General features: G+C 39.9%; 4 protein-coding genes and 1 pseudogene across 5 annotated transcripts; all 5 read left to right on the plus strand.

The window, feature by feature from the left end:
- Positions 1–10,789: 10,789 nt before the first annotated feature.
- On the plus strand, positions 10,790–44,949 carry LOC137072636 (microfibril-associated glycoprotein 4-like). Of its 2 annotated transcripts, XM_067440518.1 has the most exons (6): positions 10,790–10,864; positions 10,986–11,041; positions 35,928–36,140; positions 36,221–36,317; positions 44,095–44,262; positions 44,342–44,949. In XM_067440518.1, the coding sequence occupies exons 2-6, from the start codon at positions 11,033–11,035 to the stop codon at positions 44,596–44,598; spliced, it is 744 nt and encodes a 247-aa protein (XP_067296619.1). In that variant the 5' UTR covers positions 10,790–10,864; positions 10,986–11,032; the 3' UTR covers positions 44,599–44,949. The 2 variants fall into 2 exon arrangements, with proteins under 2 accessions (XP_067296619.1, XP_067296620.1); XM_067440519.1 differs by lacking the exons at positions 10,790–10,864; positions 10,986–11,041 and adding an exon at positions 35,731–35,796.
- Positions 10,809–12,340, plus strand: LOC137072638 (microfibril-associated glycoprotein 4-like). The gene is made up of 6 exons (XM_067440521.1): positions 10,809–10,864; positions 10,986–11,041; positions 11,143–11,355; positions 11,436–11,532; positions 11,691–11,858; positions 11,961–12,340. The coding sequence occupies exons 2-6, from the start codon at positions 11,033–11,035 to the stop codon at positions 12,212–12,214; spliced, it is 741 nt and encodes a 246-aa protein (XP_067296622.1). The 5' UTR covers positions 10,809–10,864; positions 10,986–11,032; the 3' UTR covers positions 12,215–12,340.
- Positions 13,311–17,543, plus strand: LOC137072642 (microfibril-associated glycoprotein 4-like). Its single transcript, XM_067440525.1, has 5 exons — positions 13,311–13,360; positions 13,491–13,703; positions 13,784–13,880; positions 16,811–16,978; positions 17,066–17,543. Exons 2-5 carry the CDS (start codon positions 13,491–13,493, stop codon positions 17,323–17,325), a joined length of 738 nt encoding a protein of 245 aa, XP_067296626.1. The 5' UTR covers positions 13,311–13,360; the 3' UTR covers positions 17,326–17,543.
- LOC137073662 (microfibril-associated glycoprotein 4-like) lies at positions 21,545–24,552 on the plus strand (annotated as a pseudogene).
- Positions 44,950–57,305: 12,356 nt separating the features above from the next.
- LOC137072632 (microfibril-associated glycoprotein 4-like) lies at positions 57,306–58,694 on the plus strand. The gene is made up of 5 exons (XM_067440511.1): positions 57,306–57,358; positions 57,441–57,671; positions 57,752–57,848; positions 57,959–58,126; positions 58,214–58,694. Exons 1-5 carry the CDS (start codon positions 57,353–57,355, stop codon positions 58,468–58,470), a joined length of 759 nt encoding a protein of 252 aa, XP_067296612.1. The 5' UTR covers positions 57,306–57,352; the 3' UTR covers positions 58,471–58,694.
- Positions 58,695–72,089: the final 13,395 nt, after the last annotated feature.

Consider the following 72,089-nt stretch of genomic DNA (forward strand, 5'->3'; position numbering starts at 1 on the left):
TCGCAGACCACCGCGCTTTCGCGCCGTGGAAGAGAAAACGGTGAGAAGCGACATAAGCCATGTGCTTCGAACCGAGATAGCAAAACTGTTAACAAAAGGGGCGGTGGAAGCCATACACCTCAATTTCTCAATGTGAATATATAGTAAAGTGTGATTTATTCCTGTGATTAAATCTGAATTTATCATCATTACTCCAGTCTTCAGTGTCAGTGTCAATATTTTTTGGATTATTTTATAAATCAAAGATTTAACCCAGAGGGATAAATATTTGATTAACGGAAGGTTCAAAAGAATAATATTTATCTGAAATAAAAAGATTTCTTGAGCAGCAAATCAGCATATTACAAAGATTTCTGAAGGCTCATGTGAAACTGAAGTATTTTAAAAATATATCCCAATAGAAAACAATTATTTTAAATTATAAAAGGTTTTCACAATATTACTGTTTTTGTTGTATTTGGGATGAAATAAATACAGCCTTATTAAGCAGTAATAAATAATATTCATTACTGAATATAAAAAATAATAAAGTTAAACTTTTTTTGTGTGAAAACATTAGAAAATCTATATATTTTTTTAGTGTATACTTGGGTTTACACATGAAAACAACACAGAGCAGTGGTGTAAAAATAAAAAAGAGACATGGCAAACAGGGAAAGTGTAAGATGAACGAAAACTATTTAGTCTCTCTATTTGAGCATGCTTGATGAGCGTCTACATTTAAAATAACGAACTTGAGCACACAAAAGACGCAACATGTGAACGAGACAGTGCATGGTTACATCAGCTTACCAGTCAATAAATGGGCCAGTAATGTACGGGATATTTAGGCTAATACAGAACAGTTGGCAAACCTACTTCTATATCATGCTGTGTTTGCCTATTACGGAGGGTCTATTCACACCAAGTGCAAACAGCGTGCCTTGTTGGCAAGTGCTATTCACACTAGCTCCTCCTAATGCCTGGCTGTGCCAAACAAGATAAAGAAAACACCCATAATTCAACATCCTCAGTGGTGCAATCATTAAAGCGTATGGCTAATGGATCACTGTTTTGTCACGATATATATGGAAATAAAGTGCCTAACAAAATGTTTAATTATAATAAACGCATTTATTGGGTAGGGTTAGGAATAGGTGTAGGGAGGGCTTTTAGTGTTTATTTAAGGCGACATCCATTTAATAATATAAATAAAAAAAATAATTCACACTCTGTTATTATTGCATCCTGTTAATGTACAGCAATACTGAGGTGCGAATAGCATGTATCTGTCAAAATAAATAATAAATGACATGTAATTATCATTTATATTACAAAGAACTGCAACTTTATATGGCATAAATATAATAACACTATTCTCACTTAGTAGATAGAATCTACAGCTATTTGCACTTAGTGTAAATATCATCAATCGCTAAGAAAATTGATGAAATCAGAAGAACGATGAAGACGAGTCTTTGTTTTGAGGTGATTTCGCATTTCTTCCTCATGGACGATTTGAATGTTTTTCGTTTGCGCTCGTGTGGGTGTACTCACATTAAAGTTAATGAGGCTGCGCTGGAGAAACTGGACCTCTTACTGTTTTCATTCGGATTACATAAACAGAGAATATTTGTTTTTTTATATAAATTAGTTCATTAAAAAATATACATTTCAATCGTTATAAAGATATCTGTCGTGGCTGTATGGCAAGTTTTCTCTGAGTTCTAAGTATATATTTGCACACATTTCAGAAAGGACTTCACAGGGAGACAGACGGGAGAACACGCATCCTTTTTGTTTTCTTTATTTAGCGAAAAGCACAACATTTCGTTTTTATTTTGAGTGTACATAAATAAAAGTAGGCACTTTGTACGACATATCGTTCATGTCTGTGAGGTCAAAAATGACAGAGTATTTAAGTTGTTTTACACTGTCATGGGGGTTAAAGGCCAGAGCATCAAAATGTGGGTGCAGATGTGTTGCCAAAGCAGACTCAGTTAGTAACTAAACCTGTGTTTGGGGGAAGCACATATTTAATCAGATTCAAGAGAATGATCATACATGGATTGTTCATGAGCAGACAACCACATGTAGTCCACAAGCGGCCATTCGACCGAGACTGCCTTGCTCTCGGTAACTGAGGCACTAAGACTGGCAAAAGCAGCTTCCAAATCCTCAGTGCTCATTCTGCTGGATCTGTCTGCTGCTTTTGACACAGTTAACCACCAGATCCTCCTGTCAACACTTAAGAAGACTGGGATCTCAGGAACTGCTCTCCAGTGGTTCAGGTCTTACCTCTCTGGTAGGTCCTACAGGGTGTCATGGAGAGGTGAAGTGTCTAAGTCACATCATCTAGCTACTGGGGTTCCACAGGGCTCAGTCCTTGGACCACTTCTCTTCTCCATCTACATGTCATCATTAGGTTCTGTCATTCAGAAACACGGCTTCTCCTATCACTGCTATGCTGATGACACTCAACTCTACTTCTCATCTCAACCAGATGATCCTACAGTCAGTGTTCGTATCGCTGCCTGTCTGACAGACATTTCTGACTGGATGAAAGAGCATCATCTTAAACTCAATCTTGCAAAGACAGAATTACTTGTTTTCTCAACCAACCCAGCACTTCATCAAAATTTCTCCATTCAGCTTGGTTCATCGACCATAACTCCATCAAGGACAGCAAAAAACCTTGGAGTTGTGATTGATGACCAGTTAAACTTCACTGACCACATTACTGCAACAGCCCGGTCCAGCAGATTTGCTTTATACAACATTAGAAAGATTAGACCCTTCCTATCAGAACAGGCTGCACAACTCCTGGTTCAAGCTCTTGTTCTCTCCAGACTGGATTATTGTAATGCTCTTCTGGCTGGGCTTCCAGCATGCACTATCAAACCCTTGCAGCTGATCCAGAATGCAGCGGCGAGAGTGGTCTTTAATGAGCCGAAGAGAGCGCATGTTACGCCTCTCTTCATCAAACTGCACTGGTTGCCAATGGCTGCTCGCATCAAATTCAAGGCTCTAGTTCTCGCCTACAAAACAACCTCTGGCTCTGCACCAATATACCTAAACTCACTTGTTCAGACTTACACACTCTCCAGAAGCTTGCGTTCTGCGAGCGAGCGGCGCCTCGTGGTTCCATCCCAAAGAGGCATGAAATCGCTCTCACAGACATTTTCCTGGACCGTTCCCACCTGGTGGAATGACCTGCCGATCTCAATTCGTGCTGCCGAGTCTGTAGCCATTCTTAAAAAACATCTTAAGACACATCTTTTCCAATTGCACTTGACCAATACAGATTAGCACTTACTGATCACCACAGCAACGACCAAAAGCGCACACTCCTGGATCATATCTACGTCTCTCATCCGGATTTGTGCCTTCAGGCGGGTATGTTACATAGTTATCATAACTATCAGAATCCAGTGTTCTGTATATTGCGTAAGTGAGTTTTTGTTGTAGATGGCTATTGCTGCGCGTTTAGCTAGAATACAATACCAACCCATTGGGCCACTGAATCTGCATTAACGACAACAGCTGGGGCAACAGCCTTAGTCCTAATGGGTTGTAGCTATCATAGCTATCAAAATCCAGTGTTCGGCACTTTGCGGACGTGAGTTTTTGTTGTAGATGTCTGTCTTAAAAAAAAAAAAAAAAAAATGTTGTGTATTGTGCTAATTAATTGAGATTTCTTACAGCTCTTACAGGTTTTTGGCCTTGTTTGTTTCGTTGCTTCTATTGCTCTCCCCTTTTTTGTAAGTCGCTTTGGATAAAAGCGTCTGCTAAATGATTAAATGTAAATGTAAATGTAAATGTAGTCTCCCTGTGTTTTCAGGCCACCCAACAGCAGGCCATTTTTGCAAGGTTTATTGTGTATTGGAGTCAGCGAGTTGTACCCTGGTCATTTGGGCATTAATAAGACCTACCAACATTTGCTGCAGTAGTTCTACTGGCCTCGTGTTAAGAGTAATGTAAGGCAGAATATTAAGACTTCGACTTGTCAGTTGACTGGAAAACCAAATCAAACCATAAAGCCTGTACCGTTATATCCCATACCTGCTATGGAACCACCATTTCAGCATCACTTAGTGGATTGTGTTGGACCTTCACCACCTTCAAAGTCTGGTAGCGTGTATCTACTGACAGTGATGTGTCAGAGCACTCCATATCTTGCGGCTTATCCTTTGCGTTCATTCACCACACGATCTGTTGTAAAAGCATTGTCCCAGTCAGGGCCTCGTTATTCTAATGGGCAACATGGGCTGCAGCCCAGGGCCCCGAACACCAGGGGGCCCCCAAGACAACTCTCTTTTGCGTTATCCTTTTTTTATTTTATTTTTTGATCGATGTAGGTATGCGCACATTGAGCATCGTTGTCACACACCCGAATCGAGTCACAGCGGACACCCAGTACATTGTCACCTCAATATGTGGAATGAAAATGTAAGAAAATATGACAGTGGCAGGGGCGGATCTACCGGGGTTTCAACTGCCACCCTTAAAGAAAGACCATTGCCACCCCAGCAGGCAGCTAGTGTATCCCAAATTCCCAATGCATAAAATATAAATTGTTCCTCCACCAAATTTACATTAGTGGCGCTTCAAATGTGATGAAATAGCAATACAACACGTCTTTCTATTATTGTGTAGTAGTCCAACAAATGACTCCTATTCTTTGATCTGCAACGCAAATAGTTTGTTCACGAATAGATCGCCTGTTATAGCCTACCTCCCAATGTTAACGGATTTCAGCTTTCTTACACACGGATGCAGTCCGGCAGTGCTTTCCAGGAGCGGTGTGTCTGCAGCAGCGCGACGATCGTTTCTACACCGAGTCTATTTTGTGCTGGACGTGCTGAATTAAAGTGACAGAACGTTGTTCGCATTAAAGTAAACATGCATTGAAGTGAAAATCTAGTTATTTCACCACAGATTCATGTAATTTAAAGACTAATCAGTTTCAATTACTTTTTGCCTCGGGTAAAGCAAGAAAACAGACACATTTAGGTAAATGGGGAGAATAGGGAGTAAATAGGAAATAATGGAGAGCTCTCATCCTTTCTTGAAGGTGGAGAAATAAAGTTCTTTATGACCTGCAGGATTTCTTAAAAGATTTAAAAAAAATAAAAAAATTAGAGATTCAATTTTTTGTCTATTGTCCCCAACGGACCAAAAATATATTGCAGTATATTGGAAAATATCATGTAATACATTAGGCAATATATTCACATATATGGGATTTCATATTTATATTCGCCAATATATTGCAATATATGAAAGCAGCAATCATTTGTATATTTTGCAATATATTACAGGAATATATAATATATTGTATAATACCATCAATATATTATTCCATGTATTTACAATATATTACAATATATTTTGAAATAATTTGGTAAATATATTTTCCTTTCATAAGGGGTAAGTGTTCTTGTAAAACGTTTTTGATTTTAACATAGGCCTAGTTTAAATATTTTGCCACTTGCATGAGCAACATAATATATAATAAATATTAAGTGATTAATTGAATAAAACGCTGTTTAAACGTGACATTTAAAGGGTGTATTGTAATGCTGACAATAATCTGTAATTGGGGTGGGGGGTGGGGGGAGAAAAGCTTAGCCCACGGCCCCGCAAAGGCTTAACACGGCCCTGGTCCCAGTTTATATCTATTTTTGGAATTCGATAGGTTGTTCAGATTGATCAAGGAACAAACTTTACATCTAACATTTTAAGAGGTGTTGCGACTGGGGATGCAGCGATTGACCGATTTCTCAACGCTTAACAACATCACAGTTAAATAACCGTAAAGGCTCTGCTGCACCGAGTGTTTCTTTTCCTCGGAATGCTCGGAAGTGCAACTTCCACAAAAAGAAAAAGTTAGACCAGCCGTGCACCATATAAAAGTGCCATGCTTATCAGAGGCACAGAGGAACCAAACACCAAAGAATTGGTTATTTCCACCAAAGAAACACCTGAAATCGGCAGTCAGCTGAGCCCTCAGCGCGAGGTTTTGTTTTAAAGTGACCGTTTTAGAACGTATTACTTCCTTGCTGACCCGTCATGAAGTCACATACATGGGTGCGTTTCCCGAAAGCATCGTTAGTCAACTATGGTCGCAAGTTCCATCGTTACCAACGTAGTTCAACGATTCAGTGTTTCCCGAAACCATAGTTCTAACGAACATTCGCAAACTGCATCGCAAATTTGTGTCGTTGGAACGACAGCTCTCCACCTGTGGTTAGAGTCATATAGTTCGTAGATTATTTTGCTGTGTCGACGTCATTGATTGCGCCGCACCTGGGCTGTGTTCTATTCAGAGTTATCGACCCTGTGCCCTATTCCTTTAGAAGATTTCACCATCCACTTTGAGTGGTTTAAAAGACTTAAAGTTGTGGTTTAAGTTTATCACATAAATCGCCTTTTTATTATTATTACAAATTCAGTTTGAAACTATATAGAAGCGTGGCCTTCGCGATTATTCTCCCTTCGAAGTGCCCTCTGAAAGCATTAATCTTGCCGATTAGAACGCAGCCATTGTTTCGTTTGTGCAAAGAAACGGTGAGTCTGTCAAGTGGGTTATCTTTGTTTAATTTTAATTTAAAAACATTCCAAAATACATGTCTCATATAACAATATTGGTAAAACAGTGTGTTAGAGGTTTTCACTTATATAAAATGTTAACACTCAGATTACAGTATTTCAATAGTATATTAATTTTAAATTTTAAATGAATGTACCTAAAGTAACAAAACAAATGTATAAATGAGTGATTTTTTTTACAGAATTAAAATATAGAACTCTACATATGTGTTTGTGTGTGAATACATACATATATATATATATACAGTCTTGTTCAAAATAATAGCAGTACAATGTGACTAACCAGAATAATCAAGGTTTTTAGTATATTTTTTATTGCTACGTGGCAAACAAGTTACCAGTAGGTTCAGTAGATTGTCAGAAAACAAATGAGACCCAGCATTCATGATATGCACGCTCTTAAGGCTGTGCAATTGGGCAATTAGTTGAAAGGGGTGTGTTCAAAAAAATAGCAGCTATAACCAAAGCCATGACCCTCTTCAGCAACCTGCAAACTGCAGAAGTGGCCCACAGTAAAGAGTCATGTGTACTTCTATCACCCACCCATTAGGCCATCACCCACCACCTCCAAACATTTCCAACAGCATAATAATGCAGTGTAGCTAACAACTGAATTTAAAGCATTGTTTCTTCTTATTGCCCTCTGAAGATGTGAAGCCTGATGTGGAAGGGCCAGACTGGAGAGGGCCTGATGTTGGAGGCCTGGACTTTGAAGCCAAAGGCCTGGTTGATGCACATGAATCCATATCTCCAAGGATCCTTCCATTGCAACAGGCCCCAGGATGGCCAAAACTGTCTCTTCCTCTGTAGGGACAGGAAGAACTGAACTAATACCCCATCAGTCTTGTTTGCTTCCCTCTTACGTGCCACAGCCCTCTGTTTTGTCACACTTGCAAAGTCCTTCCACTTATTCCTGACTTTGTCTGGGCTTTGTCCATATCCATATCTAGCATTGTTTATTTTTTAAGTGATTTCTGGCCAGATTTTATTTTTTTCAGCATTTGTAATGCTATTTTTCAGCTTTGAAAATAACTGGACTTTACTATATTCCACAACCTTCTCGAAAAGAACTGCAATTTTAAGCATTGAAAATTGGGGTTTTCGTGTCATTTTCATTAACACGTTGTGGTTCGGGTCAAGGATGTAAGGAAGAAGGCGGGGTCGGCGTGACTGGGACTGGTAACTTTATTTCTCTTTATCAAACACAAAGTACGCACGTTGGCGTTAAGCTCAAAACACTCAAACTCTCTTTCAACTTTTCAATAACAGCTCTGATCGTTGTCGTTCTCCAGCAGCCCCGCACAGTCCCAGTCCAGATCTCTCTCTCCCTCGTCTCTCTCTGCTGTGGCTTTTAAGCCGTCTCTCCACGCCAACTACTGCAATCAGAGACAGGTGTTATTCATTTGCACTTAACCCACTTACACCCCGCTCGGCTCCGCCTCCTCTCTCCCTCTGCCGATCCCGCAAAACCACGCCTCCCCTGCCACACACGTCAGAATGGCAAGAAGACAAAAATGCAAAATAAGCAATCCACAACTGTACATCAAATTTTTTTTTTCAAACCCCATCTTTTTTCAATTGTGGTTAAGTAGCCTATCAATATTACATAAGAAATAGTATTTATCTGAAATTGTGAAATTATTGACATTGGGATCAGAAAAGAGCACATTTTTAACTCTGTGTGTGTATAATGTATTGGAGAACAAACAAATCATTCAATATTACAAGACTCCTACGTAACATCATTTCAAAAGCTTAATTTGAGTCGAAGAAAAGAGAAAATAAAACCAAATTACTGTAGGTGGCGGTATGTGCACATGTCTCCAGTCAGCCATTAGATCGAAGAAGAAGAAGAACGACGGCTCATCCAACGTAGTTTGAACTATGGATCTGCGACACAGGTACCATGGTTTCGGGAAACAGTCGTGACTAGGTCGTTCGTTTTCACAAAGATGCATCGTACTAGGGTGGTTAATCTGCGAGCTACGTCGTTGTACGGGAAACGCACCCCAGAAAAGTATCACATTTATTTAGTTTTTCCTTCTTTATTCAAACTATTTACAAATTTGTTAACTATATCATGAATTATATATATTCCCGTTGTCAAATCGGTGGAAGTGTAGGCTAACTAAATTTATCAATTTTCCCCAAAACACATAGAAGTGGCCATTGAACATGAGAGAAGAACAAACTTTATTTTTTCATGCACAATGTGGATATGAATAAAACATTTAATGTTATTCAAACTAGATTTGAAAGTATCACTATTGCAGCTTACTATTGTATGGAATTAATATTGTATGGAACAAATTATATGTCTACTTATAGGCTAGTAATTCATTTAAATGTCTATTTAAATCTCTGAAACCTCAAATAAACATTATGTGGTGGGGTATTGATATATGAAAAGCACTGAGCGTGTCGTCTTTGGATCAGTCAAAGCATGGAAGCATGTTTGAATTTATCAGTGACACAAACAGACAAACCAAAATAATAGACATTACTTTCTCAGGCCACATGTAAAATAAGATAAATTATAAAAAGGATTATTAAAATGAATATGTATGGATGACAGTTAGTGACAGTAGCCGTTCAGTTTATTCCCCTCACACTGCCATGGATGTCTACAGAGCAGAGGTAACCTTTCTTTCAATTCCTTTCTTTCTTCCTTCCTTTCCTTAATTCCAAAGGGAGAGATGGACTTTTATAATATTATGTTGTGCTGTATTATTTGGTTACTCTTCTTTATGGTTCAAAAGGTAACAAAAATAAGAAAAAATGGGAAAAAACACAGGAAAGGATGAAATGCTGGTTTGATCGCAAGTCAGAGAGTTGCATGTTTAGTCCAGGAGATCAGGTGTCAACCCTTTTTCCTTTCCTAGATTCTCCTTTTTGTGTGAAGATTTCAGGACATTACACTGTGCTCCTCACACAAACTGTCCTATCAAAATTATATTCTTTCTCCCCCTGAGCACAGGAAGCATGTGCCATGTGAATATGCTAAAGCCCTTTTATTGAAAAGAGCAGCACCAGCCCAGGAAGGATAGATGCCATCCTTCTTCAACAGGTCAGGTCTGCCCCAAAAGCTTTTCCAATTGTCCATGAACCCTGTTATTTTGTGGACACCACTTAGACAACCAGCCATTGAGTGATGATAGTCTGCTAAGTATTTCATCACTCCCTTTAACAGAGAGGGGACCGGAGCAAAAAACTTTATCTGCCATCGTACTTGCAACTACACGCACCTCTTTAATGTTAATTTTGGTGATCTTATCATTAGTGCCGACATGAATAATATCTCTAATCTTGGAAAAGCGCTATATAAATGTAATTTATTATTATTATTATTATTATTATTATTATTATTATTATCAGGTGCCTTTTGGGGTTGGAAATTGAATAAGGTCACGTTTCTCATGAGAACCTCTCCCTTTTAAAGGAGGTGTTAACAGCTCAGTTTTAGTTTGTGTTTTCAGTTGTAGTTTTCTTTCTTTTTTTAGGTTACCAGATAAAGATCTACACCTGTCTTATATACAGGACTGTATTTAAGATTTCTGTCATTTGTTGGAGGGGGAGCCTTCGCTCTATCCTGCATCTGTGCTCCGGAGCTGGAACATCAACTTTTTTTGTTCTGTTAAATATTTGCTTATTTTCTGTTGTTAATTTATGATTTTAATTATTTAAACCCCTAGACATAATAAATATTTAGTTTTATATATTTTTTTTACTCTGATCCCTTTCTTTTGTTACTTCCTTAAGCCAGAATGTAACAGAATATTTTTCTGTATGAGTTTCAAATCCAAAAATACTAAATATCTCCATTCACAAATGGACAGACACACAGGCTCCATCTTGAAAAACAAAAACTATTGCTAATCATCTAAGTTTTCGTCAGCTAGTATTTCAACATTAAGCAGTGCAAGCGTGACTGAAATGACAGAAGCTCTTACTGATAAAAGGTCAGTTGACGATGCAAGTGACTCAGTGATTTTATAGATGTTTCTGTGTTCATTAAACCTAATTACATTATCATTCTGTCATCATGTCAGAGGTGTGTTGATGCTGTACTTTCCTGCTGCTTCACTGTCCTGTCAAAATAAATGCAAAAAATTATTGAATAAATAATGAAAGGAACAAGTTAGCATTCATTAATGCACAATGTCATAAGAATGAAGGGTAAATTTGTTCTTCAACACAAAGGAGGAGCATAATAATCTGCCAGATGCATAAAGAGTGTGTGTCAGACTGAGCAACACAAGCCACAACACAAACGGTGAGTTACTGTTTCTTCATCATTCACCTCACAGAATACTGAGACATTTCTACAACAGTGATTCAGAAACATGACCACAACAACAATAATCTGATGACTTCTTTGGCTTGCTTTCTTCCAGATTTAAGAAAGAAAACATTGATAAATCTGATCTGAGAAGAGATTGAGATGATGGCGGTAAGTTCAATCACATTTACAGCGGCTGTTTTCACTTTAATTATAATGTCAGTGTGATTTGATGATAAACGAGGATCTTGATCAGTCGTGTGTCTCTCCAGATGACGGTGTTTACCGCGGCTCTGATCTCTGTTTTCACGGCGTCTGTTGTGTCTGTTCCTGATGGATTCAAGCCGGCCGATTGTTCTGACCTTTATAAAGCAGGACAAACAGTCAGTGGGATTTACTCCATCTATATAACAGGGGACGTTCCTCTCTGGGTTTACTGTCACATGGTCTCAGATGGGAAAGATGAAGACAACGGAGGATGGACGGTACGAATGTGACTTTAGATCATTACACACACATCAGAACACACATTATGAATCATATATTCTATATAAACCCATCACAGGTGATTCAGAGGAGAATGGACGGCAGTGTGGATTTCTATCGGGGATGGGAAGAGTACAAGAGAGGATTTGGAGCAACTGAAGGCGAATACTGGCTGGGTAAGATCTCACAGTTTTAAACATTGCTATTTGGTGTCAAGAAGTTTGATAGAAGCGTTGATGTTCCTGTCCAGTGTTTGGTTGAACATGTTCTTTGTGTGTGTGTGTGTGTGTGTGTGTGTGTGTGTGTGTGTGTGTGTGTGTGTGTGTGTGAACAGGGCTGGAGAACATGCACCAGCTGATACGTAACAGGAAGTACATGCTGAGAGTGGATCTGGAGGACTTCACTGGAAGGAAAGGTTTTGCTCAGTACTCGACCTTCTCTGTGGGTCCTGAAACTGACGGCTATAAACTGCAAGTTTCAGGGTTCAAGGATGGAGCAGCAGGTACGACACTTTCACTCTTGAGTGCACTTGCTCATGCACTTTCAAAAGTTACACAGAAATGTTCTTCCTTTAAATATGATATTAATATCGTCTTCTCTGCAGGTGACTCTTTATCCATCCATAATGGCATGAAGTTCTCAACCTTTGACAAAGACCAAGACACCTATGACGGTAACTGTGCCAAAATGTGGTCCGGGGCATTTTGGTACTTAGGCTGTTACTATACAAACCCCAACGGCTTGTACTTAGGCCAAGGAAATACTCGTTATGCCGTTGGTATTGTTTGGTCATCCTGGAAGAACGATTACCGTGTCAGTATGAAATTCTTCAGCATGAAGATCAGACCTGTGTCTTAGAAATATTTGTGTTCTCATTTGATATTGTTTTCAACATATAACATATGTAACGCTTTAAGGTTTTACCATCCTAAATGTAAGTAAATTAATGTTTATCTTTGGTTTTGTCTTTTGATTTACTTTAACATAAATTAATAAAATCTTCAAATAAACTCCTGCATTGATATATCAATATGTATAACGTCAAATGTGTTTCTCAAGATGAAAACTCCATCTTTTGATAAATGATTGAGTTGATGGGTTGATTCTCCTGATCATCACTGTATCCCGAGGCCTGATGCTATAATATAACAAACCTGGTGCTGAGTGAGGGATCTTTCCATCCTGTACGGTTGTTGCTTGTCTGATTGACGATATGGTGAGATCCAGCATAAAAGCATAGGCAGAATGGATGAAATCACCTGCTTTAAATGTCAGACTGTGTGATGTGATAAACTAGGGGTTTTCAGGCTTTAATAAGTCCAGCTCCACCCACATAATCACATAATTTTTTAAAAAAAAGACAGAAATCATGTGCCCATATACTTTTAAAAATAAAGGTTGCAATAGGGTGTTTTCACAGCGATGCCATAGAAGGTGCATTTTCATTCCCCAAAAACCCTTTTGGAGATCAGATCTTCTAAAATACATTTTTCGACTATAAAAAGACATTTGTGCAATGGAAAGAATCCATGGATGTTAAAAGTTCTTCTTGGAACCAATAAAGAATCTTTCTTTTTAAGAGTGTATACTGTACGTTTACTTTAGTATAATTCTTCTCACGAAAGCCACACATTTTTGCCTATTACAAAGACTTTGAGGTAAACCGATTTAGTTTTAGTGTAATAATGACCGCCGTACAGTCTGTGAGGAAAACAAGTCAACAATCTTCTCCTGCACCCCTTTTCCCCACAATACAGTTCAATGTCATTGACGATCAAGAACACAAGACTCATGGTTAAACAGATCATTTGAAGATCATTGCAAAACAGACGAATGGACCAACTGAGGACTTTCAGAATGCTTGCATCAGGGGTTGACATTTCAACATCATTGCACAATATAAGAATGATTCAAATAGAGTTTAAAAGATGTGTTCTTACTGATAAAGCTTGGGTTGAGAAAACTGTAAATGGTCTAAATAAAGGACTCGTCACAACACAAACGGTGAGTTACTCTTTTGCAGCATTTACCTCATAAATAATGACTGTATTCATAATTTTTTCACTTTAATTATAATGTCAGTGTGATTTGATGATGATAAACGAGGATCTTGATCAGTCGTGTGTCTCTCCAGATGACGGTGTTTGTCGTGGCTCTGATCTCTGTTTTCACGGCGTCTGTTGTGTCTGTTCCTGATGGATTCAAGCCGGCCGATTGTTCTGACCTTTATAAAGCAGGAGAAACAGTCAGTGGGATTTACGGCATCTATATAACAGGGGACGTTCCTCTCTGGGTTTACTGTCACATGGTCTCAGATGGGAAAGATGAAGACAACGGAGGATGGACGGTACGAATGTGACTTTAGATCATTAAACACACATCAGAAAACACATTATGAATCATATATTCTATATAAACCCATCACAGGTGATTCAGAGGAGAATGGACGGCAGTGTGAATTTCTATCGGCCGTGGAAAGAGTACAAGAGAGGATTCGGGACCACCGAGGGCGAATACTGGCTGGGTAACAATTCACAAGCAATTTTGAGTTGCATCAGAACCTAAAACCTTAGTTAGTCACAATAAAAGGTATAAATGTCTTTGCATTATATAACAAAATATCAAAACGTCATTTATTTTGAATACAGCACAGATACAATCAAAATATTTGTCAAAATTAAGATTTTTAGGTTTAAAATACACACAATAGATATCATGTTGAGAATTAAGAAAAGTTTTGGCCAATTTAAGTTGTGAAACTTTGTGGATTATATTTGTGATAATGAACTACACGTGTATTAACGTGAGAAGAAATTACTTTATTCATCGTTACAAATCACCTCAAGACCAGATGCAGGAAAATGAATTATTTTAAATCATAAAATCTTAAATGTTGTTCTTACTTCTTTTGTTCTTGTGCCGTAATTTTCAGTCAGTCACACATGCTGTTGTGTCACGAATACCAGGTTATGCTGTATGGGCTGGTCAATGCCCCCTCCGTGTTCCAGGGCTTTATGAACAAGGTGTCTTGGAAATACCTCCACTAAAGCCATGTTTCCACCGAAATTACCAGAAACTTTTTCCCCAGGAACTTTTCCCCCCAGGCCTGCTGCTGTCTGCGTCTCCACCGTGGTCTTAAGTACCGTGAAGATTAGTCTGGTGACGTAGGACTGCGTTGACTGCGTGGATTTCGTGGAAGCCTGAACCTCGTCGTCAGTCCATTGGTGGCATTTTTTTAAACTCCATTGTTGATTTGAATACCAAATTGGTTTGAATCAACTCTTTGGCCAGCTACAATCTGGCTGTGTGGTGTGTCCGTTTTTTTTCTGGCTCCATAACAGGATAGAGTTTGCACAATGCCTGCTCGAGCCACGCCGAAAATCCATGCATGCTAGAAATAGAACCGAAGCCTATTTTTCACGCGTCACGCAAGCCAGTGGGAAGCGTTTTCAGGAAAAATATAAACTAGGAAATATATTTATATGTCATTTTGACACGAATACATATAAATAAATGATTAAATTATAACTGTCTTAACTACTTTAAGTTTAAGACTGCTATAAGTGTGATTTTTAGGGAAGGAACCACCAACTTATTTTTTATCAACACAATTTAAACCAGGTATAAAACACTCAAAACAATTAGAATAAACATGTGCTCTTGACACTTTATCTAATCATCCATACAACCAAATAAGTAAACCAAACAAATTACATTTACAATACACCCTCAACAACTACTGAAATCAAAATACACAATGACCATACCAGCAAGAACAACTATAATGTAATCACATAAATACAAGTTTTGGTAGAGAAACAAACCCGCCTAAGATGGGCTCAACATTGTTCAGGAAGAACTTGACGTAAAAAGTCCACACGTCCCAAAAGACTGTCTCGTAGATGATGGGAGATGTGCCGGTATCCCTTACAGTCCTTTGTGCTTAAGATCCAAGAGATCGACAGGGCAGAGAACTTGCACAGATAATAACTGGTAATCCCAGCAATCTAGAAAAGTGAGCATAAAACCTAAGTTTCCCAATCAGGACTCAAAGCAGTTTGTGGCAACACCGTAGGTAAGCCATGCTTCCCCTGTCCAACAAATCTTCCTAACTCTACTACCCACCTGGGTATATGCCACCTTCTAAAGCACCCAAGCGCCTCTAGTGGTAGGTAGTAGTAGTACTTAAGGTGGTGTGAACATGGTAACAGACCTGATTCTGTTACAAAATAAGTAATTATCGATTTTCAAATATTGCAACAAAATATTCTGTAGCATATTTTGCTGTCAATACTCCCAGTGATGTCTTTGCTGTATCTATAGGCTATATATTTATAATTTAACATAGCAGCAGCGCCGGATCAGACACGTTTCTGGTGTGCAAAGAAATAAAACCCAACGCAACCAGTGTGTAGCCGCTTACTGCACGCACCGAAACAGATTTTAGGTTGAAATACAATGCTGGGTGAGCTCAACCAATCAGCATGTTCAGTGCCCAAGTCTCACCCCCGAAAGTTCCCAAACTTTTAAAAAAGTACTACCTCACAAGCAGGGCCATTTTCCCAGAACTTTATTTAGACCCCGATTCCTGTGGTCGAAACACACTGAGTACCACCCCAAAGTCCCTAATTCCTGGGGAAAGTTCCTGCAGTGGAAACAGGGCTTAATTCGTCCTGATATACACTATTGGTCAAAAGTTTTAGAACGGTAAGATTTTTAAAATGTCATATATTCCTGTGATGCAAAACTGAATTTTGAGTCATTGAAACATTACTCCAGACTTCAGGGTCATATGATCCTTCATGAACATAAATGCAGCCTTTGTGAGCAGAAGAGACTTCTTTAAAAACATTCAAAAATCTTACCGTTCTAAAACTTTTGACTGGTAGTGTATATTGACGACATCCTGACATAATCCCAAAAACTGACCAACCACCAGCAGGACGTAGCCCTCGTGTTAGAGCGTCTGTGGCAATACCAGCTCTTCCTCAAGGCACAAAACTGCTCATTCCATCAAGGCAAGATCACGCATGCATGTTATGTGCCTGTCTGTCAATGGGAGGAGGCCACAACCTATTTTCGAGTTCCTGGCCTATTCGGGTCTCCAGACTGCAGTTATACCCTTCTCGATTGAGCAAGCAAAAATAATTGTGGTGAACATGCTCCGAACACAACCATTCACTGAAAACATTTTGAAGGACTTCATCGCTCAACTGTGCACAAGAAAACTGAGAAACCCCAAGAAAATTGTTTTCTTGGGCTTTTAGTGGTTTTGGTATTTTGAATCTAATGCAATGAAGTTATAACATTTAAAGTGGGACTTAAGCCTCCAAAATAAGTCACATACGTTTTGAAGACACTATATAATGGCTGGAATGATAGTATAATGTCCAGTGTTTGGTTGAACATGTTCTTCATGTGTGTGTGTGTGTGTGTGTGTGTGTGTGTGAACAGGGCTGGAGAACATGTACCAGCTGACACGTAACGGGAAGTGCATGCTGAGAGTGGATCTGGAGGACTTCACTGGAAGGAAAGGTTTTGCTCAGCACTCGACCTTCTCTGTGGGTCCTGAAACTGACGGGTATAGACTGCAAGTTTCAGGTTTTAAAGATGGAGCAGCAGGTACGACACTTTCATTTACATTGAAAAATAAATCACACTTAGTAAATGTGGAACTGATGTCCTCAATGATGCTCTTCTTCTCTGCAGGCGACTCTTTGACCATCCATAATGGTATGAAGTTCTCCACCTTTGACAAAGACCAAGATGCCTGGGGGGAGGGGAACTGTGCCAAACAGTATCTCGGGGGATTTTGGTACAACACCTGTCATAACGCAAACCCCAACGGTGTGTATTTATGGGGAGAAGATCCCACCATTTTCGCTATTGGAGATGGTTGGTACACCTGGAAGAACACTCACGCTGTCGGTATGAAATCCATCATCATGAAGATCAAACGTGTGGCTTAGACCTTTGAAGAAACATTACAGTGTTTCTCAGAAAGTTTTGGGTGTCCTTTCCTCTGTTAACTGAGTAACTCAGTAGATCATGGTATATATGGTGACCTATGATATATGGCTGTTGTTTTATATACCCTGATCAATTATCTTCTCTTTGGTGTGGGTCACTTCTTTAAATCTACAACTGAAACGAATCAACAATAAACTTTAATAAAGTTCAGCATTGAAAGGCATTATGTGTTGATGTGGATTTGTTCATCTCCAGAATAGACGTCAGAAACAGTAAATGAGGAATTCAGTTCAACTGCTCATAAACTGATTCACTTTCCCTATAAATACAACCCTATATGTGAACGAACAATGTGTACGTTTCTCTTAACACAGATATCTCTGTTTATTTGCCAGCAAAAGTCTGTTTTACATCTCATCCAGCATCATCTAGAGGTCTTCTGCTCACACATAGAGTGTAATTCTCATTGAGTATACTAGAGGACTAAAAACATTATTATTTCATGTTCTCCGAACTGTTTTTTAAAATGTTTCTTGGTTATGTATGCGTTAAGGAAACATTCAACTTTATCAAATTGCAAACATGGGATTTTTTTAATGCTCTCTGAGTATTTCAAAAAAATTGTAACATTTAAAAAGACAACAACATCATTTTAGGGAAAAATGTGGTCCTTAAACAGCACTAGGTAACTTTTCAACCTTCATAATATATTTTCAAGACTCTTGTGATGATACATTGACATACAATAGGTTGAATGACACGTCTGCCATAGCCTGATGGGGTCTGTATCGTTTTTAATCGTACTTTTTTTATTTTTTTTATTTTTTATTCTGTTTTTTTAGAAGAATTTTACATATGTATATAACAAACAAAATGAACAATAAACATAGGGTGTACATATTACAGGGTTACACTGATACAGTTACAGGAAAAGTATTGAATCACACAAAATCTGGTCTTCTATGCAGAATATAAGCCCTCCATTTCTCCCACATGTTGTCAAAATAGACTTTTCGAAGCCTTTTCTGAAATGTAATCCTCTCCATGTTAAACATTGCATATACAATATGATGCCAGTCATCTAGTGTTGGGGGATTCGGAATCAACCATTTCTTTGTGATAGCTTTCCGTGCTGCTAAACTCAACATACCAAATAGACGTTTGGTCTCTTTATTCGTGTCTAATGTGTACAGAAAGCCAAATACCAGTTCGTCCCAATTAAGTGTCAATTGCATTTTGAAGATTGAGCACAACTCAGCCTGGATTGTGGTCCAGAAATTCTTTATCAGTGGGCATGACCAAAACAAGTGAAAATGGCTTACCCCCTGGACCCCACAGTTTCTCCAGCAACTTGAGGTGCCCATGTAATGAGAGCTTTGTGCGGGGGTAATAAAATACCTGCACAGGCTCTTCCAGCCAAAACACCTCCAAGAATTTGAGCTGGTAATTTTCCATTGAAATTCACAATGTTTTAACCAAATGTCTTCAGGTATTAAAAGATTTGAATCCCTTTCCCATTTTTGTTTAATACAAACTGTATTCTTATTTTTAACCTCTTGGAGGTCCTTGTATATCCTCGAAATCAATTTTAAACCAGGCTCTGATTCATAAGCCTTGATGAAAATCTTAAGGATAGGTAAATCAAAGACATTTTTCTCTCTTGTCATGAAACCCTGTATATGATGACGGACTTGCAAAAATCTAAAAAAGTCATAGTTTTCTAGCTGATATTGTCTCTTGATTAACTGAAAGTCTCTTATAGACCCTTTACTGAAAAATACACTGTAGGACGTTATGCCTAGCCCAGGCCAGCCTTTATATGTTCCATCTAATTTATTGGGTAAAAAATCAGGATCATGAGCAACCCATCTCAATACTTTAATCTCTTCTTGCCAGTTGTTTTTATTTATAAATCTTAACCAAAGTTTCAAGGGTAAAGAAATCCACTGATTGACTCTTTCGATCTGCTCCTTAATTAATTTTTTATCTCCAAGTACAGATTGAATTGGACGATCGCTAGACATGTTTAATTCTATTTCTTTCCATCTAGAATGGTAATCTATGTTGCACCAACATATCAGGATCCTCAGCTGGGCTGATGTGTAATAGTCTTTAAAGCAGGGCAGGGACAGACCCCCCTTATCCTTCGCTATTTGAAGAGTTTGAAGCTTTAACCTAGATCGTTTCCCCTGCCAAACAAATTTTGAGATTAATTTGTCCCAGTCTTTGAACTGCTTATCTGTTATAACAATTGGAAGTGTTTGAAACAAGTATAGCAGCCTTGGCAAAATATTCATTTTAACCGTATCAATGCGTGATTCAAAATTCAAAATTGGAAGTAAGTCCCATCTCCTAATATCTTTATTTATTTTCTGGCATAGGGGCTTCAGGTTTACATCATAAAGTATTGATAAATCTTTTGGTATATTCACCCCTAGATATTTTATATAATCCATATCCCAATTTAACTGAAATTTACATGATACTGTCTGGCTGGGCTTATAATTAAAACAAAGTATCTGAGTTTTAGGAATATTGATTTTATATCCAGAAACAGCGCTAAATGAATCCAAATAAGATATTAGGTTAAATAAAGAGGAATCAGGATTTGTCAGATAAATTAGAACGTCGTCTGCGAAGAGTGAGATTTTATGTTCTTGACCAAACATCTTTACTCCTGTGATATTACTATTCTGAATAACTCCTTGGCTCAAAGCCTCAATAAAAATAGCAAAGCACAGCGGACTTATTGAACACCCCTGCCTCGCTCCTCTTTCTAATTTAAATGGTTTTGATAGAGCTCCATTTACTTTAATTCTCGCTTTTGGAAATTTGTATCCACAACTTTCCCGAACTCTGACCTTTCCCATGATCGCTATGGCAACGTAGAACACGCCGGTAACGAACTTCCGGTTTACATTAGTCTGTACTGTTATCAGCTAAACGCTTGGTTGTATTATGAGGATTCAGGAGTAGACTATTACAACAACGCTTCAGGCAAAATGATCACATGTCCCAGATGGTCGCATGGATCTGACTATCTTACAAGAACTTACTAATATCTGTAGCACTAAGCGATTCACCGAGTTATGCGAGTTATGCATGCACACATTTTGCCACTGTGTAGGCTTGGCTGTTCTTATGATCCACGCAAGAGTTACCTTCCGTCCATGCGCCTGTAAATCGATTTTATTTTATTATAAATAAAAGTTTATTTGTTTCTAGTTATTTATTTTGTTAGATATGTCCACTTTGCGGGAGTCCCGCAAAATAATTTTATTTTCCCGCGACACGCACACAATAATATCTTGCCGCCCGCATCCGCATTCACCATCAAATATGATCCCGCGCAACACTTGGTTGTGCTGCATGGGTCCCGCGGGAGTGCATGTCGCTACACAATAAATCTGTAAATTATTGAAAACAATAAACATACCCCTTGCAAAAAATTATACAGTTGTACTGCAGTATTTTAAATAGGTTAAACTAGTATATAAACTCAATAATTACAGCAATGAAATGTAAATTTTTATTACAATGCACTTAAATTAATTGAAGTTCATGTATCTATTTTCATGTTGATAAAAAAAAAAGTCTACTGACAATGTCTGACATGATTTCAACAATTACAAATATTAAAATATAAATATTACTTCTACATCACAATTCTTGAGTTTATTTGAAGCTCGCTGGGCATTGAATGGAAGGTGTAGAGTGGTGCTAGGCAACATGTCAAACGGGTCCGTTTATGTTGCACGGTTTATGGAAGCAAGCTTTCGGAGGTGAGAGACCCAGGCGATCAGCGGCGCTCAGCGCTCATTAACCCAGACGAGAGCAGCCTTAACTCGGCTCGTCCTTCTGACGACTGCCGCTGCCTGGCAGAAGCCCCTCCCATGACGCAAATTCGCGTCTGTTGTGTAGCGAATGAAGCGAATGGATTCAAAATGTTCACGCGTCCAAGTTCGCGCTATTTATTCGCGTCACTCGTGTCTGGTGTGAGCAACATAACTGTTGTGTGCGCTAAACCGGAACTGAGATACTCCGGCATTGACCTTTCCCAGCTCCGCCGCCTGCAGTTGGTTCAGAACTCAGCCGCTCGACTCCTCACTTGCACAAAAAAGCGTGCACATATCACCCCGGTCCTCGCATCGCTTCACTGGCTCCCCGTCCGCTTCCGCATTGATTTTAAACTGTTACTGACAGTATATAAATCCCTACATGGATTGGCGCCCACATACCTTTCTGAGCTTCTCCACCACCACATCCCATCCAGAGCACTACGGTCAGCTGACCTACTGCTGTTGGAAGTGCCCAGAACAAGACTAAAAACCAAGGGGGACAGAGCCTTTGCAGTAGCAGCCCCCAGACTCTGGAACTGCCTTCCCCTCAACATCCGTGCAGCCCAGTCTATAAACATTTTTAAGTCTCTTTTGAAAACTCACCTTTTTTCACTAGCATTTGATTAGTGTCTCTTTATAAGGGCCAGTATAGTGCCCAATGTCTACTTTTCTAATAGTTCTTTTACGTTATTTTAACTCCCGCACTTATTGCCTTATCGCGCTTTTCATTTTTGATTTTATTTATTATAATTATTATTTTCTTCTATGCCTTGTTATGCTTATTGCTCTTAGTATTTTAATGTGAAGCACTTTGGTGTGGCTCAGCCATCTGTAAATGTGCTATAGAAATAAACTTGACTTTGACTTTGACTTGACTTTGAGATACCGTCAACCGGAAGTATTGAGTGTCATGGCGACGCCCACTAACACTTGCAGGAAAGTTGTGGATAGGGCTTGAATTGTTTCTATGAATGATTGGTGGAATCCGAATTTTTCTAATACTTTGTACAAAAATTTCCAATTAACCCGGTCAAATGCCTTTTCTGCATCGAGGCTTATCAGTAAGATCTTAGTTTGATTTTTAACTACATGATCAATTATGTGCAATGTTCGACGAATATTATCCTGTGTCTGTCGCTGTTTAATAAAACCGGTTTGATCCAAGCTTACTATCTGAGGAAGAATATTTTCAAGTCTTTTGGAAATAATATGTGTAAATATTTTATAATCTTGATTAAGCACACTAATAGGGCGGTAGCTTCCACACTCCAATCTATCCCTTCCATCTTTAGGTATCACAGAAATAGATGCTTCATTCCATGAGGGAGGTATTATTCCAGTTGTCAAGACATAGTTAAAAGAGGTTTTCAAAATCGGAATCAAAAGATCTTTCATCTCCTTATACCATTCCGAGGGGAAACCGTCTGGCCCTGGTGCTTTATTAGATTTAGAGTTCGAAATCGCTTTTTTAATTTCCAATTCTGTTATTTCTGAGGTCAAAAATTTGTTCTGGTCTTCACTTACTTTGGGCAAAATTATTTTATCAAGAAAATCTGACATACATTTTTCATCCACTTTGGGTTGAGCATATAATTGGCTGTAAAATAACAAAAAGGCCTGTTGGATAGTATCCAGTTTAGAAACTATATTATTTGTTTGTGGGTCTCTTATTTTGTGAATGGTATTTTCTAATTGTTGTTTCTTTAGTTTATAAGCCAATAGTCTGGTTGCTTTGCCTCCAGCTTCATAGTAACTCTGCCTTAAAAATGTCATTTTTTTCTTTATTTCACTAGACAGAATTTGATTAATTTCATTCTTTTTTTTGTTCATTTCTATTTTCAAGTTTGTATTCAAGGTAATTTAATCATACTTTTAAAATTCAGGTTTCGGGTAGTAACCCGAGAACAAAGAGAACTACAAAATTCGACTGCTTTATGGCATATACGTCACTTCCACCAACACACACACTTCCTTACATTCAGACGTACGAGCCCAACTTTGTTCGTCGGATAGTCATGTCTGAAGCAGCACAGACAAATTAGAAAGCAAAGGTTTTGTTGGAGGAAAGCAATAAGAGGAAACGAAAAAGTGCTGTGATTAAAGGCAGGACGAGGATCAACATGTGACCAGCGTTTGCTCGTCGGCGTGAGCTGAAGGAGGCGTGGCCGACCGATGCTGTCCTGCTTGTTATGGTGATTACCTACCACTCAAACATTGAACTGAAGTATTATATAGATTCTGTAAAACGGTAACCAATAGACTACTATAATGACACTGGCTTGTAAACGTGAGCATCGCGATTATTTGGCGTTTGAAAAAATAAAACCCATGACATGATATTCATATGACATGCTGAAACATATGCCACTGACTGTACCTGTGATGAAGACATTTCACACGCGCCGCCAGAAGAACACCTGCATGTGAACTCCTCCTGCAGTGTTCAGGGGAACTGTTAGTGCTGCACCAATACTCCATCTATATAACAGGGGACGTTCCTCTCTGGGTTTACTGTGACATGGTCTCAGATGGAAAGATGAAGACAACGGAGGATGGACGGTACGAATGTGACTTTAGATCATTAAACACACATCAGAACACACATTATGTATCATATATTCTATATAAACCCATCACAGGTGATTCAGAGGAGAATGAACGGCAGTGTGGATTTCTATCGGGGATGGGAAGAGTACAAGAGAGGATTCAGAGCAACTGAAGGCGAATACTGGCTGGGTAAGATCTCACAGTTTTAAACATTGCTATTTGGTTTCAAGAAGTTTGATAGAAGCGTTGATGTTCCTGTCCAGTGTTTGGTTGAACATGTTCTTTGTGTGTGTGTGTGTGTGTGTGTGTGTGTGTGTGTGTACAGGGTTGGAGAACATGTACCAGCTGACACGTAACAGGAAGTACATGCTGAGAGTGGATCTGGAGGACTTCACTGGAAGGAAAGGTTTTGCTCAGTACTCAACTTTCTCTGTGGGTCCTGAAACTGACGGGTATAAACTGCAAGTTTCAGGGTTCAAGGATGGAGCAGCAGGTACGGCACTTTCATTTACATTGAAAAATAAATCACACTTAGTAAATGTGGAACTGATGTCCTCAATGATGCTCTTCTTCTCTCCAGGCGACTCTTTGACCATCCATAATGGTATGAAGTTCTCCACCTTTGACAAAGACCAAGACGTCTGGGGGGAGGGGAACTGTGCCAAACAGTATCTCGGGACATTTTTGTACAACACTTGTCATAACGCAAACCCCAACGGTGTGTATTTATGGGGTGAAGATCCCACCATTTTCGCTATTGGAGATGGTTGGTACACCTGGAAGAACACTCACGCTGTCGGTTTGAAATCCATCATCATGAAGATCAAACGTGTGGCTTAGACGTTTGAAGAAACATTACAGTGTTTCTCAGAAAAATTTGGGTGTCCTTTCATACTTTCACTATTGAGCGCACTTGCTCATGCACTTTCAAAAATTACACAGAAATGTTCTTCCTTTAGATATGATATTAATATCCTCAATGATGTTCTTCTTCTCTGCAGGCGACTCTTTATCCATCCATAATGGCATGAAGTTCTCAACCTTTGACAAAGACCAAGACGCCTATGACGATAACTGTGCCAAAATGTGGTCCGGGGCATTTTGGTACTTAGGCTGTTACTATACAAACCCCAACGGCTTGTACTTAGGCCAAGGAAATACTCGTTATGCCGTTGGTATTGTTTGGTCATCCTGGAAGAACGATTACCGTGTCAGTATGAAATTCTTCAGCATGAAGATCAGACCTGTGTCTTAGAAATATTAGGTTCCCTATCTCGAGGGAACTTCGAGCTGCGTCGAAACGCTTGGGGACGCCTCTGCGTACAACGTCATGAAGCACTTGTGTAATCAGTCTAATAGCGGGACGATACGTCACGGGCGGGTGACGTCATCGACCAGGAAGCTATAAAGCACACCTGGACCAAACAGTCACTAGCTTCTGTGTCTTCACAAAGCGCTCTGTGTGATATTGTATGTCCATTTATTATGTGTGTGTCAAAAGAAAAAGAAAAAGAATGTCTAGTCAGTTCAGGCGATGTGTCACTCCCTGCCTTAGTTACATCACGGGTGGGGATACACACGACCTGTGTGTAATGTGTTTGGGGCTTGAGCATGCCCAGTCAGCTCTCGAGGGGGTTGGCTGCGAGCATTGCGAGAGTCTCCCAATGCGTACATTAAGATCACGCCGGGCACTCTTCGAGGAGAGTGCTTTGGCTCGCGGTCCTCAGGGCTCGGGTCCCGCTGTTGCCGAGGCACAGCGAAGGCTCGCGTCCTGGGGATCGCAGTTAGATCTAGTGGCGGGGTTAGAGACGGGTGATCCCCTATCTCTGCCCTTACCCACTGGATCTCAAGCCTCAGTTCGTGAGTTGGAAGCACGCTCTGCTGTTTCTTCCGCTCGCGCTGAGGCTCGTGATCAGCAGCAGCATTCCAGTTCCGAGGAACTGGATGTTGTTAGAGTTGAAATGACTGACGAATTACTTCCACCACTGCACACACACGCACAGGAGGAGCTTATGGAGGTTGTGACTCGTGCCGTTGCCAGATTGAGTTTAGACTGGCCGGCCGAGCAGTATGAAACACGCCAACATCAGAGCAGGCTAGATGAAAGATTCTTACCCTCATATACACAACCTCCTAAGCGGGGCTTGCCATTTTTCCCAGACCTCCACACTGAGGTGTCGAGGTCCTGGGCTAAACCAGCGTCAGCCAGAGTTTTCAACCCGTCAACATCTGAATATTCAAACATAAACGGGTTGAAAGCTCATGGTTATGCGGCGATGCCGCGGGTGGAAGAGACGCTCGCGAGCTATCTCTCCCCCGAGTCAGCATCGTCGCTGCAAGCCCCGCAGCTGCCCACCAAGCCCGTAAGAACGACATCAACGCTGGTGGGCAGGGCTGTTTACATACGGTGGCCGTCCTGCAAGCATATCAGGCAGACTTATTGGGGGATATAAATGAGGAAACTGAGGAAGTGGGGAGAGAGACGATAGCCGAAATTAGACGGGCGGCAGATTTGTCTCTTCGTGCCACCAGGGAGACGGCCAGATCACGGAGGCCACGGAGAGACAATTATGGTTAAACCTCTCTGACATAAGGGAGAAGGATAAAAAATTCCTACTGGACGCGCCCGTCTCGCCTTCTGGTCTCTTTGGTGACGCAGTAACAACAGTCGTCGACCGTTACCAAGAGGCCAGAAGGCAGGCTGCAGCCTTTCAAAAATTTCTCCCCCGAAAAATATATCCCCCAGGGGCTGCCGGGCGGGGGCAGCCCCAGCCGAGTACGTCCTCCTCCATAGCGCATCGAGCGCAGCAAAAACAGAGCGTGGCCGCTCGGGCCCCCCCGCAGAGAGAACGGGGGTCCGGGCGACGCGCTCAGCCGGGACCTTCCCGCGGTAGGACGGATCTGAGGACCGTCCTTATCGCTAGGAAGGCCTTGGCTAAGAAGTCCTGACGCCAAGAGCGCAGGGCTTCCGATGGCAGTCCCCTCTGGGAAAGTGCGGCTCGCCGAGGCGCCCGCTCTTTCCCGGTGCCATCGGGGGGCCGGTCTGCCAACCCTGCCACCATTGGTGCTTTAGGGCGCGGCGGTCCCCGGCGAACGCATATCTCCATGTCCGCCCGGAAACGTAGCGGCTTGGGGATGTTCGCGGGAGGGCCCCTGGGCAGTCAGTTCGGTTGCTACCTGCCGGTTATCCGTTACAGGACACCGGGCTGACCACCCAGGAAAATCCAGAGACCAGCCTCGAGAGGCTGGTTCCCTTAGTAGATTTTCGGTCAGCGTGGAAACTTCTGCCGAATGTCTCAGAATGGGTCCTGCGTACAATAAAAAAAGGGTACAGAATTCAATTCGGGTTACACCCGCCCGTGTTCAACGGGGTTACTGCCACGGTAGTAAGCCCCGAGCAGGCTCTGGTAATGGAACAAGAGGTACAGACTCTTCTATGAAAAGAGGCTATAGAACGGGTCCCTCCCCACTGCAGAGAGTCGGGGTTTTACAGCCAGTACTTCATAGTTCCGAAGAAGGATGGGGGGTTAAGGCCTATCTTAGATCTGCGTCATCTAAACAGAGCAGTAAAAAGATTAAAATTCAAAATGCTCACGATAAAACAGATCGTGTGTCACATCAGGTCTGAGGACTGGTGCTTCACGATAGATTTAAAAGATGCGTACTTCCACATCTCCATCCATCCGCAGCACAGACAGTTCCTCAGGTTCACCTTTGGGGGAAAAGCATACCAATATCGAGTGCTGCCATTCGGTCTAGCTTTATCGCCCCACACTTTCACGAAGTGCGTGGATGCAGCTCTGGCTCCGCTGCGACTCCAGGGCATCCGCGTGTGCTAAATTATATCGACGATTGGCTAGTGTTAGCACAGTCAAAACAACTGGCGGTTCAGCATCGAGATGCTGTTCTCGCCCACATGAAGGTGTTGGGGCTAAGGTTGAACGAAAAGAAAAGTATGTTGGCACCACAGCAGAGCATTACTTTTCTGGGGGTAGTTTGGGACACGAGAACGATGTCGGCTCGGCTATCTCCGCCCAGGGTAAAAACGATCCTGAATACCGTCAACCAGATAAAGCTAGGCCAGTCACTCACTGTCAAACACTTTCAAAGAGTGTTGGGTTTGATGGCAGCAGCGTCCAACGTGATACCTTTTGGCCTGCTGTACATGAGACCCTTACAGTGGTGGCTCAGGACCAAGGGGTTCTCCCCGAGGGGAAACCCTTTTCGCTTAATCAAGGTCACGCGGCGTTGCCTACGTGCCTTGGTGAAGTGGAAAGATCCTTGGTTCCTTTCCCAAGGTCCAGTTCTGGGGGCTCCTTGTCGTCGCGTAATGCTAACGACGGATGCCTCCCTAACTGGCTGGGGAGCGGTCATGAGTGGCCGCTCGGCCCAAGGTCTGTGGAGGGGCCATCAGCTCTCCTGGCACATAAACCAGCTGGAGCTGATGGCTGTGTTTCAAGCACTCAAACACTTCCTCCCAGACCTACGGGGCCGCCATGTGTTAGTTCGGTCAGACAACACTTCGGTGGTCTCGCATATAAATCACCAGGGGGGATTGAGATCGCGTCGGTTGTGGAAGCTCACGCATCACATGCTAAAATGGGCCCAAGGCAAATGCTCTCGCTCAGGGCGATGTACATCCCGGGGGTCCTGAATGTAGCGGCAGACTCCCTGTCGAGGCAGGGAGTAATGCCGGGAGAATGGAGGAGCTGTGGATCCGCCTTGGGCGAGCCCAGGTGGATCTGTTTGCGTCTCGAGAGATGACACACTGTCCAGCATTCTTTTCCCTCACACATCCAGCCCCGCTGGGGCTGGACGCAATGGTACAGACGTGGCCGAGGCTGCGTCTGTACGCCTTTCCCCCTCTGGCGTTGCTCCCAGGAGTGCTGGAGAGAGTCCGCCGGGACGGGGTTCAGCTCTTATTGGTAGCCCCTTTCTGGCCGGGCCGAGTATGGCTCCCAGACATCATGTCTCTCCTAGAGGGTCCTCCCTGGGAAATCCCAGTCAGGAGGGATCTTCTTTCGCAGGCCAGGGGGTCAGTACTGCACCTGCGCCCGGAACTGTGGAAACTGTGGGCTTGGCCCCTGAGGGGGCCCAGTTCATAAACATGGGTCTATCGACTGAGGTGATAGAGACCATGTTGCACTCCAGAGCACCACCCACAAGGAGACTTTACGCACTCAAATGGAGAGTTTTCGTCGCCTGGTGTACGCACCAGACTTTGGACCCTGTTAACTGCCCGGTCGGTTCAGTTCTCGAGTTCTTGCAAGAAAACTTCTCCGCAGGGTTATCCCCGTCGACTCTGAAAGTGTATGTGTCGGCGATATCTGCGTATCATAATCCATTAGATAACGCATCATTAGGGAGACACCCATGGGTCACGCGTTTCCTCCGTGGTACCTTGAGGCTCAGACCTGCGGCATGCTCGAGGGTGGGTGGCTCTTGGGACCTGGCCATAGTGCTGGAAGGCCTTATGTTGGCTCCCTTCGAGCCGTTAGAGGAAGTGTCAGAAAAGTTCCTCACACTAAAAACAGTGTTTCTTCTAGCGATTTTATCACTGAAAAGAGTAGGAGACCTACAGGGTCTATCAGTAGCACCTTCTTGCCTTGAGTTTGCACCAGGAATGGTGAAAGCATTTCTCTTCCCGAGGGAAGGATATGTTCCCAAGGTCCCGACTAATGTGCCGGGACCAGTAATGCTGCAGGCTTTCTGTCCGCCTCCGTTCACTAGTGAAGACCAAGAGAAGCTAAATCTGCTATGTCCGGTTAGGGCCCTAGATGCATATGTCCACAGAGCTGCCCTGTGGCGAAAGTCAGAACAGTTGTTCGTATGTTTTGGGTCCTCCAGTAAGAGAAAATCGGCTTCAAAGCAACCGCTTAGCAAGTGGATAGTCGAGGCTATTTCGCTCACTTATGAGTCGGTCGGACATCCTTCACCTATGAGGGTCCGCGCCAACTCTACTAGGAGTATGGCTGCCTCTATGGCTCTTATTTCGGGAGTTTCACTGTCAGAGGTTTGTGATGCGGCGGGGTGGTCATCTCCGCATACATTTGTGAGGTTTTACAATTTAGACGTAGCCTCTACTCCGGGGTCCCGGGTGTTTCTGGGTTAAATCACACATACAGACATTTGGGACTCTGGTGGCGTGGGTATTGAGATCCATTTACATTTACATTTACATTTAATCATTTAGCAGACGCTTTTATCCAAAGCGACTTACAAAAAAGGGGAGAGTAATAGAAGCAACGGAACAGACAAGGCCAAAAACCTGTAAGAGCTGTAAGAAATCTCAATTAATTAGCACAATACACAATTTTTTTTTTTTTTTTTTTTTTTTTTAAAAGACAGACATCTACAACAAAAACTCACGTCCGCACAGTGCCGAACACTGGATTTTGATAGCTAAGATAGCTACAACCCATTAGGACTAAGGCTGTTGCCCCAGCTGTTGTCGTTAATGCAGATTCAGTGGCCCAATGGGTTGGTTTTGTATTCTAGCTAAACGCGCAGCAATAGCCATCTACAACAAAAACTCACGTACGCAATATACAGAACACTGGATTCTGATAGTTATGATTACTATGTAACATACCCGCCTGAAGGCGCAAATCCGGATGAGAGACGTAGATATGATCCCGGAGTGTACGCTTTTGGTCGTTGCTGTGGTGATCAGTAAGTGCTATTCTGTATTGGTCAAGTGCAAATGGAAAAGATGTGTCTTAAGATGTTTTTTAAGAATGGCTACAGACTCGGCAGCACGAATTGAGATCGGCAGGTCATTCCACCAAGTAGGAACGGTCCAGGAAAATGTCCGTGAGAGCGATTTCATGCCTCTTTGGGATGGAACCACGAGGCGCCGCTCGTTCGCAGAACGCAAGCTTCTGGAGGGTGTGTAAGTCTGAGCAAGTGAATTTAGGTATATTGGTGCCGAGCCAGAGGTTGTTTTGTAGGCGATAACTAGTGCCTTGAATTTGATGCGAGCAGCCATTGGCAACCAGTGCAGTTTGATGAAGAGAGGCGTAACATGCGCTCTCTTCGGCTCATTAAAGACCACTCTCGCCGCTGCATTCTGGATCAGCTGCAAGGGTTTGATAGTGCATGCTGGAAGCCCAGCCAGAAGAGCATTACAATAATCCAGTCTGGAGAGAACAAGAGCTTGAACCAGGAGTTGTGCAGCCTGTTCTGATAGGAAGGGTCTAATCTGTCTAATGTTGTATAAAGCAAATCTGCAGGACCGGGCTGTTGCAGTAATGTGGTCAGTGAAGTTTAACTGGTCATCAATCACAACTCCAAGGTTTCTTGCTGTCCTTGATGGAGTTATGGTCGATGAACCAAGCTGAATGGAGAAATTTTGATGAAGTGCTGGGTTGGTTGAGAAAACAAGTAATTCTGTCTTTGCAAGATTGAGTTTAAGATGATGCTCTTTCATCCAGTCAGAAATGTCTGTCAGACAGGCAGCGATACGAACACTGACTGTAGGATCATCTGGTTGAAATGAGAAGTAGAGTTGAGTGTCATCCGCATAGCAGTGATAGGAGAAGCCGTGTTTCTGAATGACAGAACCTAATGATGACATGTAGATGGAGAAGAGAAGTGGTCCAAGGACTGAGCCCTGGGGAACCCCAGTAGCTAGATTATAAGACTTAGACACTTCACCTCTCCATGACACCCTGTAGGACCTACCAGAGAGGTAAGACCTGAACCACTGGAGAGCAGATCCTGAGATCCCCGTCCTCTTAAGTGTTGACAGGAGGATCTGGTGGTTAACTGTGTCAAAAGCAGCAGACAGATCCAGCAGAATGAGCACTGAGGATTTGGAAGCTGCTTTTGCCAGTCTCAGTGCCTCAGTTACCGAGAGCAAGGCCGTCTCAGTCGAATGGCCGCTTTTGAAGCCGGATTGGTTGTTGTCTAGGAGGTTGTCCTGTTCAAGAAACCTAGAGAGTTGATTGAACACAACTCGCTCAAGGGTCTTTGCAATGAAAGGCAGAAGGGATACCGGTCGGTAGTTTTCTAAAAGTGCTGGATTCAGAGAGGGTTTCTTAAGCAGTGGGGTTACCCGAGCCTGCTTAAATGCTGTGGGAAAGGTTCCCGTGTGAAGAGAAGTGTTGACAATGTGAGTGAGTGCAGGAGTGATTGAAGAAGAAATAGCCTGAAGGAGGTGAGTGGGAATAGGATCAAGTGGACAGGTAGTAGGGTGATTGGAAAGGATGAGTTTAGAAATATCTGCCTCGGAGAGTGGAGAGAAGGATGGAAGCGTGTTCGTGTTAGTTGTTGAGATGTGCGTGTCAGTTAGTGATGAGGAGAACTGTTTGCTAATGAGAGCTGTTTTGTTGGTGAAAAATGATGCAAAGTCATCAGCTGTAAGAGTTGATGAAGGAGGGGGAGGAGGTGGACAAAGGAGAGAGGAGAATGTTTTAAAGAGTTGGCGAGAGTCAGAGCAATTGTTGATTTTGTTGTGGTAGTATGTTGTTTTAGCAGTGGAGACATTTGTAGAGAAAGAAGAGAGAAGAGACTGATAAAAGGCAAGGTCAGTATTGTTTTTAGATTTATGCCATTTCCTCTCTGCCGCCCTGAGTCCAGAGCGATGTTCACGGAGAACTTCAGACAGCCAGGGGGCAGATGGGGTGGGGCGGGCTGGTCTGGATGAAAGGGGGCAAAAACTGTCAAAGGAGGATGTTAGAGTGGAGCAAAGAGTGTCAGTAGCACTGTTAGTGTCCAGTGCTGAGAACTGAGCAGGTGGAGGGAGTGAAGATGAAACCATAGTGGATAGGCGAGAGGGAGAGAGTGAGCGTAGATTACGCCGAAAGGTAATCTGTGTAGGAGTATGTTTTGTATCAGGAGTCAGTATGAGGTTAAGAGTGATGAGAAAGTGGTCTGAGGTGTGTAATGGAGTAACTAAAGTGTTGTCTGTGGAGCAGTTGCGTGTGTAGACCAGGTCTAATTGGTTACCTGATCTGTGAGTAGCCGTAGTAGATACTAACTTAAGGTCAAATGAAGTCAGTAGAGTGCTGAAGTCTGCAGCTAGGTGTTTATCAAGATGGATGTTGAAGTCGCCAAGCAGAATCAGTGGAGTGCCATCCTCAGGGAAGCTAGAAAGTAACACATCCAACTCCTCCACAAAGTTACCGAGGTGACCTGGAGGACGATAGACCACTACCACATGGATTTTAACAGGGTGAGTAATAGTGATTGAGTGCGATTCAAATGAATTGGCCGGTAGAGACGGTAATGGATCAAATTTCCAATCATTTGAGATAAGCAAACCAGTACCCCCACCCCTCCCAATAGGCCGAGGAGTGTGTGAAAAAGTATAATTGCTTGAGAGTGCTGCAGGAGTGGCAGTGTCCTCTGGTTTGATCCAGGTCTCAGTTAGGGCCATGAGGCTAAGCTGAGAATGAGTCCCAATAGATGAAATAAAGTCTGCTTTGTTTACAGCCGACTGGCAATTCCAGAGACCAATTGGAATAAAGAGTAAAGTAGCAGAGGATGTTAGGATATAGCGCAAATTATTAGGATTACGGCGTCTCGTGCGTACGGAGCGTGATTTACGAGTGCTAGTAGTTATAGTTGAGATTTGAAAGCACATGGTGAAAAGGCCAGATAGGAATTAGAGCCGAACACAAATAATGAAAAGGAAGATGATACTCAAGTGCCTTGCCGGGGTCCTTGCTCGGGCGGAGTTGCACTGGGAAGAGTTGAAGTCTTTACACTCGTCGGTCTTCACACAAGGAGGGCTTCACACTGCCGCTTCCGCTGCCGCGGACTATCACGCTATTTATACTCACTTGAGTATCGTTATTGAAAGCAGCTGGGAACGCCCCCAACAAACTCGCTTCCAACGTGGCAATGACCAAACAAATGCTAACTCAACAAATGCTAACTCCCACACACACCCAGAGAATATACCAAAACTAATAATACACACCTCCGCACTACACAGACACACTTATCCAACAACAAATGAACAAACAATCAAATGAGAAAAGTTACAAACACTTACAGAGTAGTTGTCTATCAGTCAATTGAATTGCTTCTCTCTAGCCAAAATGTTTCAAACACACAAGGCTTTTAATACCTCGCTGGCCACGCCCCCAGCAAACTCGCTTCCAACGTGGCAATGACCGAACAAATGCTAACTCAACAAATGCTAACTCCCACACACACCCAGAGAATATACCAAAACTAATAATACACACCTCAGCACTACACAGACACACTTATCCAACAACAAATGAACAAACAATCAAATGAGAAAAGTTACAAACACTTACAGAGTAGTTGTCTATCAGTCAATTGAATTGCTTCTCTCTAGCCAAAATGTTTCAAACACACAAGGCTTTTAATACCTCGCTGGCCACGCCCCCAACAAACTCGCTTCCAACGTGGCAATGACCAAACAAATGCTAACTCAACAAATGCTAACTCCCACACACCCCCAGAGAATATACCAAAACTAATAATACACACCTCAGCACTACACAGACACACTTATCCAACAACAAATGAACAAACAATCAAATGAGAAAAGTTACAAACACTTACAGAGTAGTTGTCTATCAGTCAATTGAATTGCTTCATCCCCTAGTGTTTCGACGCAGCTCGAAGTTCCCTCGAGATAGGGAATATCTCAGGTTGCATATGTAACCATGGTTCCCTGAGAGGGAACGAGACGCTGCGTCGCAATGCCATACTCCCGGCATGCCTGTGATCGATTTGCTCGACTTTTCCAGAAGCTAGTGACTGTTTGGTCCAGGTGTGCTTTATAGCTTCCTGGTCGATGACGTCACCCGCCCGTGACGTATCGTCCCGCTATTGGACTGATTACACAAGTGCTTCATGGTACGCAGAGGTACATGGTACGCAGAGGCGTCCCCTAGCGTTTCGACGCAGCGTCTCGTTCCCTCTCAGGGAACCATGGTTACATACGTAACCTGAGACGGTTTTCAGCAACAAAGTATTTGATATTGTTTTCAACATATAACATATGTAACGCTTTAGGTTTTACCATCCTAAATGTAAGTAAATTAATGTTTATCTTTGGTTTTGTCTTTTGATTTACTTTAACATAAATGAATAAAATCTTCAAATAAACTCCTGCATTGATATATCGATATGTATAACGTCAAAAGTGTTTCTCGAAATGAAAAATCCATCTTTTGATAAATGATTGAGTTGATGGGTTGATTCTCCTGCTCATCACTGTATCCCGAGGCCTGATGCTATAATATAACAAACCTGGTGCTGAGTGAGGGATCTTTCCATCCTGTACGGTTGTTGCTTGTCTGATTGACGATATGGTGAGATCCAGCATAAAAGCAAAGGCAGAATGGATGAAATCACCTGCTTTAAATGTCAGACTGTGTGATGTGATAAACCAGGGGTTTTCAGGCTTTAATAAGTCCAGCTCCACCCACATAATCACATAAAAAAATAAAGAAAGACAGAAATCATGTGCCCCTATACTCTTAAAAATAAAGGTTGCAATAGGGTGTTTTCACAGCGATGACATAGAAGGTGCATTTTCATTCCCTAAAAACCCTTTCGGAGATCAGATCTTCTAAAATACATTTTTCGACTATAAAAAGACATTTGTGCAATGGAAAGAATCCATGGATGTTAAAAGATCTTCATGGAACCAATAAAGAATCTTTCTTTTTAAGAGTGTATACTGTACGCTTACTTTAGTATAATTCTTCTCACGAAAGCCACACATTTTTGCCTATTACAAAGACTTTGAGGTAAACCGATTTAGTTTTGGTGTAAAAATGACCGCTGTACAATCTGTGAGGAAAACAAGTCAACAATCTTCTCCTGCACCCCTTTTCCCCACAATACAGTTCAATGTCATTGACGATCAAGAACACAAGACTCATGGTTAAACAGATCATTTGAAGATCATTGCAAAACAGACGAATGGACCAACTGAGGACTTTCAGAATGCTTGCATCAGGGATTGACATTTCAACATCATTGCACAATATAAGAATGATTCAAATAGAGTTTAAAAGATGTGTTCTTACTGATAAAGCTTGGGTTGAGAAAACTGTAAATGGTCTAAATAAAGGACTCGTCACAACACAAACGGTGAGTTACTCTTTTGCAGCATTTACCTCATAAATAATGACTGTATTCATAATTTTTTTCACTTTTATTATAATGTCAGTGTGACTTGATGATGATAAACGAGGATCTTGATCAGTCGTGTGTCTCTCCAGATGACGGTGTTTGTCGCGGCTCTGATCTCTGTTTTCACGGCGTCTGTTGTGTCTGTTCCTGATGGATTCAAGCCGGCCGATTGTTCTGACCTTTATAAAGCAGGAGAAACAGTCAGTGGGATTTACTCCATCTATATAACAGGGGACGTTCCTCTCTGGGTTTACTGTCACATGGTCTCAGATGGGAAAGATGAAGACAACGGAGGATGGACGGTACGAATGTGACTTTAGATCATTAAACACACATCAGAACACGCATTATGAATCATATATTCTATATAAACCCATCACAGGTGATTCAGAGGAGAATGGACGGCAGTGTGAATTTCTATCGGCCGTGGAAAGAGTACAAGAGTGGATTCGGGACCACCGAGGGCGAATACTGGCTGGGTAACAATTCACAAGCAATTTTGAGTTGCATCAGAACCTAAAACCTTAGTTAGTCACAATAAAAGGTATAAATGTCTTTGCATTATATAACAAAATATCAAAACGTCATTTATTTTAAATACAGCACAGATACAATCAAAATATTTGTCAAAATTAAGATTTTTAGGTTTAAAATACACACAATAGATATCATGTTGAGAATTAAGAAAAGTTTTGGCCAATTTAAGTTGTGAAAATTTGTGGATTATATTTGTGATAATGAACTACACGTGTATTAACGTGAGAAGAAATTACTTTATTCATCGTTACAAATAACCTCAAGACCAGATGCAGGAAAATGAATTACTGTAAATCATAAAATCATAAATGTTGTTCTTACTTCTTTTGTTCTTGTGCCGTAATTTTCAGTCAGTCGCACATGCTGTTGTGTCACGAATACCAGGTTATGCTGTATGGGCTGGTCAATGCCCCCTCCGTGTTCCAGGGCTTTATGAACAAGGTGTCTTGGAAATACCTCCACTAAAGCCATGTTTCCACCGAAATTACCAGAAACTTTTTCCCCAGGAACTTTTCCCCCCAGGCCTGCTGCTGTCTGCGTCTCCACCGTGGTCTTAAGTACCGTGAAGATTAGTCTGGTGACGTAGGACTGCGTTGACTGCGTGGATTTCGTCCTCCGCAAAAAAACGTAATAAAGCCTGAACCTCGTCGTCAGTCCATTGGTGGCATTTTTTTAAACTCCATTGTTGATTTGAATACCAAATTGGTTTGAATTGACTCTTTGGCCAGCTACAATCTGGCTGTGTGGTGTGTCGGTTTTTTATCTGGCTCCATAACAGGATAGAGTTTGCACAATGCCTGCTCGAGCCAGCGCCCAAAATCCATGCATGCTTGAAATAGAACCGAAGCCTAGTTTTCACACGTCACGCAAGCCAGTGGGAAGCGTTTTCAGGAAAAATATAAACTAGGAAATATATTTATATGTCATTTTGACACGAATACATATAAATAAATGATTAAATTATAACTGTCTTAAAGCAGCACTAGGTAACTTTTCAACCTTCATAATATATTTTTTAAGACTCTTGTGATGATAAATCGACTTACAATAGGTTGAATGACACGGCTGCCATAGCCTGATGGGGTCTGTATCATTTTTAATCGTACTTTTAAACTTCGGCTTTCGGGTAGTAACCCGAGAAAAAAAAGAACTTCAAAATTCGACTGCTTTACGGCATATACGCCACTTCCACCAACATACACACTTCCTTACATTCAGACGTGCCAGCCCAACTTTGTTCATCGGATAATATAGTCATGTCCGAAGCAGCACAGACAAATAAGAAAGAAAAGGTTTTGTTGGAGGAAAGCAATAAGAGGAAACGAAAAGGTGATGTGATTAAAGGCAGGACGAGGATCAGCATGTGACCAGCGTTTGCTCGTCGGCGTGAGCTGAAGGAGGCGTGCCCGACCGATGCTGTCCTGCTTGTTACGGTGATTACCAACCACTCAGACATTGAAACTGAAGTATCATATAGATTCTGTAAAATGCTAACCAATAGACTACTATAATGACGCTGGCTTGTAAACGTGAGCATTGCGATTATTTGGCGTTTGAAAAAAATAAAACCCATGAAATTATATTCATATGACATGCTGAAACATGCCACTGACTGTAACGTTACTTGGGTTGAAGACATTTCACATGCGCCGCCAGAAGAACTCTGAACTCCTCTTGCAGTGTTCAGGGGAACTGTTAGCGCTGCACCGACCTGCGGCGCCACTTTTATGAAGTTATTTGGCCCGCCCCGCACCACTGTATATATTTTTACAACCCGCCCCGCACCCGCGACCATTAAATAGACATACGGGGTCCGCGGGTTATGAGACGAGCCACGCATCACTAGTTCAGGGCTATCAGGGCTGTCATGTCAACAAATCCACGCACGATGGCATCCCCTGATGTAGGATGACAGCTTACGACAGTAGTTGAGAACATTATTTTTTCCAAACTGTAGGGGGACCCCGAGAGCAAAAGTAGCCAAGTGCGGCTTTAACTACTTTAAGTTTAAGACTGCTATAAGTGTGATTTTTAGGGAAGGAACCACCAACTTATTTTTTATCAACACAATTTAAACCAGGTATAAATCACTCCAAACAATTAGAATAAACATGTGCTCTTGACACTTTATCTAATCATCCATACAACCAAACAAATTACATTTACAATACACCCTCAACAACTACTGAAATCAAAATACACAATGACCATACCAGCAAGAACAACTATAATGTAATCACATAAATACCAGTCTTTGCAAGTTTTGGTAGAGAAACAAACCCGCCTAAGATGGGCTCAACATTGTTCAGGAAGAACTTGATGTAAAAAGTCCACAAAAAAGTCTCGTAGATGATGGGAGATGTGCCGGTATCCCTTACAGTCCTTTGTGCTTAAGATCCAAGAGATCGACAGGGCAGAGAACTTGCACAAATAATAACTGGAACATGCTCCGAACACAACCATTCACTGAATACATTTTGAAGGACTTCATCGCTCAACTGTGCACAAGAAAACTGAGAAACCCCAAGAAAATTGTTTTCTTGGGCTTTTAGTGGTTTTGGTATTTTGAATCTAATGCAATGAAGTTATAACATTTAAAGTGGGACCTACCCAGATAGCAAATAGACATTGAAACAAAGTTAAATCAACATTGTGTTGTCAACATTAAGTCGTTGAATCAACGTTGAAATCTGATGTTGATTCAGCATCATTTTGCACCCTGTTTTAATATTGAAACAATGTTGAAATCCTGTCCATAGATCAACGGAATTTCAATGGTATTTCAACTATCAGGAATATTGAAACAATGTTGAAATTTCAACCAAACTAAGGATCAACGTGTTTTCAATGGAATTTCAATCGTTATTAAAGTATGTATGCCTATCCTATAGCCTAGCCTAAAACACAGACCACACCACACTAATGTAAGGTAAAAAAACAACATTTTATTGGCCTCATATTTCATTATTTGTCCTGTTTAGCCTATTTACAGTTCATGGTCCTCTGATGTCTGAATGGTTTGTCGTCCAGTCCATCCTGGCCGGTCTGGTGTATAGCGCAGCCACTTTCCCACAGCCTGGGCAAAAGTCAATTGGGTGACGGCGGCTGTCCCTATCTGCTGTGTAAGAGCATTTAAAACAGAAAATACAAGCACAATGCAAAAAAAAAAAAAAAAAAAAAAAAAAAAAGATTTTAAGTTAAACAGAACATATTTGCACACTTGGAAACAAATTAAGTTCAAGTTCAAGAGTTTTATTTGTCACATACACAGTTATACAGAATACAACCGGCAGTGAAATGTAGACAGGTCCGCTCCATGGACAGCAAATAACAATTAACAAAAAAAGCACAATAAATTATAAAATAGGGATAGGATAAAATAGGAATAGGATAAGGTGCTATATATATATACATATGTAGAATTATGAATAAATCAAGTAAAGAAATAAGAGATGTGGAATAAAATAAGTGAGATAAAGTAAACTGGAGACTGGATAAAAATAAATACGTGGATAACAGAAGTGCAGGAGTGTAATGTGCAAACAGCATTATAATGAGTAGTTACATGAACACAAGGCAAGGCAAGGCAAGGCAAGTTTATTTGTATAGCACATTTCATACCCAATGGCAATTCAAAGTGCTTTACATAGAAATTAATTAAAATAGTGGTAACAAATGCATGAGAAAAAAAGAATACCATATGGACGAATAAAGAATTAAAAACAAGCATAGTTAAAACAGTCGTAAAGATATAGTAATTAAAATAATAATAATAATAAAAAAAATAAAAATAAAAAATAAAAAAAATAAGATAAAATAAAATGGTCAGATCCACAATAATGATCTGATATAAAAATAAACATTCTTCATATAAAAATAAACATTCTTCATATAAAAATAAACATTCTTCAAGAATAAAGTGCAGTGCAATATCAGTATGTGAGTTTGTTAATACTGAGTGAGGTGAAGTCACATGTAGTTAAGTGACAGCGTTCAGGAGTCTGATGGCCTGTGGGAAGAAACTCCTCCTGAGTCTCTCAGTTTTGGCCATCAGGCTACGGAAGCGCTTACCAGAAGGCAGCCGGATGAAGTGGGGGTTGGCCGGGTGATTAATGTCCTTGATGATTTTTGTAGCTCTACCTCTGCATCGTTTGATGTAGATGTCCTGCAGAGACGGGAGAGCTGACCCTGAGATGCGCTCGGACAAGCGCACCACTCTTTGCAGGGCTTTGAGGTCGTGACTGGTGCTGTTACCATACCACGCTGTGATGCACTGAGTCAGTAAACTTTCTATCGCCCCTGAATAGAAAGTTTTCAGGATAGCTGGTGAGACCCGGAATTTCCTCAGCTGGCGCAGGTGGTACAGTCTTTGCCTGGCCTTTTTCACCTGAGACTGGATATGTGCAGTCCAGGTCAGGTCCTCGGAGATGTTCACACCCAGGTATTTGAAGCTGCTCACTCTCTCTACTGGTGTCCCGCTGATCATGAGAGGGGAATATGACCGTTGCTGTCTCTTCCTGAAGTCCACAATCAGTTCTTTGGTCTTGTTCACATTCAGAAGGAGACAGTTGTCTTGGCACCATGATGTCAGTTGCTCCACCTCATCCAAGTATGCGGTCTCATTGTTGTTGGAAATGAGGCCCAGGACAACAGTATCATCCGCAAACTTGATGACAGAGGTGGAGCTGTGTGTGGACAAACAGTCATGCGTGTAGAGAGAGTAGAGCAGGGGACTGAGGACACAGCCCTGTGGAGCTCCCACACTCACGGTGATGGAGGTGGAGGTGAACTGTCCTACTCTCACCACCTGAGGTCTGCCAGTGAGGAAATCTTCAATCCAGTGACAGAGAGAAGAGTTCAGTCCGAGATCCAGGAGTTTGTTAGTTAGCTTAATGGGAACTATGGTGTTAAAGGCTGAACTATAGTCAATAAATAGTAGTCTTACATAGTTCCCATTCTTGCTGTCGATGTGTGTGAGGGAGGAGTGGAGGACGTGAGAGATGGCATCTTCAGTCGATCTATTGGGACGATAGGCGAACTGAAGAGGGTCCAAGGTGTCAGGGATAGAGGAGCAAATGTTGTTTTTGATGAGTCTCTCAAAGACCTTCATGACTAAAGACGTGAGAGCCACTGGGCGATAGTCATTTAGGCAAGAGGGTTTACTGTTCTTAGGGACAGGGATGATGGTGGATTTTTTGAATGAGGTTGGGACCACAGATGTAGCAAGGGACTCATTGAAGATGGATGTGAGGAGTCCAGCGAGCTGATCAGCACAGGACCGCAGGACACGACCTGAAACACCATCCGGCCCAGCAGCTTTCCTAACATCCACACGCTTGAGTGTCCTACGAACCTCATCCTCCGAGACAGAGATCACGTGATTGTTGCAGCTCTGAGTGATTCTGTCTGACGCGTCACTCGGCGGTGTCGCGCTGCCGCGATTGCCATCAAAGCGAGTGTAGAAAGAGTTTAACTCGTTCACAAGCAACGGATCAGCTCTCACTTCTGCAGAGGATTTCGTTTCAAAAGCACAGATGGTCCTCAGTCCCTGCCACATCCGCCAGGAGTCGTTGAGTTGGAAATAAGACTCCACGCGATCCCTATAACGGAGCTTTGCGGCTTTAACGGCGCGTCGGAGAGCATAACAGGATGATTTATAATCCCTCATATTCCCTGTTAGTAGACCGGCGTTGTATGCGGCAGTGCGGGCGTTCACTGCAGCGCGGATTGAACTGTCCACCCACGGTTTCTGATTAGAGAAGGACGTTATAGTTATTGTTTGTGTGGCTTGCTCTGTCAGTGTGTTGATGAAGCAGAGCGCCACATCAGTGAACTCGCTGACGTCCGATGAACTCGCCCGGAACATGTCCCAGTCAACGTCGTCAAGAGCTGCCTGTAGCGTGATCTCTGAATGAGGCGACCAGCGTTTAACTTCCCGTTAAGTAGCCTAGGCCTAAGATTTTTTAGTGATTGGATAAGGCAATTTGTCCAGTGTTGTAGGCTAGCCTATCAGGTTTTCCCTACATTCAAAGCACTTTTCAAAATTGCCCAATATGTGCATTGGTTAATTTAAATTAAACTACTAAACTATTACTTTGTTGAAGTATTAAAACAGACATGACATACACATACCTTACAAATTTTGATGAACTTGGAGGGCTGCTCTTTAAAGTGTTCACCAAAAAATGAAAATTGTCATAATTTACTCACCCTCATGTCATTCAAAAACCATAAAACATTTAATCTTTGGAATACAAAATTAAGATATTTTTTAAATACTCAATTTTTGTCCATCCATTGCAAGTCTGAATATATCATTTTATATGGCATTTAGAATTTCATTCATATATAAATGGATTACTTATACGATCACTTTGTATTTTTGAAGTCAATGAAAATGTTGAATATCTAGATTTTAAATTGATTTAAAAAATAATGAGAATATTAAAAATATTTTCACTTGTGTTCTGAACATGGACAAGTCTTCGGGTTTGGAAAGACATGAGGGTGAGTAAATGACAATTTTTTTGTGTGTGAACTATCCCTTTAAGAAAGGAAGACCAAGAAGATGACTGTGGTGTGGCAAGCAGCGGGGCGAGGGACCGCGAGAGCGGGCCGGTGATTAATGTTCACGAGTGCCAGCTGCGTGGCACACCGGTCTCGTCTCGCGGCCATGTGGCGGGAGCATATAAGGAGGAGCAAGGACAGCGGAAGACGAGAGAGGACCAGGCCTGGATTTTATGTTTAGTTTTGTTTATGTGTTTGTGGGCAGTCGTCCGTGAGGGGCTGCCCACGTTTTATTTTGTGTGTGTTTGCGGGCAGTCGTCCGTGAGGGGCTGTCCGCGGTTTTACTTTCATTTTGTTTCTTTACTTTAAATAAATGTTTGTTGAGCGTTCGCCGGTTCCCGCCTCCTTCCTTCCCATCTACAAACCGTATTACAATGACCACTTCTCCAAAGTTGGTTTGAGTTCTGCAATGAATAACACGGACATAAGTGATTTAGATAAAATGTGAACAAGAAGTCAGCCCGACACCGGTGACGGTTAGGCCTACTTTCGGCGCGGGCAAGATGAAAACACGAAACTCATAATCTGAAATATTACATTCATAACATTCATTTGAACATGGCTTCAAAATCATGAACATAATTCAACCTTTAGCGTATTACATATTGCCTGTTTCCTTGAGTAAAAGTATTCTTTACATTCAGGTTGATCACGAAGATAAATGAATCAAAATCTGTGAATCTGTTGATAGCCCTTTCTTAACATAAGTTACTTCAAAAACGTAAAAAATAAGAAACCCACTATATTAAAAGTGTCTCTTCAGTTTAAACCCTGAGGCCGTTTGAGGCGAATCGAGGCAAAAACCAAGAATATTTCCATTTAAAAAAATCAACTCTAAATCAATGACTATACAATCGCGCGGTAAACCAAATATCAATGCATAATCAATCATAAAGATAACATCAACATTAATAACGTCAGGTTTCATCGATATGGCAATGTTGATTCAACATTTATTTTGCATTGAAATTTCAATATCAACCATAACGATGATTCAGATGGAAAATCAATATTGATTCAATGCTAGCTTGCTGTCTGGGTTAGCATCCAGAATAAGTCACATACGTTTTGAAGACACTATATAATGTCCAGTGTTTGGCTGAACATGTTCTTCATGTGTGTGTGTGTGTGTGTGTGTGTGTGTGTAAACAGGGCTGGAGAACATGTACCAGCTGACACGTAACAGGAAGTACATGCTGAGAGTGGATCTGGAGGACTTCACTGGAAGGAAAGGTTTTGCTCAGTACTCGACCTTCTCTGTGGGTCCTGAAACTGACGGGTATAGACTGCAAGTTTCAGGGTTCACTGATGGAGGAGCAGGTACGACACTTTCATTCATATTCATGAAAACTCATTTCAGTTAAGTTATTGTCTTAAGTGATGCTCTTCCTCTCTGCAGGCGACTCTTTATTTGGCCATAATGATCAGAAGTTCTCCACCTTTGACAAAGACCAAGACACTGATGCGAGTAACTGTGCCAAAGAGTATCTCGGGGCATTTTGGTACAAATTTTGTCTCAATGCAAACCCCAACGGCGTATACTTATGGGGAGACGATGACACCCACTTTAGCATTGGTGTTGTTTGGTCATCCTGGAAGAACAGTTTCACTGTCAGTATGAAATCCATCAGCATGAAGATCAGGCGTGTGTCTTAGAAACATTAGTGTTTCCAGAATCAAACATATGACAAGATTTAATGTTTTGCTCTCTTTTCTTAACCATACAATTGAGTAAACCAATAATGCTATTGATCTTTGCCATTATTATTAAAATGAATCAACACTTGCATGTCAATGTGTCCATTACTGCAAACGGTAGATAAACAGACTACGAGATGAAGATCAAAATGAGAATCTTTCTCTCTGAATCCAGTCCAACACATTCAAATCTAAAGGCAAGCATTTACCAAGACAAGTCACAAATGCCCCAAACCAGGTTTATGTGGTTAATTTAACCTACACTTCTAAAAAGGTTGCAAAATTGTGTTTTGACATTGATGCATAATAAGAACCATTTATGTTTAGTCAAAAGTTCTTAAATTATGATTTTTTAAAATGTATTTTACTGTAAAGAACGTTTTAAATTGTATAATTAATAAAGACTTTTGTGCAATGGAAAGATTCTGTGATTTGAAGTTGCCAATAAAGAACCGTTATTTCTGGGTGGGCAGGAACAAGTATTTGGAGTAAAAATATGTGCTTGAATACAGAATGAAGAAAAACGTACTGTCTGGTAAATGAACACACTGAGCAGTTGGCAATGGCTGGTTTTTGCGGTATACTGTGGGGATTTTAGTGCTCTGGAATGATTTTGACACAATGCTGTCTGAGTTAACACAACTCATCTGATCGACACACACCCTGAGTCTGCCTGTCATACCTGTTGTCCGTCACCAGGAGGAGCCCTCATTCAACCTTTAGAATATGCAGCTCATGGCGTCTTTACTTCCTGCCAGTAATTGTTGGTTATTCATTTAGAAACATGCATCTTCACAAAGTCTTACCAGTGATCTCTGCCTTGCTATGGAAGTCCCAATAACTTCCCCATAAGTATCGAGACTTTTTATCAGGTTTCCCCTCCTAAGAATTCTGAGAAGTTAAGTCAAATTAGTGAAAAAAGCTCCATACCTCACATCTCTATATCAGACACTATGTATCTTATCTTATTTTTTGATTATGTTTATTTGATCGGTGGCCAAAAAAATCTAAATAAAATAAAAAATCTTCATTGAAATCTTTTTTTAAACCCTTTTTGTTTGTTTTCAACACTTGAATCGTTGAACCAGCCTGACTGGTTCAGGAAGTGGTTCGAATATTGCCCTCTGCTCTGTTAAACCTTGACAATTTACAGTTTTATAGTGATAATAATATTGCCCCTCCTGTCAAAAAAAAAAAATTATAATAATATTTACACACATTTGATAGCCTTCATTAATTTCAAGCAAATACGTTTATTACAAACCCGATTCCTAAAGAGATGGGACACTGTACAAATTGTGAATAAAAAATTAATGCAATAATTTACAAATCTCATGAACTTATATTTTATTTATTATAGTCTATAGATAACATATCACATGTTGAAAGTAAGACATTTTGAAATGTAATGCCAAATATTATCTCATTTTGGATTTGATGAGAGCTACACATTCCAAAACAGTTGGGACAGCGGACAGAGGCCGGAAAAGTTAAATGTCCATATAAGGAACATCTGGAGGACCAATTTCCAACTTCTTAGGCCAATTGGCAACATGATTGGGTATAAAAAGAGCCTCTCAGAGCGGCAGTGTCTCTCAGAAGTCAAGATGGGCAGAGGATCACCAATTCCCCCAATGCTGCGGCGGACAATAGTGGAGCAATATCAGAAAGGAGTTTCTCAGAGAAAAATCACAAAGAGTTTGAAGTTATCATCATCTATAGTGCATAATATCATCCAACGATTCAGAGAATCTGGAACAATCTCTGTGCGTAAGGGTCTCAGTGACTCAGTGCAGTCCAGATCTTTCACCATTAGAAAACATTTGGCGCATCATAAAGAGGAAGATGCGATAAAGAAGACCTAAGACAGTTGAGCAACTAGAAGCCTGTATTAGACAAGAATGGGACAACATTCCTATTCCTAAACTTGAGCAGCTCGTCTCCTCAGTCCCCAGACGTTTGCAGACTGATATAAAAAGAAGAGGGGATGACACACAGCAGGAAACATGGCCTTGGCCCAGTTTTTTAGAGATGTGTTGATGCCATGAAATTTACAATCATATATTTACAACTTATTTTGTATTCTGTGTTGTATTCTGAATAAAATATTGAAATTTGAAACTTCCACATTGTTGCATTCTGTTTTTATTCACAATTTGTACAGTGTCCCAACATTTTTGAATTGGGTTTGTACACTGTTATTTTATACAATAATTACATACCATATAATTACAATCATATAATTCAACATTATATTCATAATTTATTTTTTTCTTCACAATTATATCTAGACCTTAACGGATGCAAATTACAGTGTATCAGATCACATCATGTCCTCTGTAATGTATCTGCTTGTTTTACACTCTTTGACCCCCAGGTGGTATTGTGAGTAAATGAAGCCTTGAGAAATGAACCGTTTTGTGGACCATTTGGCTGAAAAGCTTCAATGCTTCATCTCGCCACCACTACTTCAAAGCTTTAAGAGGCTTAATTTCTCCATCCCTAAAACAAACACACACGCACGCACACATACACACACACATACACACACGCACGCACACAGACACACACACAGACACACACACACACGTACGCACACATACACACACACAGACACACACACAGACACACACACACGTACGCACACATACACACACGCACGCACACATACACACACACAGACACACAGACACACACACACGCACGCACACATACACACACACAGACACACACACACGCACGCACACAGACACACACACAGACACACACACACACAAACACGCACACATACACACACGCACGCACACATACACACACACGCACGCACACAGACACACACACGCACACACACATACACACACACAGACACACGCACACGCACACAGACACACACACACACACGCACGCATGTCAGTAATAAACGCGTGCAAAGCGCTCTCTCTCAGAGCACAGCCAGTATATTTCTCTATTTGTATGTAGTTTGTGTTTTACACAATTTTCACTATTATATTTTCCTCAATTTGTGTTTGAGAAGATTATGTGCAGAGAGGTTGAAATGTCCGTTTATGAAAATAGCCGCCCACATGTAAAAGTAGCCTCAGTATATTTTATTTCACGGTTTGTTATCAGAACTTGATGTATTGTTTGCGTTTGTTTTTCATGTTCAAATTATAATATATTTCTCTGAAGAAAAATGTTTGTTTCAGTGTTATTATATAACAATCTTTCTATTTACTTTATTACTTGGACTTTTTAGGACACATTATCAGTAAATAAAATACACCTGTTTTCACTCAAAACCTAGAAACGCGTAGAATAATGTTATAATAAATGGCTATAACTTGCTGAGGGATGGTTACATGTAGACAAAATTTAATCTGGAAGTGTAAAACAACCAAGTCTCACTATTTTTGCTGCCATTTTTCTTGAAATTATATTAATTTAATCCATTCTCAGAATAAATAAATGTAAAATTGGGACATCAAATGAGCTAGATAGAAACTTCAGGTTCTCCTGTTTAAAATGATATATAGCACTTGATGCTAAATGCTAGAATGGGGGAGAAAAACAAAGAAAAGTAGAAGCACATCAGGCGCCCCAAAAATGTTCTAGGTCTTTAACGGAGGGACCGTATCATCACGGCCTGTGTCTGGGTGGAGAGAGAACTGTACGGATCCCAGCAGAAGTTCTCTCACTTCCGGACTTAACTGCTTGTTTCCTGTTTGGTTATTTTTTGGGGACTGATTCCTCAGAAACTGTTATAAGTCACAGTAGGTTTAGTTTGATGAGAAAGAGATCACAAAACAGACTGAGACCTTTTGAGATAAAATATAGCAGATTTAGATGATCAGTGAAAAACTGCTTTCAGTAATATTTATGATGAAACTTCTGATAAAAATGGTTTAAATTATGACAATAATTTATTTGAAAATGTATTTCAAAGTCAAAATATCTGTTATTCCTTCTTAGAGAGCCTGTTTGATTTAGTTTACCCATACATGTTCATTAATGCATTAATTACCAAACATGTACTAACATGCATTAATGCTGCTGTGTTCATGCATGCAGAGGCAGAATTAACAGAGGTTTAGATGTTGATGTTTTGTTGAAAATGTTTGCTCACCGTTATGGTGATCAGTGTTTGCTTTAGTTGGGCAGTTTAACTCTTGTCATGTTATGTGAGTGATTTTTACAAAATAAAAAAGAGCTCTATTTTGCCCTTGAACGAACAATAACATGCAGAAAAATGCCATAATGTTGCTGAGTATTCTCATAAGAGCAGTCTGAAATGAGTTACATAATGTCTTAAAGGAACGTAAATAGTTGTGAGAAAATGAGATGCGTCAGATCTGCATCATGTTCGGCAGATCTTAAAGTGACAGCAGCCTAAAGGCCAATGTGTACTCCACACTACATATTTAATTTTTTTAATTCATTTTTATATCCACAAAGTGGCAACCTGGGGTGGGGGTTTTAATTACATTTAATTGCCTGGGGTGAGGGAATTACGTCGATTCACAAGGTAGCCAAAAAAAAGTTCATTGATTAAAGATAATGAAAACATGTTATGTGTATATAACCAACATTTACACAATCGATATTTACAAGTATACTCAGCAGGAAATGGATGCATCAAGTAGCATCACCCACAAAAGTGTAGTGGGGCCATGACATCTGTACCTGGGGTTGGCATTGGTAGTCCCAGCTTACCCTCCAGGAGCCGAAGGTGCTCTATTTGAAGACATGAGCTGCCATTAACACAATGGCGTGTGTCCCTTTGTAGTTAAAGTAGTCACTCCTGGAGTTCAGAGGTGCTCTGTGTTTTTGTACATGCTTTCGATCGATAGCACCAACACCGAGTGGGAAGGTCCAGATCCTCCAGAAGTCATTTGTGATATCGACCCACTGAGTTTGCGATGGGAAAGTGACAAACTATGGCTGCAAACTCTTCCCTATGGCTTCACACACGTCCGGAATAAGCTTACACACTGCTTCCCAATCTGTAGCTTGCTGCTATACTTATACAAACGTCCCGTTGCCAAAAAGTACAAAGTCACGGCCAGTGTTAATTTTGACACGACATTTTAATTTAATTTTAGTCTTAAATAAAAGTGGCTTCCCGATGGTCTTCAGTCTCCTCCTCTGAATCACTTTCACCTCGGGGGGACTCCTCTTGATCATCTGAGCAAGCCTCTTCTTCTTCTTGAGTAGTGTGTTTAAATGCTGCGACCATTGTCCGTTATTAGAGTCAAAATTTTGTCATTTGAAATGCATGCACTTATCCACGCAGGCCTTAATGGACTGGGCAGTGTGTGGATGGGCAACTTGTTCAAGAGCGAGCAGGATGAGTTCTGGATTGTTTTGATCAACACAACAAAAGCAACAACTTACGCCAAGGAATGATGCAGACAGTCCCTTTTTAGTCCATAGGTCAATTCCAATTGACACTTTACGAGCACCACACAGTCGTTTCTTCCTCATAGTGTTTTTCAATCAGATTGTTTATCTTTGTTTTCTTTGGCACTGTCAGCTTCTTATCAAATGCTTCTATCATGAGAATAAAGTCCTCATCTTCTACTCTAGTCAGTGGTAACCCTGACCAATCCATCCGTTTTGCTATAGCCTCCTCTTTTACCTGCTGTTCTCTGGCATTGCTTTTGTACTTTGTAGTACCTAACAGTGCTTCTGCAATGTTTTGATTAGACATTTTTGCCGTTTTTGCGCTTGGTTCACCGCCTTCATCAGGAGACTTCTGTAGCTGTGACATAAAAAAGGAAATAGTTTAAATGTTTATATTATTTTTTATAGTACATATTAAAGCACTGAACGCAAATAAAAGCGTGAAGAAAGTAAATATTTAATAAGTTGGCAGCTAGGTGGATAAAAAAAGAAAAGATTTTAGGTATTCATTTGTTTTAAATACCACAATATTGCTAGATTAGTTTGTATAATGATAGGATGTGAACAGTCACGTTTCACATGACTAATCTAGAAATATTTGTGATATTGTCAACAAGTAGAACATTATAAAATATACTAAACATTAGTATTAATCAAATGTATATAGCATAATATTATGTATCAGTATGGTGCTCTCATCTAACTTGAAGAAGGGGCTATTTTACAGTACTCTTCAGTTCGTAATATTTAATGCTACAACATCTACCCACTGCAGTCTTCCAATGTTGCTTAGCTCAATAAACAAAAGAACATCGTTGTGAATTTACCTTAGAGAAAATGTCCGGGTGGCTCGTCTGTAAATGTCTTTTTAAATTGGTTGTGTTCTTGCCACGAATGATCGCTCCACATGCTTTACAATCGTCAAACGTGAAGTGAGCCCACAAGTCTCCCCTTCTTTTGCTCCCAGCTTTGGACATTTTGTCTTTCTTTTAGACATCGCCTCTTTGAATGCCGTCTTCCCGGGAGCTGAGTCAAATAAGCCAGTCTCTGATTGGTTCTCTTATCTCGTGCAGTTTCGCCTGTTCCGTTTTGCCGATTGGTTCTTTTGTTCATCTCTCCCGTCTGCTAATTGGATTTTCGTCACAGTCTATTTTTGTCTCATCCTTTATTCGTTGACGATAATGTCAATAAATTTAGTCATAGTTTTAGTCTCCATCAGTGACTTATTTTCTAGTTTTGTTTCGTTTTCGTCCGCAAAAAAATATTCATGACGAAAATAATTAATCAACGAAATTAACACTGGTCACGGCTAGCCTTTCCGCTTTTCCTACAGGACTTCTGAGATTTTGTTACTTTGATGGATGGAGTGATCTGATGCAATAAATCGTTGAATTGAAGGGCAGACATGCAAAAGTACCGATAATGCTTCTCACCGTCAATACTCCGCATTTCTGTCACCAGAAGACTGAATTCAACATCCCTCTTTCTGTGCTGGTTCAGTGGTCGCACATACAATCTTCTGTTTCTCTTTATTTCTTCTTCTTCCAGCACCAACAAGCAAAGCAGCACGTCCTTCTCCTCCATTGTTGTTGTTCTTCTTCTATGTCATTTGCCACACTGTTAACTGCTCCTCATCGCCCCCTGTAGGCCAGGACGTTGATGTTACAATGACGTTGGCGTAAGTGTTCTGAACTAACTGAGGTGCTACACTTTCTGCTTAAGTTGAATATGAATATAAAGTTGAATATAAAGTTGAATATAAAGTTTTAAATATGGATACTTTTTTAACACTAACCCATTGATTCGCTTTAGAAAGCCTCTTTTAACCGCTGGAGCCGTGTGGAACACTTTTATAATGGATAGATGTGCTTTTTTGGCCTTCAAATTTTGGAAACAGCCATTTACTGCCATTATAAAGCTTGGATTAGCCAGGACATTTTTTAATATAACTCTGATTGTATTCGTCTGAGAGCAGAATGTCATACACACCTAGGATAGCCTGAGGGAGAGTAAATTATGGGATCCTTTTAATTTTGGGGTGAACTGTCCCTTTAAGGAAGTCAGTTTCTGCAAATAAAATTTGCATGTCTAATAAAACTGCAACATGAAATCATTTGAGTATGTTCACAAAGCATTGTGTGTTTTTATAGCTATCAACTTAAACTACTGTATCATAGATAAATATCAAATATTAGGCACTGTTTGTTTTCATTAGTTTTGTTATCAGATAAAAACTGAACCAATATTTTATGTCCTGAAGAAAGTGACATTGGAGCATGTGATATTTTGTCATAATGTGTTGCTGTTCTTTTGGCTTAAATACAGCTTTCCAGTTTGGTGTGAATATTCAAATGCTTTATAATATTTATTAACATTAAATATAAGCATAATATTAGAAACCATTTATGAAGTACACAATTATTCTGTTCATAATGCCCCTATACTGTTTAGCACATTAAAAATAATTTAAACATGATTCCTGTAAATATGTAATTAGTGTTCATGTGAACGATTTTAAGATGTCATTCTGTTATGAGAATTTGTCACCGGTGTCACAACAGTTTCTTAATTTGTGATGAAAATAAATAAATAAAATTAATAACAACCTCACAACACCTTTCTGTATTTTTATTTGTATTTTATTTGTTAAACGTAAAATACATTACTTTGCACATTTCATATCACAGTCCTTCAAGGATGACACATAATTGACTTGCCCTGGTGAAAAAAAGTATACTTTATTGTATTTCAAATATATTCTCTTTTCCAATAGTATATTAGACATATATATAAAAATATACTTAAAAAATGTACCATCTCTAAATATATAAAAAGTATATTAGCATCATATTTTCACAATACAACTTTTAACACACATCAAAATAATTGCACTTAAGTATATTTTCTAAAAATATACTTTCAATGAAACTTCAGTGTACTTTTGTAAAGTGTACTTATTTGAACATTACTTTAAAATATATTTTTGTTTATTTTAAACTTATGCTCAAAATTGTCATTGTAACAAATTAACAATGCACTAAAAGCATATTTTAAAAATACATAATTAATAACATTAAGATGTATATTTAAAGTTAAATAATGTTTAAGGTTATTTATTCATGCTTAACTGCTCAAATTAAGCATCAATAATAAATGATTATTATATAAATAAATTATTATCTTCACTAAAAGCCCATTTTGAAATAATTCAGTGTATGCTATAAGGAATACTTTAGTTGTGATTTAAGTGTAAATTAATAAGTTTAAAGTCTGGCAGAGAAGAATCGTGTTAAAATCGTACACACACATCTATATTAAACCAACAGCAACGCAAGAAAATATGAGTTGAGTAGTTGAGTCTTATCGGAATTCAAATCTCTCTTCATTGGTCTGTGACCAATCAGATTGTGTTGCTCAATGCCTGCAGCCAATCAGACGCAGAGCTGCTGACGGTGAAGTGAGTGTATCAGTGAATGCTGAGATATTTTGCTATATAAAATGATCCTGCCAGAAAGAATTGCGTGATAACTTTATGATGTCTCACCGCATGTGCAGTGAGTTTAATTACTGACGTTTCAGTGTGGATGAGAAACTTTTGGAAACTTTAGTGTGGACAGAGAGCGTTTTGAAAGGAAATCTTGATTAATGTGGACGTAGCCTTAAGCTGCACCCTTCCCTTTACTAGACTATACTATCTGGTTAGTCGTGTTGCGTTAGTGTGTGTGTTTCCTTCCCCTTCTCCATATTCATGAGCATTATAATTAAAGTTTTCAATGGGATTGGAGCTTCTGATTCTTCAGTTTGTTTCTAAGATAACCACATCATAACAAAGCCTGATTCGCAGTTTAATGACAAATAACCACTTTTGGTCAGGGATGAGATTAGTCAATTATTCTACTTCATAATGCTGAAAACCATTATCATCTTTATTTCTGGCTTTCTTTACATCTGTTACAAAAAACACAATATCACATAAAAGCCAAGAGTCAAAACTAAAAGAAGGACTGATTTCCATAATGGTGACCAGATATTTTCAACAAAACCACAAACTCACATAAAAAGCCAAGAGTCAAACTGCCCAACTAAAGGAAACACTGATCTCCATAATGGTGACCAAACACTGTCAAAACCTCAGTATCTAATCCTCTGTTAGTTCTCATTGAGAGCTTCTGCTGAGATCTTGAGATATGTATTGTCTTTTTTTATCTTCAGTTGATTTCAGGCTGTGTGGCTTTAGTTGTAGTTGTTGTGTTTCATTTTCTGAGAGGAACCAACATCACATTTTCACATTGATTTAATACCATAAATGAAATTTCAGATTTTTTTTTTAACATTAATTGCGGGTGCAAAAGTGATGTTGATTCAAAGCGCTTAACATTAACACATTAACATTTATTTAACATTGTTTCAATAGTTGCTTTCTATCTGAGGAACGTCTCTGCTTTTCTTATCTTGCTCTAAAATACATGTTCTCTTTCCATCCAGTTACATTCAAGGCATGCTGGGAACTTAAAATACTGTCTCTGGTGAAATATTTTCTGGAGAAAAGTGTAGTTATGGCAGTCAACTCATCTTTCATGATGACAAACATCCATCTATGTTGAATTTAAGAAGATTTTATCTTTTGTTTAACTGGAGTCTGTTTGATGAGACTGTTAGTCCAGGATGCGATGTAGGAAGAAAACAGCATTTCTATTTCCTCTTAAATAAACCTCTGTGTTTTTAGGAGAAATATCTGATCCGGATGTGCGGTATGCACTTTTTATAATAAAGAAACATTGATTTAAACACAGCTGAAAGCAGCAATTACAGTTCTGAGCAAAGCCTGCACTAATCGCATATGTAGCGTTATGGTGATTATTTTAGGCAAAGTGGTTTAAAATGGAATTAGCCGAATTACTGACAATAATGCAGTGACAATAATGTAACACATATTGCTATTAGCTTTTTAAAGTTTAAAATCTTTCTTACAAACTCTTGCAGAAACTGATCAGTTACATCATTATAAAAGTAACTAATTACCAGGAAAAGTAACTACTGTGTTTTAGATTAAAACTTTTTTTAAATGTTCAAATATGTCAAATAACTTGGATAACCCCCAATATTAAATGTTAAATGAATGAAATGGACACTAAATAGAATAAATTATTATTATAAAACTTTGTACACTACATTTACATTTAATCATTTAGCAGACGCTTTTATCCAAAGCGACTTACAAAAAGGGGAGATCAATAGAAGCAACGAAACCAACAACGCCAACAACCTGTAAGAGCTGTAAGAATTCTCAGTTAATCGAGCACACTACACAAACAATTTAAAAAACAAACTTTTTTAAGACAAACAAACAGAAAATTTAATGGGATAGTTAAGTGCTAGTCTTTATTGGTCAGGTGCAATTGGAAAAGATCTGTCTTAAGATGCTTTTTAAAAATGGCTTCAGACTCGACTGCACAAATTGAGATCGGCAGGTCATTCCACCAGGTGGGAACGGTCCAGGAAAAGACACTAATCTACACTATTTTAATGTTGCTGTAGGACAATGTGAGAGACACCTATCAAATTCAAGACATTATTGTAAATATCAGTAATATAGTGGAAGAATAAAACTAAATAGATGGTTTAGAACTGTAATATTTATTGCACAGACCACAACTGGCCATCAAATAAATCTAAAAATAAATGATGCTCCTTCAGAAAAGTCTACCCAAAATAGAAAATAATGATAAAAAATATATTAGCCTAACTTACATAGCCAGACTCTTTGTAATGCACATACACATTCTACAACGTTCACACAACTGGTAGACATACTGTAGCCTGCTTGAAGTATTTTCTTCCTCAGAGAAGTAAACAGTTTAACAAGAAGTGCTCTCAAGTCCTGTTTATGGCGGGCTTACCCACTCTGTCCTCAACTATATATCTAGATATTATTTTGTTAAATTCTGTCTGGGTGATAAGAGTTTGCGGTGGAGAAAAACCTAGTTTTGGTTGCTTTAATGTCGTGGCTCTGTGTCCTTCTTTTGGTAGCGGAGCTCGCGTTATCAATTGACTCTTTCTGGGCATAAGCTGCACGTTATAAACGTCAGCGACGGAAAACTAGTGCTTATACTTCCAGTTTGCGAAAGCTACCTTTGAAGTCATTGGACATGCCATCGCTCTGACTCCTGGTCGAATGCACGTGTGTGTGTGTGTGTGTGTGTGTGTGTCTACCTAAGCCAATCATGAATCATCATCAGTTATGGTTGTGTCCCACCCACATATCATAATCAGTTATGTGTACAACAGAGCCCGATCTCACGAAAATGTGTATAAATAGTACGAGTGTGCAATCTCGTGGAATGTATACGCCAAAATGAGTTTTGGCATGCATATGGTACGCGGTTTTTCGCGTGCATATGATACACACTTTATGGCGTATTATACGTACAAACCCCCCACCACCTCCCTAATCCTACCCAAGAGCGTGTCATATATATGCCATAAAGTGCGTATCATATGCACGCGGAAAACTGCGCAGCATTTGCATGCCAAAACTCATTTTGGCGTATCCATTTCACGTATCCAACTTTTGATACGCATGACCATGCGATCGTGTTGGCAGGTCCGCTGACAGAGAGCGCGCCTGTTCGGATGTAAACCGCTTCAGTGAGCTCAATTATAGTAACGCCGCATTTTATTCTCAGTAACGGTAACAGCGTTGTAACGGGGGAAACAGTTATTCATTTTATTGCTTGTTACTGAAAAAATGAACGCGGTTATTCCCATCACTGGGTATAGAACTCAAGCATGCAGGTTTTATTCCAGTGCCAAACACTGAAGGCATAGCAAACAACACAGGGAACGTTAATGAAATCTAAGGCACAGTATGAGAGATACCACATTTATGTCCAGAATAATAATTAATCATGATGGAATCAATCCAAACTACAAACTTTAGGTATAAACTAAATCACCCAGATTCGGTCAGAATTACTGATTAGATCAAATACAGGTTTGACTCACTACATGTATATGTTGCATCAATGATGATAGATGCCTTTTTTATTTGCATCCAAAACGTGTTTGTAAATGTCTTGTGTGACACAGAGGAGGAGTCTGAGAATCTGTCCTATATAAAGAGTGTCTGTCAGACTGAACAACACAAGACTCAACACAGAAGGTGAGTTACTGTTTAATTCTTCATTTACCTCACAGAGCATTCAGACATCGATACAACTTTCAGAAAACAGACATTAAATGAACATGTTTCATTATTTTAATCTAGATATAACACATCTCTGCTGTGAGAGATTGAGAAGAGACTGAGAAGATGGCAGTAAGTTCATCTACAACTCTACATTTCTAGAGATGGTTTTCAGAGTGATGTTCATCTCTTTCTCTCTCTCTGTCTCGTGTAGTTGAAGGTGTTTTTGGTGGCTCTTCTCTCTGTTGTTCTGGTGAGCGGATGCAGTCGGGATGGAGGAAATCCGGTTGAAATTCCTAAAAAGCCGGCCGACTGTTCTTCCCATTATAAAGCAGGACGCAGGCTCAGTGGGATTTACTCCATCTATCCAGCAGGAGACGTTCCTGTCCGTGTTTACTGTCAGATGGTCTCAAGTGGGAATAATGAAGACAACGGAGGATGGACGGTATGAATCTGACTTTAGATCATTAAACACACATCAGAACACACATTATGAATCATATATTCTATATAAACCCATCACAGGTGATTCAGAGGAGAATGGACGGCAGTTTGAATTTCTATCAGCCGTGGAATAAGTACAAGAGTGGATTTGGGAATGTGCAGAGCGAATACTGGATGGGTAAGATCTCACAGTGTGTGTCTGTTTGAGTGGAGGATCATGTGTTTGGTTGAACATGTTCTTTGTGTGTGTGTGTGTGTGTGTGTGTGTGTGTGTGTGTGTGTGTACAGGGCTGGAGAAAATGCACCAGCTGACACGTAACAGGAAGTACATGCTGAGAGTGGATCTGGAGGACTTCACTGGAAGGAAAGGTTTTGCTCAGTACTCGACCTTCTCTGTGGGTCCTGAAACTGATGGGTATAGACTGCAAGTTTCAGGGTTCAAGAATGGAGCAGCAGGTACGGCACTTTCATTTACATTGAAAAATAAATCACACTTAGTAAATGTGGAACCGATGTCCTCAATGGTGCTCTTCTCTTCTGCAGGTGACTCTTTATCTGGCCATAATGGTATGAAGTTCTCCACCTTTGACAAAGACCAAGACACCTGGGGGGGGAACTGTGCCAAACAGTTTCTCGGGGCATTTTGGTACGCAGCCTGTCACAGTTCAAACCCCAACGGTGTGTATTTATGGGGAGAAGATCCCACCCATAACGCCATTGGAGATAGTTGGTTCACCTGGAAGAACACTCACGCTGTCGGTATGAAATCCATCAGAATGAAGATCAAACGTGTGGCTTAGACCTCTGAAGAAACATTACAGTGTTTCTCAGAAAGTTTTGGGTGTCCTTTCCTCTGTTAACTGAGTAACTCAGTAAATCATGGTATATATGGTGACCTATGATATATGGCTGTTGTTTTATATACCCTGATCAGTTATCTTCTCTTTGGTGTGGGTCACTTCTTTAAATCTACAACTGAAACGAATCAACAATAAACTCTAATAAAGTTCAGCATTGAAAGGCATTATGTGTTGATGTGGATTTGTTCATCTCCAGAATAGACGTCAGAAACAGTAAATGAGGAATTCAGTTCAACTGCTCATGAACTGATTCACTTTCCCTATAAATACAATCCTATATGTGAACGAACAATGTGTACGTTTCTCTTAACACAGATATCTCTGTTTATTTGCCAGCAAAAGTCTGTTTTACATCCCATTCTGCATCATGAGAACATCAAACATGAGAATGTTACAAAAAATTGTTCTAGGAACGTTAGTCAAATGTTTTCATTATATTTTTTATTTTATTTTTATTGTTCTCCAAACAGTTTTTTTAAAATGTTTATTGGTAATGTACGAGTTAAGGAAACATTCAACGGTATCAAATTGCAAACATGAGAATGTTACTTTTAAATGTTCTCTCTGAGCATTCCGAAAAAAGTATTAACATTTAAAAAGACAACGACAACATTTTAGGATAAAAGATTTCTTAAGCTATGTTTAAATAATTCTTCTGTGCTTATTGTGTGAGAACATTACTAAAGACTATATAACTTTGAACAAACTTTCTACTAACATTACTGGAAGAATGTTTTCATAACTTTGAAAACATGTTGCCAGAATGTTAGTCAAAGTTCAGAGAACATTCCGTTACTGTAGCTGGGTATATATGTTTTGTGTGTGTGTGTGATGTTTTAATAACACATTTTGGGTGGAGCACATTAAGCTAATCAATTGAATCAATGATAAGAGGTGTATATCTTCCCGTCTTCGGCGCAATAATTCCGATCTTTCATGTATTCATACTCTTGTGTAATCGACACGCCATCCCATCATTTATTTCCAAATAAATCTGTCTCTTCCGTGATACCCTGAAATTTTGAATATTCCAATCTAATATGATTTCTGACCTGTAAGGTTGCCAGAATAATAATCTTACACGGTGTGTTAATAGGCCAGAGGAGAACTGGCACCCCGACTGAGGTTGGTTTCTCCCAAGGTTTATTTTTCTCCATCATGCCCTGATGGAGTTTTGGTTCCTTGCCACTGTCGCCTTTGGCTTGGCTTGCTCAGTTGGGGACACTAAAAATATGATTAAAGTTATTCAACTTATTATACAAATAAAATGTATGAATTAGGTCTTATTTAATTCTATAAACTTAAATACTGATCTGCCAACATTGTTGCTATATGATAAATTAAAATAAGCTGATAACATCACTGTTTTCTCCAGTACGACTGTACAGCCAAATCTAATTTTGTCGCAATATTATCCTGTTTGACACTGTGAAGCTGCTTTGACACAATCGTGATTGTAAAAGCGCTATATAAATAAAGTTGATTGATTAATTGATATATACAGTAAATGTAATTCTTTCATTGACCGTTTTTATTTTAGCATCCTTCCACCACCCCATCTCCTCACTTTATGGAGCCCCGCAGATGACATGCAGTAAAAAACTAGTAGGCTAAATCGTGTGCACAATTTACTATTTTGTTTTCTCAATTTATAAATCGTGCACACATTTTACTATTTTGTTCCCTTCATTTTTAAATAGTGCGCACGTTTTACTAATTCATTCCCTCGATTTACTAAATTATGCGAACAATTTATAAATTGAGAGAACGAATTAGTGTAACGTGCGCACGATTTATAAATCGAAGGAACTAAATAGTAAAATGTGTGCACTATTTACCTTTTTTTTGTTGCATGTCATCTAAGGGGCACTGTATCACTTTGAATGCATGTTGAAGTAGTAAAGAAAATGGTAAAATGGCGCATTAGATACAAACAGTCAAGCAATAATAATGACATTACAGGTGGCATTATCATCATTATCATAGACATTACCAACAGTTTTTCCATAGCCATTCCAGAAATCTACACAGATTCTTCAGAATTCAACTTCGCGTCCAATAAAAACTGTGCCCCCTATTTGATGCCGAATGATTTGAATAGTTCCTAGAGTCCTTGCAGAAAAATTGTCCAGGCCTTAAAGGCTTTGAAGTTTGGGTTTATGGGTCAGATCCCCTAAAGTGTTATTAGTTGCAGAGGCTCTGTTTGCATCAGGCTCAGAAAAAAGAAATGTTGAAGATGACTTAGGCAGTTCATGTAACGACAGACAATGTTCCTTCTACAACTTTTTTTGCTGTAGCTCAGGAGTCCATGCTGTAAAATCTGATATTGGTAATAGCACCCACTGAACAGATAGGACAACTCGGTTAAGAGATCAACTAACCTCTGTGTATCTCTGTGAGATTATCAGGAAGCCTGATGGGCTCAGTGCTCCCCCACTGGAGTGTGGTGTATAGGGGGTGATCATCATGAAGTCATAAACATCTATATAGGATTAAGGCCACGGTGAGAGATGTCTATTCATTTAACCAAACGATTTAGGTAACATATTTTGATTAAAGATTACAGGGTGTTCACAATAAAATACTTAAGGATATATTTCATTTTGTGCAGGCTTTAAGTTAATATTTACCAAACGTTAAGAGATGTTTTACAAACATCTTTTTTTTTCTTCCTGACAAAGTGTAAGGAAAACACACGCACACACTACATTGAGAATGGTAATGTTATAAATTGGTAAACAATTTCAAAAGCAGTGTGTTTCAGGAGAAATGCAAACAAAATCAGATGCATGAAACACAAATGTCTCCAAACTGTTACACGCATAAAGTTTTTGGTATGGTTTCAGAGTCAGTGAGTATACTACAATAAACACTTTGTGACTTGTGTAAAACTTTGTTAAGCATGCAAACACTGATAAACATGCTGGAGACAATAGCTGTTTAATATCAACTAGAACCCAACTCTGATGTGAATGACTGAGTGTGTTTCACATTACTCTAAATTATTTCACTTGCAGTTCCTGGCTAACTATTGAAGTGTATGATATGTTAAAAAAATAAAACAGCTTACCATATGTTTACCATTTTCTTATAAAGAAAGACAAAATATTAAAACATAAAACACACGTCTGTTTTTGCACAAGACCTAAAAGACAGACACCTAAACACTGGTGTTACAATATTGGTGTGGAGCAAATTTAGCCAAATAAAATGGCTACTTATAAACAGTAATTTATTTACTTAACTGTTGTTAATTAAGAGACATACACAAAAGAAATGTGTATCCATGACTGCTGCGAGATGCACAGTTTTAAATGTGCAAATAGTTAGATAAGTTTTAATAGTTAGAAAAGTTTGAAATGTATTAGTTATTTAGTTAAGTTTAGACTCCCTTTTCATGTTGTGGCGTCATGTCCGCATCATAGAAAAAAACAGAAATATGTCCTAAAAGAAATATAATTAGTTTAGTCTTAAACACTCTCATGTAGAAGGACTGTCATTTAACTCTCTTTACGCTGTACTTGTTCATGTGTTTTTATTTAACTCCTATGAACATGTTTGACCATGCTCAGTAAGTAGTCTTTACAAACTGTTCAACTGTACAAAAACTAAAGAAACAAAAATGTAAAACAGTGTCATCGAGTAGTGGAAATAATGTAATTTACAAATCAGCATAAACTTTACAATAGACCAGGAGAGAGAATTTCTGTATTCATTTGAAATGGTTGAAGTTGCTCTCTTGAATTTACTTTTGTGCAAACAAATTTTTTGCATATAAAGATTATGTTTGAATCTTATCCGTAGCCTTTAAAAGATTGTGGAGGAACATAGTTCTTAACCTTTATTTCCTGACATGTATTTTGTGTATTGATTATAATTGGTACTTCACAATATGTACTGTTCCTCTTTTCTTAGTTATTTGGTCTTTTTTACATAGATGTTACAGATACACATAATTCCTGTATAAAGTTCATGTTTGAAAATTTTATCTTAGCTTTTCAAGAGTGTGGAACGTTTCATCAAAAAGGTGTGACAGCCCTGACAAAATATTTAGCCGTGTACAAATGTGCACAAAGATTTTTAGCACAACTCCCTGGGTAATCAAAGGGTAACATGCATTCTCCAGTATCGAGGGGGAGTGCTAGGGGCGGAGACAGGGAGGGGAGCTTTAAGCACCCTCAAGCAGTTCATTCCGCTTCTCTCAGAAAGAGAGGATGCTTTTGCACTGAACTCTTAAAGAAAACAGTGTTTTGTCTAAACTAAATAAAAATGTAACATTACAATGTAATGTGAAACAACTTACAGGGCGCGCACCATACAGGGAGAAGAGCCCGTATGGCCCATACAAGGACCTTCCGGTCTATTAACGTCAAGCCGACCCATACTCGAAAAAAACTCTCTGAAACTTGTGAGAAACCGGAAGGAATATTTTTGACACAGAAATACTCCATCAAACGTCCAACATTAGTTTTTGAAACTTTGTCTATGTTTAGGATGGGAATCCAAGTCTTTAACAGTGTAAAAAGCTCAGTATGCATGAAACAGCATTTCACCCCCCCCCCCCCCTTTAATATTATCCATTTTGCTTTTATTTTATTTTTTTACTTTTAGTCGTTGTACCACATCAATGGGAGTGCTAGGGGGCGAAGACTGGAGGTGTGTACACACACTCCCACAGCTCATTCCGCTTCTGTCATCAGAGAGAGAGGATGCTTTTACACCGAGCTCCTTAAGAAAAAAGTTATGGAATTTTGATGACCCCCTCAAGCTATCAAATTTGACATTTGGTGCCCTATTATCTCTTTTCTATGTAATTTGATGTAAGCGTGAACTTGTGAAATATATCCGTCATAATTGACTTATTTTAATGGACCATGCGCACGGAACGCTTTTTTTTTACCATCATTTGCTCTTTCATGTGAAAATAAAGTGTCAACATGCAGTAAATGAAAGATTTAATGTACACTTTAGTTAAATTCATTGAACAAAACATCTTGTTACGTATGTAACCCTTGTTCCCTGAAGGATTGGAATGGACAAGTTAAATCAGTACTGACGAAATGGGGGTTTCGCTTATAAGCCATAAGCCATGTAAGATCTACAAAACTAGCCAATGGCATGAAAATGTGTTTTCGCATTAAATTTACCTGCTGAGGAGCCGTGGTTTAGCCACTGCGCCGCCTAGAAGGCCAGCCTAGGATATGGGAGAATTGAGGAGGCGGGTCCGCTCAACCTTTCCCTCGTCCACCAAGTAAGGTGACAGCATAGACAGCTGTTGAAGTCGCCCAACCAAGGTATCGTGTGGTCACCTTCATCACCCAGAGTGTGGGGTCGATGGCAGCATGCAGCTCATTGAGGAGCCCTGGGTCGGCTCCACCCTTGTGCATGTGCAAAGGGGCTGTGGCCTGGCCCTAAGCAAAGCAGGACTCTGCCACTGAAGTAGATGAGACTGGCTAGAGAGAGGGGTGCTTAAGATAGCCATGCCATGTTGAAGCACTCTGTGGACACCGTAGCGTCCTACCGGGGGGACCCCTGTCTACCCACTGAGGGCAGAGAAGGCGGAGGAGGCCAGCGAACGGTCACGGGAAGACACTGGGACTTCCAGGACGTTGTGAACTCCTCATGCACCTTAGGACAAAAGGCATCGGGGACAGGTTCCAAGAGCTGTCAGGTGCCATCCCATAACCAATTGTCCAACCATGAGCGCTCGTGACAAGGCGGGAAGTACCACACCAGCCCGAGGCTCGTGGCTGCTTAAGATCACAGGCTGTCAACTCTGGGTTGGACCGGAGCAGTGCTAACACGTCCGAAAGCGGAGCACAACCAAATCTTCATCCCCAAAGGACTCTAGCCCACATTGGGATGCAGCAATCCACATCCTGTTGCTATCTGGAGTGTGAACAAAATGAACAGGGGGTCAACAGACGGTCCCACCACTTCAGTCCAAGCACTCGTGGGTAACTGTCATGTCTCAGGTTCTTTCTCTTTGCTTCTCTCTATCTTCTCTCATTCTCATTTGTTACACACACACACACACACACACACACACACACACACACACACACTCTCTCTCTCTCGCTCGTTACGCTCTTCTCTCTACCTGTATTATATTTATTTTATATTATAAAATACACTAGGAATGTGTTTCCCTTGAAAGTTTTTTTTAGTAAAGGTTTAAGTTTAAGTTAAGGTTTTTCAAGTCTTCTAAGTAAAATAAAGAAAGAGTATTGCAATGAAAACATTTTCTCCTTAACCTCTTTCTGTTCCTGTTGCCTGAGAATAGAATAGCAAAAAGCCGAACCAGACCGAAAACCGTGGTGAAAAACTGAGCTATGTATTGAACCGTGTACTAACTGTATTGTTGCATCCCTACACTGTAAAAAAAAATGTGTTTTGTTGGTTTAACTTAAAATTTAAATTTTAAAATATTAAAATTTTGAGTTTATTGAAATTAAAAATTTGAGTTGATACAATGAAGGAAATTTGTTTAATATATAGAAACTCAGAATATTATTGTATCTGAACCACATAAAAAGTTTGATAAATCATGAAAATAGCACAATTTGGCTGCGTCATCAGAAACAAAACACACACAATTACCCAATATGCTTAAAAAAATCTGTTAATAATATTTTAATAAAGGTTGTCGAATCTCAAAAAATGCTCATTGTATTAACTCAAAATTTTAATTTCAATGACCTCAAAATTTTAAGGCAACTTTTTTTTTTCTAAATCATTTTTACAGTGTATTACTTAGTATTCTTAAAGCAAACCCAAATGATCCAGCATCAGTGCTAGGTTGAGCAAGGTACAAATAGGGACGGCTGTCGCGGAACTGACGTTTCGACGCTGTGTCGAGATCTTGAAGCGCAGATGTTTCAAAACACTGCTCCGAACTGGGACTCATGTCACGTGACTGTGGCTAAATGAAGCGCCGAAGTATTTCATCAGGAGCGCCGGTCAAAACTGCTTTGATTAAAAGGGACGGGAACAAACCACACAGTCACACATCTGAATGAACCTCATTCCCCACACTTTAAAAGTGAAGTTAATCCATCCTCACCTCGTCGGTTTTTGTGAGAGGAGTTTTTTGTGAGAGGAGAGAGATTTTGTGATATAAGTGAGATTTATTGTGCTCTTTGGTTAGTTATATTTACCGATATGACTGATAGGTATAGACAGTGACAGATAGTTAGGATAGATATAGGCTAGTGACGCATTCATAGGCTACGTTAGAATTATAGATATAGAATTTAGACAATTCAGAATTACATAGATATAGAAGATATTCATAGGTGATATATATATAGATAGACATGGAGGCTCGTACATCTGGTGTGGGAGCGTTTCCATTTGGAAACACCACATAAAGTGAGATGTGTGTATTGGGTATTATATTGGCCCAGAATGCATGATCCATTAACTTAATTTTCAGTCTTATTTGTATGTACTTGCTAAAAAATATTTGTGCATGCTAGCAACAAGTGTCCCTTATGAGAGGATTTATTCAAAGGCTGGAGAAATTATATAAATAAATAAAAAATCCTTCAACAACAAAAATGTTATGTAACAAATGACACATTGTGGCTTTATTTCTTTTAATAATCTTAAGTTTTCATGAAAAAAAAAACTTACAACGAGGATGCTACAGGTTACAAAACCAAGTAGTTGTCAGACAGATGTAATGTTTTTTTTTTTTTTTTTTTTTTTTACAACCAAGTAGATCACTGTCAAGGTTATTTCAGATCAATACACGCAAGTGACCACTAGATGGCGCCATGGAGACGGGTGTCGGGTGTTGTTTCGAAGCTTCGGCACATTCGCTTTAACTGTTTCAGTGCTTCACCAAGCCTCGGTCTGCCCATCACTAGGTACAAATCCACACTGGATGATGCACGCAAAAGAGTCCAATTACATAAAACAACCATTACCAGAGAAGCTGGTCAAAAAGGGCTGAGCAAAAGTCTCAGGGTAGCCCAAACATGTCAATGTAAAAGCATAGGCTAGGCAAGAGAACTTCAAGACTGAGCACCGGTACAAGCAAATGCAAGTCTTTAAATATACACCTGTTAACACGCTAGGCACAGGTGATTTAACTGAACCAATAACGAGCAGTGAATTAGGAAGATGTGGAAGGTCTTGTGCTCTCCGTCTCCCTCTGCTGGACAGACCGTGGTGTGATATTAGTAAAGATCTTTCCAAATCAAAGGGATTACAGTATGAAACTTTAGTTAAAAATAAATAAATAGCTGTCTTTCCTCTTTAAATGATGCAGAGAATGGGGCGGCAGTGGCTCAGTGGTTCATGTAAGTTGTCTACAAACCAGAAGGTTGGTGGTTCAATCCCCGGTTCCACCTGACCAAGTGTCGAAGTGTCCTTGAGCAAGACACCTAACCCCAGCTGCTCCCGACGAGCTGGATGAGGCTGACATCGCCGTCGGTGTATGAATGGGTGAATGTGAGGCAAAAATGTAAAGCGCTTTGGATAAAAGCGCTATATAAATGCAGTCCATTTACCAGAGAAAGGAAGTCTATACTTTTTAAGAGAAAAAATCTGACTAAAGGCTAAAGGGGCGTTTGTTAGGCCAGAACTCGGAAAAAAACAAGGCAAACTTAAAAAAAACAGTTCCTCTTTGTATATTGATGACACTTGTATGTGATTTTAAATTCATTAATCTTCAAATTAATTTTTCCTATTTTTTACAAACAAGCTTTGGATAATTGGAAATGGATCTACAGACACTATTTCTCTCCACATTTGTGTGTGTTTTGGAATAAACAATATATATTTTTCAAAAACAAGATTTAGTTTGGTTTAACAAGGCTTTGAATTTCCGTTACAGACTTTTTAAATCAGTCAGTTTACCTGTATAATTACACCGCACCGAAATTGTTAATAATCTTGGGGCAAATGTATCTTTAAAATAATATTTAAAACTCATTAGTTGTCTTTCCCCAAAACTATTTTACCTTATCAAAAACTAAAAGATAAAAGATATAATCCTGTAATTGGTTCTCTTCCAGCTCTTACTGTCGGGGAACTTTCCATTACGGATAAAATGTGTATTTACCTAAGACAATGGTGAAGAAGAAACAAGATTATTATTCCGCTTGTTTTCAGAATCTGTGGTAGATATAAATAAATATGCAATTCCTAAAAAAATTTAGATATGCTCACTTTAAAATAAAAAAAATGAAAACCCTGATATTATTATATTATTATGCAGCTCATGGCGTCTTTACTTCCTGCCAGTAATTGTTAGGTGGTTATTCATTTAGAAACATGCATCTTCACAAAGTCTTACCAGTGATCTCTGCCTTGCTATGGAAGTCCCAATAACTTCCCCATAAGTATCGAGACTTTTTATTAAAAAAAAAATCCTGAGAAATTAGTTCAAATGAGTGAAATAAAGCTTCCATACCTAACAGCTTCATATATCAGACACTATGTATCTTATTTTCGGATTATGTTTATTTGATTAGTGGCCACAAATTAAAAAAAATCTTCATTGAAATCTCTTTTGAACCTTTTTGGTTTGTTTGCTTGTTTTTGACACTCTTGATGCTTGACACTACGTCTTTCGGATGAGACGTTAAACCGAGGTCCTGACTCTCTGTGGTCGTTAAAAATCCCAGGATGTCTTTCGGAAAAAGAGTAGGGGTGTAACCCCGGCATCCTGGCCAAATTTGCCCATTGGCCTCTGTCCATCATGGCCTCCTAATCATCTCCCTCTCCTGATTGGCTTCATCACTCGTTCTCCTCTCCACCAATCAGCTGGTGTGTGGTGAGTGTTCTGGCGCAATATGGCTGCCGTCGCATCATCAGGTGGTGCTGCACATTGGTGGTGGTTGAGATTCCCCCCTTCAATGTAAAGTGCTTTGAGTGCCTTGAAAAGCACTATATAAATCAAACGCATTATTATTATTATTATGCTTTGAATCTTTTCCTGAAATCCCAGAAGCTTTCAGTGAAGCGCGTATCGAGACTTCTATCGCTTTAGACTAATGATATCACTGATGATGTCCGAAGCCTCGCTTCAGCCTGACTGGTTCAGGAAGTGGTTCGGATTTTGCCCTCTGCTCTGTTAAACCCAAAATTTTTCCAGTTTTATAGTAATAACAATATTGCCCCTCCTGTACAAAAAAATGTACACACATTTGATAGCCCCACTTATTTCAAGCAAATACATTTAATACACTACAATAGTTATACAGTGTGGCAAAAATGTATTTAGTTAGCCACCAATTTGAAATTCTCCCACTTAAAAAGATGAGAGAGTCCTGTAACGTTCCTCATAGGTACACTTCAACTATGAGAGACAGAATGAGAAAAAAAATCCAGAAAAACACATTGTCTGATTTTTAAAGAATTTATTTGCATATTTATGGTGGAAAATAAGTATTTGGTCACCTATAAAAAAGCAAGATTTCTGGCTCTCACAGACCTGCAACTTCTTTAAAGGTACATTTACACCGAATGCGATTAGAGTGTCTGGAGTGAATGATTTCCATGTTAAGTCAATGGAAGGGCGCTAGTGCTTTAAGTGGGCCGGTACGCGCCGGTACTCAGTACCGCCACTTCCAAATATAGCTCTTGAGCGTACTGCCACCTCACCGTGCACATCTTCACTCATTTGTACATCTTCCAGAGCGCCCTTCACAATGCACGTTTCCTAATTCGTCCCACCGAGAATAACCATTCGCGGAAGGCTTTAAGACCTGGCAGAATCCTCTGCCGGTGTTCTCTATGCGCGCACTAACGGCGAATCTCTTTAACTGTTCACATTTAGATTTTCGGCAAATCAGTTTTTGGGCGGATGCAAACAACGTGATTATTGTTTGTGAGTCCAACATTCAGCCATGCAAAAAAACGCATGCATTCTCCCTGATGGAAGACGGGATCAAAAAGGGGAAGTCGTCTTCCACTATAATTTTAAGTTAATGCAGTAGGCTATTTTTTAAATATTTAATATTTAAGTAACTTGTCGTATTCATAAACTCATTAGGCTATTCAAACACAAAATAACTAATAAAGTCTCAAGCAGCAAAACCAATCCTCTAAGTTCTTTTTAATACAAAAATATGCATTTTCATTTATTCATATATGGTTGCAACAACATTTAGTTCAACATTTTAAGTGCCATTAAGTGAAAAGAGGCAGACCGAGAACCACCTGGAGAAGAACCACAGAACAAGAAATGAAGGGAGAAGGGCTGATGTGGCAACACCTGGAGCGGAGGGCCCAAGCCCGGAAGCGGATGGAAGAGCTTAGTCGATGGCCTAAGTTCCCTTGGGAATTTAAAGGCTTAAATAAATAAATAATATATTTGTTGTTACCTCAGGGGACGAGAGGAGTCAGCAAAAATAAATAAATAATAATAATAGAGCACTGGCACTTCTTTTGGGCTACTTAAACCACTGAAGGGTGCGTTTACGTGCATCTGGAGGTCCTGCGGCGCGATGGACTCCTGCCTCATTCCCGTGTCCAGTTTGCGTGAATGAAGCAAATTTGAAGTGAATTGAGCGTCTTGCGCATTACGTGCGAATGGTGCCTTTTGTACATTTACACGTTTTATGCAAATTCGCATCTACACCTGAGTTGAAAATTTTTAACTTTGGTGTCAATTCGTGCTGCGTTAACCAATGAGGAACCTGCTTGCTGCTGCCACGTGGTAAAGTGATGTGATGACAAACCCTGCATAATTAAAAAGCATTGTTATTTTGACACTAAATGTAGTTTTAATGCTTTTCATTTGGTAACGTAGTTGTTTAAAGCTAAAATATGTGGTTTATTTATAAAGACAGCGTCTATTTAAAAAAATAATCTTGCATTTTTGCATTTTAACGCTTGTCTATTTCACTTCAAATGCTCGATTTTTTACGCGCGTCAAATTTGCTGCGGATGCGTAAATGGATTCAAAATGTTCACGCATCAAACTACACGCAGCAGACACGATTTTGCCGCTCAATTCGCGTTTGGTGTGAACGCAGCGTTCGCAGATGAGACTGGTGTGTCGCGCAGCTGGCACTCAGTACCACTCGTCACCGGCCCACTCTCGCGGTCCCTCGCCCCGCTGCTTGCCACAACTCACTTTAAAATAAAATAAAAACAGACCTTGTAATGTTAACATTATCCTTGCAATGACATTATCCTTGCAATTTGTCCGTCACCAAGAGGAGCCCTCATTCAACGTCTCTATTTACTGTGCAAACGATTGGTTTGTGTGAAGTAAATCCCAAAAAGCGATCAGCAGCGTCGAGTCCATCCACCGGCTGATGATTAACACATTTCAAAATTTGCTACGTGATGTCAGCTTTGACAGCATTGGCTGTCGTGTGTCTCATGACCAATTGCGTCATTACGTCAGCTTTGATTGTAAAATGCCTTTTGGCTCTAGTGTCAAATCCGAAAATTTGAAAGAGATGTACCATCTAGTGGTTAAGTATAAACTTTCCTACATTTAAAATAAGAAATTGTTTTTTAAAAAATATATATATATATGCAGAAATTAACCGTAGTTGCATTTGGTGCTGATTTTGTTTGCCAAATTCTATACAAATGCTGTCACACCTTATTCTTTGTATGTGTGTGTGTGTGTGTGTGTGTGTGTGTGTGTGTGTGTGTGTGTGTGTGTGTGTGTGTGTGTGTGTGTGTGTGTGTGTGTGTGTGTATGGGAGAGAGATCATATTTATTTCACCATTGCATTTGTGCTCTTGTTTTCTGTGTGAATTGTTTTTTAGATTTATGCCAGATTTATTTATTTTATTGAAAAATGGAAAATAAAAAACCCTTCATGACACAATATGAACTCTTCATTGGAGATGGAGAATGGATTTACGTAGAGAAAAGTCTGGGAGAACCAAATGTGTGCGATGTGTTGGGCTCTGGGTCATGAGAGTCAGCTGATTATCCAAGATTACGAACATCAACATCAAACATTGATCTGTGATCAAATCCTTTGTTTAACTGGAGTCTGTTTAACTTGAAGTATGATTTATTATAAATAAACATATGGATTTATTTTAACATTTCACAGAAAATGTACAAAATATAGCTGCAAGCATCAATCACGGGCCCTGCCAAGCCTATAATTCATATAAGGTTTGGTTGTATCTGAAAAACATTGTGAGTCTCTAATTAGTTTACTAGTTTTCACTAGTTAGTTTTCACTAACTTTAAAATAAGAAATGATTAAAAAGTGTAAATAAAAACAGGATTTGCATGTGTGTGTGTGTGTGTGTGTGTGTGTGTGTGTGTGTGTGTGTGTGTGTGTGTGTGTGTGTGTGTGTGTGTGTGTGCGTCTTGCTTGTGTGTGCACGTGTGCATGCAAAAGTGTTTGTGTGTGTGTGTGTGTGTGTGTGTGTGTGTTTGGTCTCACCCCTTTAAATCTGCATTTGTATCAGGTTTTGTTTGTAAAAACCTATACAAATGCTGTCATCTGCAGTCACACCTGTGTGTGTTTGTTTGAGTGTGCAAGTTTCCACATTGCATTTGTGCTCTAGTACCAGGCCTTCATTTCTGTGTGAAAGTATTCAGATTTATGCCTTATTTATTTGTTT

This window comes from Pseudorasbora parva, chromosome 4, assembly GCF_024679245.1.
Source record: "Pseudorasbora parva isolate DD20220531a chromosome 4, ASM2467924v1, whole genome shotgun sequence".
Lineage (NCBI taxonomy): Eukaryota > Metazoa > Chordata > Actinopteri > Cypriniformes > Gobionidae > Pseudorasbora > Pseudorasbora parva.

Excerpts from the sequence above, each read along its gene's own strand:
- LOC137072636 (XM_067440518.1), top strand. Across the intron at positions 36,318-44,094 it reads CGAGGGCGAATACTGGCTGG|GGCTGGAGAACATGTACCAG; the intron begins GTAACAATTCAC and ends GTGTGTAAACAG. Across the intron at positions 44,263-44,341 it reads GTTCACTGATGGAGGAGCAG|GCGACTCTTTATTTGGCCAT; the intron begins GTACGACACTTT and ends TCCTCTCTGCAG.
- LOC137072642 (XM_067440525.1), top strand. The coding sequence starts at position 13,491 with ATGACGGTGTTTGTCGTGGCTCTGATCTCTGTTTTCACGGCGTCTGTT. Across the intron at positions 13,881-16,810 it reads CGAGGGCGAATACTGGCTGG|GGCTGGAGAACATGTACCAG; the intron begins GTAACAATTCAC and ends GTGTGTGAACAG. Across the intron at positions 16,979-17,065 it reads TTTTAAAGATGGAGCAGCAG|GCGACTCTTTGACCATCCAT; the intron begins GTACGACACTTT and ends TCTTCTCTGCAG.
- LOC137072632 (XM_067440511.1), top strand. Across the intron at positions 57,672-57,751 it reads AAGACAACGGAGGATGGACG|GTGATTCAGAGGAGAATGGA; the intron begins GTATGAATCTGA and ends AACCCATCACAG. Across the intron at positions 57,849-57,958 it reads GCAGAGCGAATACTGGATGG|GGCTGGAGAAAATGCACCAG; the intron begins GTAAGATCTCAC and ends GTGTGTGTACAG.
- LOC137072638 (XM_067440521.1), top strand. Across the intron at positions 11,356-11,435 it reads AAGACAACGGAGGATGGACG|GTGATTCAGAGGAGAATGGA; the intron begins GTACGAATGTGA and ends AACCCATCACAG. Across the intron at positions 11,533-11,690 it reads TGAAGGCGAATACTGGCTGG|GGCTGGAGAACATGCACCAG; the intron begins GTAAGATCTCAC and ends GTGTGTGAACAG.